This window comes from Camelus ferus, chromosome 31, assembly GCF_009834535.1.
Source record: "Camelus ferus isolate YT-003-E chromosome 31, BCGSAC_Cfer_1.0, whole genome shotgun sequence".
NCBI classification, from domain to species: domain Eukaryota; kingdom Metazoa; phylum Chordata; class Mammalia; order Artiodactyla; family Camelidae; genus Camelus; species Camelus ferus.
Window position 1 is genome coordinate 19,093,062 of NC_045726.1, and position 72,089 is coordinate 19,165,150.

Here is a 72,089-nt window from a genome sequence, read left to right on the forward strand (position 1 = left end):
AAAAATTGTAACACGGTGCTCTTAACCATGACCATCCATTAGAGTCACCTGGGAACTTGCAAATTCTGCACGGCTTCTTGGGTTATTCCAAAGGCTGGTGAAGTCAGAAAACCGTACATTACTGAAAGGACTATTAGTGGAAGTACAGGCAAGGTTAAGGTAACCAAAAGGGATGTTGAGACATTTATTTTATAAATGGAGAAACTGAAGTTAGCGAGGAGACATAACTGTCTCAAGGTTATAGAGGTAGCAAGCGGATGAATTGAGATTCAAGCCCAAGGATGTCTTATTATCCATTCCAAGCTGCTTTCCAAAAATGAGTTTTTCTTGGTCATCTTTGACTAAGCCTGAAGTTAAAAACACCTTCTAAGTAATCAAACGGTGCTCCACCTTTTAAAACCAGACCCAGTGGATTAAGGTCAAAGTTCTCTTTGTGTCCTCAAATGAGTTACAGCCAGAAGTAAAACCTGTCTAGTTTCTGTGAATAATATAAGACATATGATGCATTACCCTACTCCTCCCCATTTTGCAGATAAAATCCTGTCTAGACTTTCCTGGAAATAAATTAAATGGAAGCCAGAATGATCGATAATATATCTGCTAATGCGTGCTCTGGGAGAAGAGAACCCATTGTGGCTGGCGGAGTGGGTCAGGAGGATGCGAGAAGATGTTGACCTTTGGTCAGAGCGAAAAAGCCAAAGGCATGGATTTGAAAAGCTCAGTCCCTTCCAGCGTTGCTGGAGATAATCAGTACATCCTCACTTTACCTCCTATCTAAGAACTTGATGCAAATACACACACACACACACACACACACACACATATATTTATCTTTGGAATTCTTCATTAATTAAGGTTTTCACAAAATACAAAGCTCAAACGTAGCTGTCTATGTCCACCACACAACAGAATCAAAGGGTTAGCACACAATGATCTTTTTCATTTTTAAAAATATAAATAACAGAGTTCAAGGTTTGACAGTTTTCTTCTCTGTGTGTTTCTTTTTAAAGCTTTATGCTGTAGGCCCTTCAGTGATAAGCACTCGTACCTGCTGTCGGGACAGACTGCCCACAGCAAAGAAGGCCACTGCAGATACATTCCTGAGGGCGACACACACCGACCCAGGTTGCCTCAGCCTGTGAAAAACTCAACGGTCAACCACACACTGTCCAATCAGTTCTCAGTTTCATTAATTTTCTTTCTACTAGGAAGTAACAATAGAAAGGAGTAGGTTCCCGGCAGCATTCAAGCTCGTAGAAGATCAGTCATGAAGGGCGAGAGGGAAAAACACGGGCTTTTTCCCAGATAGAATGTTTCCTTTCATCAAGAAAAACCCCAATAACCCGTATAGTTGAAAGGGTGGCTCGCACTGAAATAGTCTTCAGGTTACACAGTGTTGAGAGAAGGGGTGACCTTTAGGTGGGGGGCTGCAGGAGGCGTTGCCGTGGAGAGGCTCCGTTGGGAAAGTGCCAATAGCAGGACACCCCCCACAGGAGTCATGGCGCTGGCGAGGTCCAGGGGCAGAGCCAGGGCGCCTGCCTTGGGGACAAAGTCTGCTGCCGGAAGGCTCTCCAGCAGACACCTGACTTACTCCTGGCCCAGCCTGGTCTTGTTGTCTAGCTTTCGCTGCCCGATGAGGAACATGGGCTTCACTTTCACAAAATGCTGGTAATCCTGGGGCTGCTCCTCAGAGACGTAATTGGCCAGGATGTCTAACAATATGTGCTCCCTCCGGTCCAGGTTCTCTTTGAGCTCCTGGGCGTCCTCGTGCTGCCCAGCCAGGACTTTCCTCTTCTGGTTGAGAGAGCGCCTTTCCTTGTGACTGGTGTCTTCACCAAGGCCACTGAGGATGTTCTGTATGCGGGCCAGGAGCCCCGAGAGGGAGGAGCAGCAGGTTCAACATCTTGTCCAAGTCCCTGATGAACATCTTGTGCTTGTCAACCTCGTTGGGCTTGGAAAGCTCACTGATCCAGGCCTCCACCTCTACCCCCAAGGCGTTACTGAGCTTGGGTCCATCATCAGGCCCCCCTTCACTTCCTGGAGGATCTCAAGCTTGTGGGTGAGGCTTCCGATGAGCTCTGTCTGCTCTTCGTTGACGTCCGCTGGCTCCTCTTCCTCATTCACCTCCTCTGGCATGTCTTTGATTTTGTTCAGAAGCTCAGCCTTGGGAGCAGACAACAAGCCCACCGCTTCCTTGTCTTCACTCCTCTTGGCTTCACTTCCTGGGAAGCTGACAGTTCTCTGCATGACCTTCTTCTTTATACTGTTTCCCTGCATCAAGTTAGTATCTCGGGGAAACAAACCTTCCATCAAGTCCATAGTTGTCTTCATTCTGGAGTCTGGATCTAAAATGTCTGCCAGAGATTTGTCTTGGACAATTTCCTTGGCCAGAGCCTTTGTTCTGATGTCTTCTGAGGACCAGAACTGATATTCTTTTCTAAACCCTGAGTCCCACTGACTAGGTCATGGACGAGGCGTTGGTCTGGATGGCAGGTGGCTGCCCTGGGCTTGGCTGCTTGCTGAGAGACCCAAGCAGGTTGGGGCAGAGCAACCAGTGGCGGAGTGCGAGTTGGGCTTGTTGGCCTCTGAACTCTTGACAGAAGTTTGGGATCTGGAAGCCAAAGCCAGTATCTGACTATCACCCAAATGGGCTGCACCAGGCATGGGCCTTTCCTTGGCAAGTGTCACCTTGGCAAGTTTGCTGGAGTTGCTGGTGTGAGGCTCACAGCAGCCCTCGCTGTCCCACTGGACCTGGAACATAGCTTGGGGAGGAGGCGGAGGGAAGTGGCCCAGGCTGTTGCCGGGGGCCTCCTCGCTGAAAAGCCCAGTAAAGTCGAGGCGCTGCTGGAGCTGAGCCTCCTTTGGCCCAGGCTCCATGTCTCCGGGGGGCGTGGGGAGAGTGGCTCTCCACACCCCGGGTCTGAACTATGGAAAGAAGCCAAGCCACCAGTTCTCCCCTCCAGCCTTGGACAAGAAATTGACTGTCCAAGTGGTTCCTGTGATCAGGAACAGCTTTCCTTCCAGAGTGCTCTGCCTGGCCTTGACTGCACAGGTGGGCCGGCCACCCAGGTGGACGTCCTGGGCTCCCCCTCCTAAATCCAGGCTGCTCTGCCTTCTTAGGCTCTCAGGAATGTTCTGGAGGGAGGAGAAGGCAGGTTTGGTCTTGCCAAAGTTGCGTGGCATGCGCTGGCCTAGGCTGCCTCTCTGGAGCCTCCGCTGGGTGTTGGCACTATGGTCTTCACGAACCCCCCCTCCCCCGAGGCTCTGAGGGCATGAAAGACCACTGGTCCTCACCCCCTAGCCGGGCCTGAGCCTGAGGGGCCGGCGGCCGCGGTAACGAGAATATTTGTTGCCTTCGGTGCTCCTTCTCTCGTCGGGACGTGGGCTGTCACCCTGCAGAGGTGCGAGGTATCTCCCCATCTCCAGGCACTGAAAGGAAATGGACTTTGCAGGGGACACATTTGGCTGAAGTTTCGGGTCTCCTCTCTGCTGGGGACACTGAGTCATGTTCTGGGGGCTGGCAGAAGGCAAAGCCAGGCCTGCTGGAGCCACTTTGGTTCCCAGCCTCGTCAAGGGCAGGCATCTTGCCGCACGCTCCCTGGGGAGCGGTGTGCGCGCCCTCCGTGGCCAGTGGAGGGTAGAGCGTGCCGATGCGACTCACGGAAGCCTGGGGCACCCGGGCAAAGTGCGGCTCCAGGAGGGTACCGGGCAGACGCTAGCGGGCAGCGAGGCTGGCCAGGCTGGGCCCTCTGCGTGTTGTTCCGCTCGGGCCTCACGGGGGCTTCTGCGGGCTCTTCTCTAGCGCCGTATGCAGCTCTTCCTCCATGAAGGGAGATTTCAGGAAGCCTGCGGAGTTGGCCTGAGGCCGGCAGGACTGTTTCTGATCAAGGCTGGACCAAGAGCCAGGCGCTCCTGCTGCCGAAAGGCGGCGTAACTGTCACTCCGAGCCGGGGGGCAGGGGTGCGCCCACTTTAGGAGGCAAGTGGTCAGCGGTGGTCTCCAAAAAACTGGGGCACTGCTGGCTCCAGGAAGCGGGTGGCGCTCCCTTGCCCCAGGAACATCATGCCATTTGACCATCTGCGGATGCTCGAGTGTCCCAAGCTTGGAGAAGCAGGGCTGAAGAGTTCACCTCATGCTCGCCCGAGACTCCCCTACGGGGTCACAGACTATGTGGACATAGCGAATGTCTGCCTACCTCATCCCTTCTAGGAGGCCACCTCCAGCAGAAGTGTGTCCAGGGAGCCTGAGCGCTCCCGGCCAGAGACGCCCGGGGGCGGATACTCGAGGACGCCAGAACTGGTGGAGAAGGAGCTGTAAGCCCGGCCTCTCTTGCTATGGACGTGGCTGAGCTGGTCGATGCTGCTGGTGGACTTGGCCGGGGAGAGAGGGTGGCAGGAAGGGTGACCCTCGCTGGGCTCCCGTGGGAGCTGCACTGGCAGGGCTCCGCCTGAGGTAGCGTGGTCATAGCTGGAGAGGTCACTGGTAGAGGAGCTAGAGCGGTAGCTTTGCGGCCTAGGAGTGCCAATCGTGCCCCGAGACATCCGCATCATGCCGCTGTCAGGTGGGTGGTCCCCAGATGTGGCTGAGTGCCAGGAGTGAGGTGGGCCTGCAGGTTCACTGCGCCCGTGCTTCAGCCGCAGCTTGACTCCTGCTGACCACGCTGCGCTCCTGCGCAGGGCGTCAGAGGTGAGGTGCTCCGGGCGAAGGAGGCGGAGGCGGAGGCGGAGGCGGAGGCGGAGGCGGAGGCGGAGGCGGAGGCGGAGGCGGAGGCGGAGGCGGAGGCGGAGGCGGAGGCGGAGGCGGAGGCGCCGGTATCTGCAGGGCCCGGGTCTGCACACGCATCCCTAAAAGGGAAAAGTCACTGACGTTAGAACCTCCTCAGCTGAGATGCAAGATCATGGGGCGCTCCGGCCCTGGCACTTCCATGCCCTCACAGGCTACTCCACCTCTTCTGCGTTTCGGGTTTCCTCACCACCGCCGCTCGCCAGGCCGCTGCCGCCCCTCCACCGCAGGCCGCGGGGCGCTCGGTTCAAGTCTCGCCGCAGCTGCGAGGAGGCGGCTCGGGGCCTCGCCGGCGGCGCTCGGCCGCGCTCAGCAACCTGAAAATGTATTTTTAATTCCTCCGCCACTTGCTGTTGACTAGATTATGAAACATCCAGAGCTTTTGAGACTACTAGACGCCTTTTAAGTGGTCTTTTACATAATAGTGATGGCCTGTGTCTTTAAAATTCTCCACACTTCGTAATCCCCTCCCAGGTATCACCTAACTTTCAAACACATTCAATTTCACACAGGTTGCCTGTCCTCATACTGTTCGTGCTGAAGCCTCTTCCCACTGGGGAAGGGAAGATGACATCGGTAAGTTTCTTTGGGTGGGGTGCACACTGTGCACCGTCGTCTCCAACCGTCGTCTCCATAGCTACCGGTTAATGCTTCATCTATTTATATTGTCTGTCTGGATGCCAAAGGCATTTAAGTGTGTATCTCCTGCCCTGCCTTTGCCAGTTTCCAAGTATGGAGTATGAAAGTCAGCAGATTGTGTGTGTGTGTGTGTGTGTGTGTGTGTGTGTGTGTGTTTAAATTTTGTTTGGGGATTTTATTGTTGTTTGTTTTGCTATGTAAAATGTTTTTTTAATGAGTTTAAATGTTTATACTTTTATGACCATAGACTTATAACCCATACCTTCACATACTATTTCACACTCTCCAGATTATACTATTTAAACTATATATATATTCTTAAATAAAATTCATGTGTGACAGTTTATATGGAAAGTTCCAAATGTACCTAAATTAGATAAAAATTGATATGATTGAGTTTGTGGAAAATGTCATAAAATCACGTGTGATTAAAAACTACATCAGAGAGAAGATAGCCTCCTCTCGTGAGCACACCAAAATCACAAATATTTGCAGAGCAATCATTGATGAAAAGGACTGGAACCTACCACAAAATATTTTCTAAAACTAAAAATATAAAGAAGGAACCACAATGAGACAGGTAGGATGGGAGGAGATGTGATATAGTCAAGCCCCATTCCCCAAGGAGTGAGAGATCTGAGCCCCATGTTGGGCTCTGCAGCCCATGGGTCCTGCATCAGGAAGATGAGCCCCTAGAGCATCTGGCTTTGAAGGCCAAAGGCAGGAGGCAACTGGAGCTCACCCTGGGGACACAGACACTGGTGGCAGCCATATGGGGAGCTCCTTCTACCATGTGGACACTGGTGCTGGCAAGTGCCATTTCCGAATCCTTCTAGCCTTAGCCCCAGGACCCAGCCCTGTCCCACCCAACAGCCTGTTGGTGGTGCCAGTGCTGGGATGCCTAGGCCAAGCAACCAACTGGGTAAGGGCACAGCCCCACCCACCAGCAGAGTCTTCCCTAAGATCCCCTGAGCCCACAGCTGCCTTTAGACTCAGCCCTGCCCATCAGGGGACCCAGGACCCAGCTCCACCCATCAGTGGGCAGGCATTAGCCCCAATTCCCTGGGCCCTGGCTCTGCCCTCCAGGGGTCCTGCTCTAGCCTCAGGACCAGCCTCACCTACACCCAAGGGGCAGACACCATACCCAATAAAACCACAATCCCACAGCCTGAACACCCAGCTTACCTACTAGCAGGCCAAGCCCTGCCTGGGAGACTGGGCCCTGGCCTCACCCACTAGCAGGCCAATACATGCTTAGGGACACCCCAGACCCCACCCCCAACTGTGTCAGGAGCTGCCCCCCGCCAAGATCTAACACTAGCTCTGGGACCTGCAAGCAGATTCCTGGGCCCAGATATGCCAGCAGATAAGCCAGTACTAGCCAAACTTTATTTAACATAGCATCAGAAGTCCTAGTCATAGCAATCAGACAAGAAAAAGAAATAAAAGAAATCCAAACTGGAAAGGAAGAAATAAAACTGTCACTGTTTGCAGATGACATGATACTATACATAGATGATCCTAAAAATGCCACCAAAAAACTAGTAGAGCTCATTAATGAATTCAGTAAAATTGTAGGATACAACATTAACATACAGAATTCTGTTGCATTTCTGTACACTAACAACAAACTAACAGAAAGATTAAAAAAAAAAAAAAAGATCCCATTTACCATCACATGTGAAAGAATAAAATACCTCAGAATAAACATACCTAAGGAGGAAAAAGACATGAAAACTATAAGACAATGCTGAAAGGAACTGAAGAGGACACAGATGAAAAGCTATACAGTGTTCTTGGACTGGAAGAACTTATTATTGTTAAAATGACCTTCCTTCCAAGGCAATCTACAGATTCAATGCAATCCTGATCAAAATATCAATGGCATTTTCCACAGAACTAGAACAAATAATTTAAAATTTTATATTGAAACACAGAAGACCCCAAATAAAAACAATCTTGATAAAGAAGAACAGAGCTGGAGGAATCATGCTTCCTGACTTCAGACTATACTACAAAGCTGCAATAATCAAAACAATATGGTACTGACACAGAAACAGGCACATAGATCAATGGAACAGAATAGAGAACTCAGAAATAAACCCATGCACTTTTGGTCAATTAATCTATGACAAAGGAGGCAAGAATATACAAGAGAGAAAAAGACAGTCTCTTCAATGAGTGGTGCTGGGAAAAATAGACACCTACATGTAAAATAATAAAATTAGAACATTCTTTAACATCACATACAAAAATAAGCTTAAAATGGATTAGAGACCTAAATCTAAGACCAGAAACTATAAAACTCCCAGAAGAAAACATAGGCTGAACACTCTTTGACATATATTGTAGAGGTAGTTTTTGGATCTGTCTCCAAAACAAACAAACAAACAAAAAAAAAAAAAAGAAAAGAAAAGCAAAAATAAACAAGTGGGACCTAATCAAACTTTAAAGCTTTCGCACAGCAAAAGAAATCACTAACAAAATGAAAAAACAGCCTACTTAATGGGAGTAAATATTTACAAATGATATGACCAAGAAAGGATTTATATCAAAAATATGTAAACTAACTAACTAAATAAATGAATAAATAAAGTTTTAAAAATTAAAAAATATATAAACAGCTCATACAACTCAACATCAAATAAGCAAAAAACCTAATTAAAAAAATAGGCAGAAGACCTAAATAGACATCTTTCCAAAGAAGACATACAGATGACCAACAGGTGCATGAAAAGGTGCTCAACATTGTTACTCGTCAGAGAAATGCAAATTAAAGCCACAATGAAAGATCACCTGACACCTGTCAGAATGGCTATCATTAAAAAGAACACACTAAGAAATACTGATGAGGATGTGGAGACAAGGGAAACCTCCTACACTGTTTATGGGAATGTAAATTGGTGCAGCCACTATAAAAAACAGTATGGAGGGTCCTCAAAAAATTAAAAATAGAACTTTGACCCAGCAATTCTATTCCTGGGTATATATCTGAAAAAAAATGAAAACACTAACTCGAAAAGGATACATACACCCCAATATCCCTAGCAGCATTATTTACAATTGCCAAGATATGGAAGTAACCTAAATGTCCGTCAACAGATAAATGGATGAAGAAGATGTAGTGTGTGTATATATATATGTATATATGCACACATGCATACACACACACACACACACACACACACACACACACACACACACACAATGGAATACTACTTAGCCATAAAAAGGATGAAACTTTGCCATTTGCAATAACATGCATGGACCTGGAGGGTGTTTTGCTAAGTGAAGTAAGTCAGAGAATGACAAATACTGTATGATATTACTTACACGTGGAATCTGAAAAATAAAATAAATTAGCAAATATAACAAAAAAGAAACAGACTCACAGACACAGAGATCAAACTACCAGTGGGGAGAGGCAAGGGGAGCATGGCAAGATAGGGATCGGGGATTAAGGGGTACAAACTATTATGTATAAAATAAATAAGTTACAAGGATATACTGTACAAGACAGGGAATACAGCCAATATATTACAATAACTATAAAAAGACTATAACCTTTAAAATTATGAAACACTACATTGTACACCTGTAACATATAAGTTGTACATCAACTATACTGTAATAAAAGGCTTTTTTCAATGACATTGCACTATGTTGGCGGGAGGAGAAAAAGAAAAGCCGAAGATACAGATTTTACTTGGGGCAGTAGGAGGACGGCACAGAAAAAGGAGAGGAGAAATTTACAATTTAAATTTGTATGATTTCTAAATGCCTAGAAAATGAACTTATTTTTAAAAAACCACACCACAGACACTAAAAATGTTTAACTTTGATCAATAAATGAACCAAAATCACATTGTTTATAATTATAAAAGGAGCAGATTTCACTAAAACACTTCAGTGCTGAAAGTAAGGAAAACTGAATGTTTTTAGTGCCACTTGTTGCTGAGGGAGTCAGGTAATATCTGCCTTCCCTGCGTCAAGTTATTTATTAAGAACAAATAGCCAGGTAGTGACCTACTTCCTGTTATAAATACAAGTTTAAATTCAATAGGATTCAAAATATAACTTAGAAGAGAAAAGAAGACCATGATATAAAAGGACTGAAGAGACGTGTGGGGACAAGAGGGAAGGGAGGGAGGGAGGGAAGGAAAAAGAGAATCCACAATTAGAATTAAAATCTCAAAACGGGTTTGTCACGAAAGTGTCTGGGACACCGTTCTTCTTCCATTCAGACCTGTCATTGTGCAAAGGTACTTCGGGAGCCTTTCCGGCAAAGTCCCCAGGTACATTAGCCATCTTTCCTCAGCACAGCTCCTGTTGGAGCTCATAGCCTTTAAGCCTGGGAGCACGTCCCAGTGTCTGACTTCCAGCTTCACTATCGCAGTGTAGGTTGGTTATTACCTTGAGCAAAGGAAAATGCTCTCCCCGGACCAGGTTCTCTGGTGCCTGCCCCCCTCATTTCCACTCTGCCTGCATTTTCCTCCAGTAACTGATGCAGCAACAAGCCCCATGCAGGGGACACCTGGCAGCACCCGGCCTCCAATTCTGGTGTATTTCCAGCTTCTGGCCCAGGGCTTCTCAGGCACCATGGGCACCTCCCTGGCACCCATGGAACATGAGGGTGCCGTCGCCCCTGGGCAGCCCTTGGTCCCTGGGGAACACAGGCTGATGGAGACACTTCCCAGAGCCACTTCTCATGGCTCCACAGAGTCCTGGAGGAACCTGGCCCTCGCTGCCCGCCGTGATGGGTAGCTTGAGAATTCACCCTTGTGTTGTCTTCCCTTCTTTCCTGTGACAGTTTCCACGGTCCTCCTCCTCTGCCCTCTGGAATCATTTCTCAAAATGACTTAACTACCCACCTTTGACTCAGACATTGCTTTCTGGGAGAGTCCAGCCTAACTCAGCACCAGCACATATCATTTTTTCAGTTCTTAACAACTAGTTAGTTATTAATGTTGTTTGATTTGGGATAAATTAACTCATCCTTTCCCTCCAGAGAGAAAGTGTGTCCTAATAAAAAACTTACTAGCTTTTTATAGTCTCACCCTTTTTAGGATCTCATAGTATTTCATATTCATTTTTTTTAATTTTGAGAAATTAAAAATTACAGGGGGATACAGAGGATAGTCATAAACACCTTTGTACCCATTATACAGAAAAACAAATCTAGACATTTTGCTTTAGATCTATATCTATATAACATGAGAGCAATGTAGATAAAAGTTGAAATCACCCCTTTTGGTTTTCTGAGCCCCATTCTCCTCCATCAGTCCCCATAGGTAGTCATCATCGTGCATTTGGTATGTTTTCTTGTAGCCTAATTTTGTTTGTTTGCAAAATATGATTTTGCATAGTTTAATATTTACCCAGATTGCTTCAATAAAAAATTTACTTTAAAATTTAAATAAATGGTATCCTACCTTATGTTTCATTTCGAAACTGCATCTGTTATAAATTTTTAAAAGATGTATACACATTAATTCACATGGCTCTAGGTCGTTTATCTTATCCACTGTAATATTCCATTGTATAATTTATTCATTTATTCCTCAGTGTAGACATTTTTGGATGTTTCCAGGGTTTCATTTTCCCCTTATGAATAGTGCTACTGCTGTGAACACATTCTTGTCCTTCGCTGCACATGTGCAAAAGGGTTTTGGGGGTATTTTTTTTTGGTCATAAGGAAAAGACATTTTTAATTCTTCCAGATATTTCCTGACTAAATTCTTCCAGATATTTCCTGACTACTCTTGAAGGTCTATTCCAATTTATTCTTCCACTAGAAAGGTAAGAGTTATTGCCTTGTCAGATCCTAGTCATCACTTGATATCTTAAATTCCTTTGAAATATTTTGCTAGTCTTGTGGGCTCGAATTGATGCTAAAATTGGGAGAGTCCTGGATCACTGGTCACCCTAGCAGAGGCAGGTCATTTCACCTCTCTTAGCTCATTCTTTTGACATTTATCTCCATACTGTCAAATAACATGCCTGTATTACGATTTGTTGATTTTTCTAGATATCATTTACTGTGTCTTACTAGCGAAAATGATCTGATTCTCTTTCAGTTCCTTGTCTTTTAGATCCTGTGTATTTGTTTTTGTTGTTCCACACATTTACCATTCTTAGAACAAATCATCCAGAGGCTTCCTGAGAAGTGATGCACTGGAGGGGAATTTTTCTGTTCGTTTGCTTTGGTTTTTTATTTTTTATTTATTTAATTTGTGTGTGTGCGTGTGACCCTTATAGACCCCAGCAGAGTAAGGGCAGAAGGGGATTCTGGGTCTTAGAGAGTCACTGCGGTGAGTTGCCCTGACAGCTTCATCAGACTTCAGTGAATGGTGAGGAGGGGACGTGTCCTCACTTGGCTCTGAGGAGGGAGTCCATCTGGACACCGACACCTGCCACTGAGACTCTGAAGACGGACAGTTCTAGGAGGAGTAAGGGAAGCTGGACACGGACTCCAGCAGGCAATTTTTGAGCACCAGGAGGTGGAGCCGCTTGGCCCAGGTGTTACCCGGTGTGCAGCTGAGTTCAGGTCCAGGGCTAGGATTTTAGGGATCCTTTTTTCCAACCTGTTCCCCAGTGCAGTGCAGCATGGCACCCTTTGCACAGTGCCCACCTGCATCCCCCGACCAAAGCCGGTACGTGGCATATGAGCCCAGTTTCAGGAAGTTAGATGTTGATGGGGTGAGAGGACATGGGTGGTGGGACCTGTCCTTCCCCTCCCAGCAGCACTGCCTGGTTCCCAGAGCCACTGCGCCTACCTCGGATGCGCCCTGTGCTCTGCCCTTGGTGTCACCTCTCCACCTAGAGGCTCCCACTTACTTTTATTTTGTAATCTAAAGATGAGTCTGAGCGTCCCTCTCTCCCACCCTGTGATGGCTGATTTTATGTGTCAGCTTGGCTGGGCCATAGGGTGCCTAGATATTTGCTCAAATATTATTCTGAATGTGTCTGTCAGTGTTTTTGCATGAGCTTAACATTTAAATCAATAAAATAAGTAAAGCAGATTGCTCTTCCTAATGTGGGTGAGCCACACCCAATTAGTTGAGGGCCTGAATAGAATAAAAAGGCCAGCGCCCCTGAGAGAGGAAATTTTCCAGCAGCTGACCTTCAGACTTCATCTGCATCACCAGCCCTCCTGGGTCTCCAGCCTGCCAGCCCCCACTGCAGATTTGGCCTTGTCAGTCACTGTAATTGCATGAGCCAATTCCTTGTAATACATCGCTTTCTTGCCGTGAACACATCCTGTTGGTTCTGTTTCTCTGGAGATCCTCAACTAATACACACCCCCCACCCCTGCATCTCCATTTGGAAAAAGCACATAAAGTTGTCTCGAGATACTATATAAAACAATGCAAGAAAAAAACTTAGTTTTTGTAAAAAAAAAATTTTTACAAAAGATTATAGCTTAGTCCTAAACACACATTCCTTCACTTTATCCCCAAAGGGAACTAGCCATAAAAAGAAAAGCTTAAAAAGCTGAGTCAAGGTATAAACACCTCTGTCATCAGGACCCCAAGGTCCTGTGGCAGCCACATCCCCATGACCTGTTCTTAGAGCAAGACCTCTTCAAGACAGCCCTTCCGTACGTGTCAGATATTTCCTCAGAGAGTAGCCAGGCAGGAGGCTGACGAGACATCCCACGCCTTTGCAGTACGTGCAGGAAACAGGGCAGCTCAGCTTTCCTGGTCACTGGCACTAATGTTTTCACACTAGGATTTCCGGCAGTTTAGAGGTGAGAGGTGGAAGACGGTGATGGAGGTAAGTCTTTTTTTTCTTTTTTTCTTTTTAAATTAATAGACTTTTCTTTTTTTTAGAGCAGTTTCAGGTTCACAGCAGAGTTGAGCAGAAAATACAGAGAGGAGGTAGGTGTTATATAACAAGTATCCCTTGATTTTCACAAAACTAGCAGTCCTGTCAGACTCCCCAGTTTTCTCCAAAATTTAGTACTCAGCTTTTTTTAAAAAAATTAATAAACAATTTTTAGAGCAGTTTTAGGTTCATGCGTCCTGTCTTCATAGCGCCATCTGCTGCTGCCTCTGACCACTGCGTTCTCTCCGTTGCTCAGTCCACACTTGCCTAGGGTAGTGGATGGTAAAGGAAACTGTTCTCTTGGTATGTGTTAATTAAGCATGATGATCCACCGAACATCAGGCACCTTTTAGGTCACTGCAGAAATGACAAAATTAGACAGAAAAGTCCTTTATTTTCTTGGCGCTGTTTTTCATTTAATAACATATAATATCAAGGATGATATCAAAGAGATCAGGCAAAATAAAGCAATAGAGACTGATGGGGGTGCTCTTTTTATATTAGACAGTCATGAAGGGCCACTCTCTGTCAATTTCTGAAGATAGTGTAGGCATTGGGCCATGTAAGTGTCAGCAAAGGCAGAGATCCTGGGGAAATATCTGAGGGAACAGCAAGTGCAAAGCCCTGAGGGAGAAGCAGAGGAGGTCAGTGCGTGCGTGAAGTTTGGGGAATGGGGGATGGGGGCCCAGGTGGAAGCCAGTTCGAGGAGCACCGTGTCGGCCACGGTGAGGCCACCAGCTTTATTCCAAGTGGGGTGGAAAACATGAGGTTTCCCTACCATCCCCACATGCATACCCTGTACTCTACAGCTCTTTTCTCGGGTTTGTGGGTGTCCTGGGACTTTCGCCAAGTGGGGTACCACGTGGGATGCTTAGATGGGGCACAGGGTCCTGAGGCCTGGGAAGGACGAGGCTTCTGTGTGAAGCCTTGTCTCTCTCCCCCCACATCCCTCCTCTGACTTTTCCTCCATTTCAGGAAAATGCTTCTTTCTCTCTTCCTGCTTCCCTCAGGGACTTGCTCCACCTCACATTCTGACAATGTAATTGTCCCTAAGTGTCAAAGATCTTTTTACAACCTATTAAATCCAATTCTCTTTTCCTTGATGATGGTGAAGTCTTTATTTTCCTATCGTCCTGAGAGGCAAGAGAAAATATTTACATTTCATTTTTCTGAAGCAGCAAAACTATCAGGTTTCCCGATTTGTGAAGTCTGGACACACACACACATTCAGCCACACCTTGGAGACTGCAAATGAGAGGCGTGGCCAGTATCCACGCAAAGCCTCAGGTCAGAATGCTGCGTGGATAAGGCATGTTTGGGACGCATCTGAGCCCCAGCTTCATTGGTTCTGAAAAGCCTGGAAAGAAGGAAGGAGAGATTCACAAGTGCTGAGATCCACTCAAGAAACTGTGGCTACAAGGGACACATAGAAGAGGTTACATCTGCCTGGACTAAGGCTCATCCATCTGAAGAGAAGAGAGAAAAGAAAGATTGGCCACAAGAGCCAAGATGTGGAAGCCACCTTAATGTCCACTGACAGATAAATGGATAAAGAAGATGCAGTATATAATACAATAGAATATTATTCTGCATCACTTATATGTGGAATCTAAAAACAGACACAAATGAACTCATTTACAAAACGGAAACCGACTCACAGACATAGAAAACAAACTTGTAGTTACCAAAAGGGAAAGGTGGGGGGAGGAATAAATTAGGAGTTTGGGATTTGCAAGTACATACTACTATATATAAAATACATAAACAACAAGGTCCTACTGTATTGCTCAGGGAACTATATTTAATATTTTGTAATAACCTATAATGAAAAGAATATATTTACGCATAATCGAATCACTATGCTGTACACCAGAAACTAACACAACATTGTAAATCAACTATACGTCAATTAAAAAATTAAAAAGAAGGAAATCTGGCCTCATGTCCCAGCGTGGATGAACCCCGGGGACGTTATACAACGTGAAGTTAGCCAGGCACAGAAAGAAAAATAGTGCACGACTCCACTTACAGGAGGTCCTTGCAGTAGTCAGATTTATAGAAGCAGAGAGTGGGAGAGTGTTGCCAGGGGCGGGGGGTGCGGGAAATGGGGAGTTACTGCCCAATAAGGCTAAGGTTTCAGTTACGGCCAACGAGAAAGTTCTAGAGACCTGCCGTACAACACTGGGCCTGTGGATAACCATATGGCATCAGGCACTTAAATATTTGTTAAGAGGGTGGATCTCATGAAGCGAAGTGTTCTTATCACAATAAAATAAAATTAAAAAATAAAACTGATTCTGTAAATTATTTAGAAAAAAATTAAGCAAGAGTTCAGCCACGACAAAGTTCACCCCAAGAGACAGGAAGACCTGCTGAAATGACCTTGCTGGGCTGTGGGAGGCGGTGCCAGGAACTTCCAGGCCGGTTTTAGTATAATCTGTTACTTGCTGGCCAGCACGCCCTTCTCGTCCTTCCAGGAGTAGGACGTGCTGTCGTCCTCCGGGGAAGGACTGCGCTCCGCTCCCCGGCATGCGACCTCGTGGCACTGAGCCTGATCCCAGCGCCAGGCCGGGGCTATGCTAAGCCTCTGCACATCCACCACGGGCTTTGACCGCAGAGGTCTAGGGGGACCTGTGCCGGCCCCGCAGAGCCCCCGCTGTCCCTCCAGCAGGAGCCTGCGAGGACTCTCGTACCTGCCTGCAGCCTGGGAGGACGGACCTTCTGGCCGAAAGAGCAAGGACCAGCTAGGAGGCTGCGGAGCCTGGGCTCCACGGCGCCACCTACCGCTGAATCAGCCACTCCCAGTAGGAGAGGCTTCTGTCGCCTGGGACCAGATTTCCTTTTTTTTCCTTTTTAAAAAAGTATCATTATTATTATTATTAGTTTTAACGTTTGCTGAGCCCTGCTCTACTTTTTTTAATATTTTGCTTCATGAGGGGGAAGTAATCAGGTTATTTATTTAATTATACTTGGAGGAGGTACTGGAGACTGAACCCAGGACCTCATGCATGCTAAGCACGAGCTCTACCCTCCCTCCCCACTCCCGACCAGGAGATTTCTGATGCATTTTAATAAAAATGCTAGCATTTTAACTAAGACTGATGGAACACGGGGCATTTGTCATATTTGTCGATAAATTACTCAGTGTCACTTTTAAAATAAGCAGTAGCCTTATTCAGTTAGTATCTTTTCCATTCGGGTCTTGTGACCATACTCTGTCATGACAAATTAAATGCTACTCCGTGGTATGTTCTGGTTCCCTAAGGTACAATTTACAAGCTAGTTATAAGGGATATTACTTACTAAGTGTCACAATCCATGTAAATTTTCCTGGGATCCAGGGGAGGAAAAAAGAGGAAATAATAAATAAAAACCTTAAAAAGAAAAATAATAAATTTAAAAAATAATAATAAATAAAAATCTTTGAGTCTTGCAGGTGGAAGACATTTTCAGTGATGTTTCCACTGGTGTGAAGTGAAAAATAAAATAAAAAGTTAAATTTTCATTTTTCTATATTCTTTTTTTCTGAAGACTTAACCTAAAACAAAAAAACCCTATTTTCTTGGTTAATTGTGGAGGAGAAAATAAAGAATGGGGTGGTCACGTGTCACTCCATCATGTTCTTGGCCTGTCATTAGGTCAGTTTTTCCAAGATGAAAATCACCTCCATGTCTCTTATTACCTCAGAATTTTCTGCTATCTACACACAAGTAAAAACCTTGTGGTCCACAAGAAAGGGAACAGAGCTTTAGTTAAAACACACAAATAAATGTAAGAATTAAAAATCCACAGTTTTGAAACCTTATAATACACCCTCATTGATAACATTTGTGTAAAATACAAGTTCTTTCTGGGCTGTGTAAGAAGAAGGTTTTCATTGTGAAATTTTACACCACATTTTACTGGTCCCACATATGCCCGTGTGTACAGTGTCTCAAGTCATCTCAGACCTCCTTCTATCAACTACTTTTGTCCCCATCAGAACACAAGGGCACCAAGGAAAGATGGGCAGTGCATACTGATGGATACAACAGTTGGGCTAATTTAGTCATAAAAATTGAATCTATTTCTCAGCCAGTTTAATTTTTAAAATTTGTTTCTTGAACTGACTGGCTGTCTATGGTGGCAACCTCATCTCTTCTGAAGTAAATTACCTGTTTTTGTCATTTGGTAACAAGAATCACACATTTCTGATGTGAATTCTTACCAGGAAGAACCTGGTCAAACTTTAAGCTCAATCCCAGTAACTTTTGGCCTTTACTGTTGGCATATTTGCATTCGCCTTTTGCTTGGCTTTTGATTTTATATTTTAAAAATGACTATCTTATCTGGCATATTTTTCAACCACGTATATGTTTTTCAAAGCCTACATGAAAACAAATTTTTAATTATTTTTCAGGGAAAATGACCAAATAAATTGGATAGATAAACTATATACCTTTGAGATTTTACCATAAGGATATCTATTCTTCTGCAAAAAAAAATCTCTCTAGGTTACTGATCACTAAATTAAAATTGTTATAATTAAAATGGTAAATAATTATTATAATTAGAATTAAAAAGTTTAAATTAAAATAATTGCAGGCCACTCTTGTACAAGAGTATGGAGAAGTATTGAAAAAAGAATCCATAAATGTTCATTAACAAGAAAATGGATAAACCAAAAGTGATAGACTGATATAATGAAATACTTACTGATACACAACAACATGACTAGATCTCAAAAACATTACACAGAATGAAAGAAGCCAGACACAAAGGAGCATGTGTGTGTGACACCCTTTATATAAAGTTCTAGAAACAGGGAAAACCACTCCATAGTGATGGAGATCAGATTACAGTTCCAGTGCTGGGGGACTGTGTGTGGAGATGGATTGCAAGGGACACAAGGAAACTTTGGTGGTAATGGCAGTGTTCTCCATCTGGACAAGGACAAGCTACCACAACTGGTGCCTTGGTCAAAATGCATCAAATGGCCCCCTTAAAAGGGATATGTTTTATTTACATAAATTATACTTTATAATTTTGCTAATTTTTTTCAATGTGTGTCCTATGAGATGTTCAAATGTGTTCCATAAAAATGAGGTAAGATTGTGATGAATTAACTTTGGGAAACGACAGGATAAAAATGGTTATACTGGTTTATTTGTGCAGGACTTCTCAGGACCTATGCTAATAGGAACTAAAGTAAGATACTCCCAGTGGTCATTAGGAATAGACCAGGAAATTATCAGTGAAATGCAAGTCAAAACTACAATGAGGCATCACCTCACACCAGTCAGAATGGCCATCATTCAAAAGTCCACAAACGATAAATGCTGGAGAGGGTATGGAGAAAAGGAACCTCTCCTACACTGTTGGTGGGAATGTAGTTTGGTGCAGCCATTATGGAAAATTCCTCAAAATGTATGTAGATAAACAACAAGTTTCTTCTATAGAGCACAGGGAACTATATTCAATGTCTTGTAGTAACTTATGGTGAAAAAGAATATGAAAACAAATATATGTATGTACACATATGACTGAACTATTATGCTGTACACTAGAAATTGACACAATATTGTAAACAGACCATATGTCAATTAAAAAAAATATATAACATAGCAGAAAATGTTCCACTAGGTCAACACTTGCTCTGAATGGCTTGTTGTACGACTCTACATGGAGGCTTCTACCCTGCTGGTGCTACTGCTAGCCCTTTCCTCCTCAGGTCATAAAAAACCCACGACACACCACAAAACAATGACAAATTAGAACTAAATTGAACAGTAAAGTCTAAAGTCAAACCTCCGGAGTCACCAGGAGTTTGCGGTGGTCACCATAAACTTTCAGTCCCTTGATGACAGTCTAATCTCCAAATCCTTGCGTGCACGTCTTTCATTCTCGTTTCCCTACTCTTTCACCCTTTCAACCAGATAATCAGATGCAACATCTTTAAACTGTCAATCTGATACTTTGCAGCCCAAGAAAACCAGCTTTCCCCTTCATTAAGGAATGAAAGCTAGGGAAATCACCATCATTCACAAAAATGAGCCTTTATATTTAATTAATTAGTGTGTTTTAATACAAACATTTTCTTTCAGGGAAGTCAATTACATTTTCACAAAATACCTTCTCGGAAAGCTGTAAATTACAATGCAAATGACCTTTGGGTGATGCTTAGGAGATAATCTGAAGCTAACAGCAAGGAATGAGGAAAAGTGAAACCCCAGAAGTGGAGATAGCAGACAATGCTTTCTGGCATTTGCTCTCCCAGGCAGGGTGAGTGGTGGCCAGAGCCCCAGGCATGCCTGCTCTTGCATCTCCTTGAAACTGAGGCTTCTAGAAAGTCACACCTCTCCAAAAGAGAACCAATTTTCAAAATATCCCTAGTATTTTTTTTAAAAAAAACAAGAAGCCTCTACACTGACATTTGAAAAACCAAATACGGGTTTACATATTTTGGAGTTTGCAGATAGAAAAGTGATGTAGAAGTTAACCAAATGTGTCTTTGGCAGGTTAAAAATTGGTTCCAATGATTTTAGTAAGAAAAACAGTTCATGCATCCAAATAGAAATCTAGAGAAAAAAAAAATTGTTTAAACACATTTTTGTCAAAAACAAGCCAAATTAGGTAAGAAATTACTCTAATCAGAAATCCCCTTCCAAAGGATCTATTTCGAAAAGACTGTAGAACCAGAAAAAAAAAAAACCAGGTTGTAATCTTTTGAACTTTTTCCTGCAATTGTCTGCCCTTGTTACATCTGTTGGTCCTTCTTTGATTCTATTAACTGACATTCAACATTCTAATAAAAAGTGCATAATCTGTGCACTTTCCATTACAGGAATACAAGACACATGGTCCTTAGAAGCCTGTCTCTGAGAACCACCTGGATCATATACATTGATTTGTTCTTGGCTTTGAAAACAGTTTCTGTTCTATTGTGAGCCATTATAAGTATTTATTAAAACACTCAAAAATAAAATTAAACAACAACAAAACAAAACCCACTCCAGTACACTCTACACACCTGGTTTTTGAAATGAAGATACCTTTTGGGTAATACCCATGTTGACTTACTGTGCACAGAAATATAATCACAGGCTTGAGCAGACAATCACTAGTAGTAGCACCTTGAGATACTGCAAAGAGGTGAAGAAAACAAGGATTTTAATTATTTGGATTGCCTTGGCTCTTTAAATGTACGTGGTCCTTTAAAATAGATTCCCCTAACAGAACTCAGGGATTCATCTGCTCCTGGTTTGCTTGGTGATGTGAAGGTAGGAGTTTTCTGTCCATTTCTGGCTCTTACAGCAAATAAGCCAGCTGATGGGATACGTTCCCAGAGCCCGGCTTGCACATCAGCTTCAGTGACTGGTGCCAAGTTACGGTGAATGCTCTTTATCACAGGAGGCTCCCAAATACACATGGCACCCTCACACACCAGTCTTCATGGCAATTATGATGTGAAAAGAGTAGTCGTATTGGAGGATATTTGCTCTGTAATTCTTGAGTCATTTACACCAATAGCAAAGAGCTGGAAGCACTTTTATGGCAAATTAAGGATGAATGTGCACATGTACTGACAGACTATGTGACTCTCAGCTAGGGAACCCTTCCACAGATGCAGTGCTGCAAGGTGATGTGATCAGAGCTTCTGTGGCAGTGACGCGTGGCGACTCTTCTAGATAGAAATAAGATCAAGTCGTATGTTTGACAAATAAGAACGTTTCTATCCAGGATGAAGGGTGTAAGTTCACCTTGACTCACTGTAAACCTTTTTGTCATTATTCTAATAGGTTACACTTGGAGTGATGAGTTTTTCAGTTCATAGAAAGGTTGAGAAATTAATTATAGGTTTTTGCTGAGGGCAAGGAGATGAGACGAAACCTTCCTTAGTCAGTCTTTTGTCTCACCTTCTGATTTTCACCACACTGTGGCCCCCAGCAGGCATCATTCCAGAAAGTATGGCTGCTTGGCAGGCCCTCTTGGCTCATTAGTCCCTACATAGAAGACAGAGCAATGGCAAAAACACCTTGTGTGACACTGGGAAAGGGACTGGTCACAAGAAAACAGGAGACAATCGCTTTACCACCACAACGAACAGGACGGTAGCAGACAGAGGGAGTCCTGCTGGGACCATCTCCCTGCGTTTGTGAAGGTCCTCCCCAGTGGGCAGCGCTGGAACAGGAAAGATGGTGAAAATGGTTTCCTTTCTCTGCACATCTAAACAGAAGGTCATTCACATGCTCCCTGATTGTCTTCTGTCCCTGGTAGAACCATGTAGCAAGAACCTCCAATGATAGTGATACAGGGAAGAGCAGGTGGATGCAGGAGAGATCTGCCAACGTGCTGGCGATGGCACTGCCTGCCCTTTGAATTTGGTCTGCCTAATTCGTAGATTCTCTGAGGGGCACTGTAGGACCCTCAATACTTTACATTTCATGTTATGAACCACTCCAAAAAGTTCTCACTGAAACTCAACTTTAAGCTGATGATATTACACAAAGAAAATATGTTCATAATGAGTGTGGCCAGCAGGATGGCTAGAATCTTCATCTATGTCACTGGCTTCCCAGCAGAGCTGAGGTTGGGTGCCTGCCCTGTGGGCTACTGACACATGGCCGATGGGCAGCCCTTCCTGAGGAGAGGTCCCTCTTCTTTCTGTCCTACTTCGGCTACAGTGACAACGGGAGGCTGGAGGAGAATGCCTGTCACAGGCCCCTGGGCCCTCACATCTATTTTCTTTGGCCTTACACTACACTTTTCAGAAAAATGTAAATAGTTGCCAACATGTAAAACTTGAGAGGTTTCACATGAAAAATGTCTAAATTCTGGCTTCTCCAGAAAAATCAGCAGTTCCAAACCTCCAGCACTGCAGGAGGAGCCAGGGAAAGATCACCTTGCTGGATGGACAAGAGCGCCCCCTTCACCCAGGGACCTCCAGGTCCATCCAATTGCTTGCAGCCCCTGGGACCTGGGAAGCAGGCAGGGTGGCCACCTTGCTCTAGAGGAATGACAACGTTCTCATCCTCAGAGCAAAGCCGAGTCTCAGAGACAGCCTGGGGCACTGCCTTGCCCGAGGACTCTGCTCTTTCTTCCCCTTAATTCTCCTAAGTCTGTGGACAGAGCCTTTGATTCATTATTATTTTTTAATTTACAAAGTCACGGTAGGAACTGCCCCCAGAAGCAAGCCCAGCCAAGTTGCTGACATTCAACTGCCAAGGATACAGGGCAACAAAAGAGGTGGTGTTGGCCCTGGTACACAAGACACAGGACTGGATTCATGTTAACAGATGTCAGCTTCTAGAAAGTTCTCTGATAAGTGGATGGGGCAGAACAAACTTAATTACTGATACCACTTCAGCTAAGCAAGAGAAAAAGTAATACATGTATAGTTTCTTGCAAAATACTCTTTTATTCAGAAACTTGTTTGAATATTTTGAATTAAAAATATTCTTTATGCTCAAAGTAACACGCACATAATGGTGACTATTAAAAGAGGCATTAAATGCATTGATTTAATGATGTTATTTTATAGGTCTTATTTATCATATTAAGGGTTTTGAAAGACTCATATATGTTCTTTGCTGTTGACATAAAGAGAGAAGACAGGCATAAATAGCAATTCACATTTTAAACTAAATCTGTTTTGTTCTTAAATAAATTTATTTTTCTTTGTGACACCAAAAGCAAAGGCAGCAAAAGCAAAAAATAAGGAAATGAGACTACATTAAACTACAAAGCTGCTGTGCAGCCAAGGAAATCATCAACACAATGAAAAGGCAACCTACCAAATGAGAGAAAATATTTGCAAATGATATATCTGATAAGATACATAAAGAAACTAATGTAATTTAACAGCAAAAAAACAAACAATATGATTCAAAAATGGGCAGAGGACCTGAACAGACATTTTTCCAAAAAAGAATACAGATGGCCAACAGGTACAGGAAGAGGTCCTCAACACCACTGCTCATCAGGAAATGCGAATCAGAGCCACGGCTGGGGTGTCACCGCACACCTGTGGGAACGGCTATGCTTAAAGCACAAGAGATAACTAGTGCTGACCAGGGCGTGAAGCAAAGGGAGCCCTAGTGCACTGTTGCTCGGAATGTGAGTTGGTGCCTCCACTATGAAGAGCAGTGTGGAGTTTCCCCCAAATATTAAAAACAGAACTATCACATGATCCGCAAATCCCACTTCTGGGTATTTATCTGAAGGAAATGAAACCAGTATCTCCAAGAGATACCTGTACCCCCATGTTTACTGCAGCATTATTCACACTAGCCAGGATGTGAAAACAACCTAAGTGTCTACTTTTGGATGAATGGATAAAAAAGGATGTGGTATACATAGACAATGGAATATTATTCAGCCACGAGAAAGAAGAAAGTCTGCCATTTGCAACAACATGGATGAAACGTGAGGGCTTATGCTAGAAGAAACATCAGAGAAAGACAGATACTGCCTGGTATCACTTATATGTTGAGTCTTAAAAAGAACAAAAGCAAAACTCACAGAAACAAAAGTTATGATGGTGGTTGCCAGGGTCTGGGGGAGTGGGGACCTAGAGAGGGGTTGATCAAAGAGTCCAAACCCCCAGCTATAAGAGGAATAAGGTCTGAGGGTTTGACGTCTAACATGGGGACTATGGTTAACAGCACTCTGCTGTGTAAGTGAAAGCTGCTAAGGGAGTAGAACTCAAATGTTCTTACCAAAAAAATTAAAAGGTCAGTTATGTGAAGTGATGGGTGCGTTACTGAGCTAGAGGGGGAATCCTTTCGCAAAGCATCTGTGTATCAAAACTCCGTGATGCCCACTTAAAATACCTTACAATTTTATTTTTTTAATTTAAAAAAATCTTAGAATTTTAAATGGAATATATGTGTGTTCGTATATAACTGAAAAATTGTGCTCTACACTGGAAATTGACACAACATTGTAAACTGACTATAACTCAATAAAATAAAATTTTTAAAATGTCAATTATACCTCAGTAAAGCTGAAATTAAATATATATACATTTTCTTCAAAATAATCTTTGAGAACCAGAAAATCACAAAGTATCAAAAAGTCATTAAGCACCTGCCAAATCTTATGTCCCTTCATGTAAGATTACAGCAGTATAATCTGCTGAAGTTCCAAATCAGCAACACTTTTCACTTGCTTCCTCCCTTCCAGAGACTGTTCTGAGGAGATGTCATTGGTATCTCAAAAGGATATTGCCTGGAGAGAAAAAAGAAAAGGAAAAAAAAAACAAAACAACACTCAAGTCTCTCCCAGAGCGCATCAGAACAAGATTGTAATAAACTGCTAAAATCATAGTTTCTTATTCTGGACTCAGCAAGACTACGTATGAAACTGTTGTTTTAAAAATGTGGAGAAGGATCTGTCCAGATGCGGCAATGTAGGTATTCACTATAACACAGAAGAGTTCCTCTGTCACTGGAGTGGAGGTGGTCATGGAAATCCAGTGGCCAGCATGAACGCTCCTTAGCTCCCCCTGGGCAGGCAGGGTCTGTCAGAACCTCATGTGGACCCTGCTCCTTTGAGGCAATTTGTCTGATGAGGCTTCCAGTCTTTCCTTTCCTTTTGTTGTGATCAGAATTCAAGAAGAAGAGAAAATTGGCCATTTAATAACTGCTGTGGTGGACACTGGCATGCCACCTCGATCTCCCCTCAGGACCAAGGCCCTCATTCCTGGGCTAAGTCCCTCTTCCAGAACTGCCCTCAGCAAAGGATGCAGCCTCACCCAAGGTCACATCCCTTCCCTGGAAGGCGTGAGACCAGGACCTCTTGACTCACAGCAGAGCAGCTCAGCAGTGCCATCCCAGCTCAGAACTCTCCATGGTCCACAGGGGTTGCTGTTGCACCTGCATCACAGCGCAGCTCCACCTTGCCTCATCCTGCTGCCCTCACTCCTTCACAGTGTGGGTACTTCAAATCTCCCCACAGACTCTGTTTTCTACAGAATCCCAGCTATTGTGTGGCTTCCGCCACTTCACTTTTTAAAAGGGTACTACAAAAGTATCAAAATGTCCCAACAGTGAAAAAACTTGTCATATGCTGGCCACAAATTTTCTCTCAGAGGGTGGTGTTAACTGATACTGACAAAAAGATGCTATTTTTGTTCAATGATGGCAAAATTCACATGACATTAAAACAGCCGTCAAGTCATCAATTTAGTGGAGACAAAAATTATTAACGATTCTGAAACACAATTGTCTGGTTTTGGTAGGTACTTAATTACTTGTAAGTACTTACAGGTACTTACATTAAATTCAAGTGGACTATTAGCACTTCCCTTTCAGTTGTGTTTTGAACAGCCTCTGTGAAGAGAAATCTTGCCTTCCAACACACTATGAGTTGCTTTTGTCAAAATCAATCTATGTTTTAAGAATCTTCAGCTAAAAATTGGAAGCAAGGCATTACTTCTCAGTTGATTTGGGAGGCAGCGCATCCTGGACACATCTGAGCAGTGCAGGCACGAAGTGAGGTGAGAGACAGATGAAGAGACAGCCTCTTTCCCCTCATCCACACCTGACAGTGCCCTCCAGGTGGCATTCAGAGGGAAATCTACTTCAAAGTAACACCACCAATGATCCAAAGACCAGAGGAGGGAATGAGTCCAAGTCGAGAGTGATTTGGCAAAGAAGATGCATTTTCTATTTCTTTTCTTTCATCCCTCAGCTCCCTAAGCTGCCCTACCCTTGCCAGGCTGTGTCTTCGGGGCCCTGAGAAATTCTGGGCTCAGCGTGGACTCCCATGCTTGGAGCTGCACCAGCTGAATGAAAGGCAAAGACGACGGGCATCACCAGTCAGAAAGGCGCTTTTTCAGACCAACGTTTTTCTGACCACCACTAGTGCAAGTAAAGGGATGCAGGCAAGTAGCAAGCTTTTCCCAATAATGCACGTAGTTCCTTGAGGAATATGTGCAATTCTTCACCTCAGACTCCTTGAAGAAAGTTACCAGCAGGTCAGTGAATCAGGTGATCAGTTCACACCACGCAAAGGAGCCACCTAGCGGAAAGCAAACACTGCACAGTGGAAGTGGCCCATATGTCAAGCGCAAATAGGCGGAGCTCCCCTGTTTAAAAAGGAGGAAGAAGGGGAAGAAGAAACGAGAGCGAAAGCTCATCGCCAGTATTGTTTTTTAATTTTTTAAAATTTTATTTTTGGGGAAGGTAATTAGGTTTATTTTTTAGTGGAGGGACTGGGGATTGAATCCAGGACCTCATGCATGCTAAGCGCACACTCTGCCACGGAGCTATAACCTCTCCCCACAAGTTTTTTTTTTTTTTTTTAATCCAGTACTCTGACTGAATGCAGGTGCACGTGCTCAATGTACAGTGAAGCCAAACAAATTGAAACATCAGAATTTGGAGCAGAGTAAGGTTTATTGCAGGGCTGAGCAAGGAGGACGAGGTGGCTCATGCCCAAGAAAACCCCGAACTCCCTGAAAGGTTTCAACAAGCATATTTAAAGGCAGGTGAGTGGGGGGATGGCAGGGTGCATGATCAGCTCGTGCACAATTCCCTGTTGTTGTAACAGGTCTGTCAACCTTATCCATCCTTACATGCTCACAGTCATCAAGTAGTTAATTTCTTCCCTTTGGTGGTGGTTTTTAGCATCCAAAACACTCAGGAAATATACTTGAGATACTATTATCTGGTGCTTCAGAGAGGAGCTACGGCAGAGGACACGGAGGAGGGGTCTGACCCTGGAAGCCCCGCAGGGTCCTGCTCAGTTATGGTACTTCGCCACCTACAGGAGGCATACTTGAAATAAAAGTATGTAAGTGCATTAGAAAGTAGGACCTGCCCAGCTGGTGCTGACAGAAAAGACCAGGTAAAGCGTGTTTTTTATAAAAGTCGCTGGGAGACAAGGTTCACAAATGATGGCGCAAAGGGATTAGATACTTGAAACAATACTGAATTTCTGTGGCCTCAAAAGCACAAATAGACAACTGAATAATGATAATACCTACTTTACTGTCCAGAGGATAGGAGATCAAGAATTGGTACTAAAATTACATATATAAACTAAAATAAATGGGCGCTATACTGTATATATGTATTTACATGCAATATAATGTGTATGTGCAGTCAAACTGCAATAATTCTACCTAATAAAACTGAAAAGGGGGAAAAAAGAGGGACTGATAAGTTAACAATATATGGCTTGGTATAAAGTCATCAAATACTAATGAGAGACTATTCAAAGTTCATATGTTTCTCACAACCATTTTTGTTTGTCTTGTTTCCCATTTGTAGGTTAAGGCCCTGATTTTAATAATTGCTCATATGGCAATGCCATGAGACACGACTGAAATTTGTTCTGACCTCTAGGGTGACAAGAAGATGACACCCAGATATTTGTCCTAGCACCTTTGTACACAAAACCATGAACAAAATTGACTGGAGGGGTACTGACCTCTTGCAGGATCCCTTTTTGGTTCAGGATGGCACCAAAGCCAGAGAGATTGCCTCTGTTCACCATCTGTGTTCATGAGTCCTTGTGAATCAAACATAAAATAAAAACATTACAAACATTAAAAAAAAAGTATTGGTACTAAAATTAACCCTCAGAATAATACAAGAAGTAGAGGTAGGCTTCACTGGCAGGTTGGAAATAATCAAGATGGACATTCTAGTGGGAATCAGAAGTGTGCACAAGTTGCAGAGAGCTGATGCAGCATTATTTTTGCTGAACCTAGGCCCTAAGCTTGAGTCTGAACACTGAATATTCCATAGGTTGGAACAGAAGTGTTTTCCACTGTGTATGACCCACTTTACATAAGTAAGTTTCCCAATGGTCAGGTGGAAGGCTATGATTACAATGCTGACCTTCTTTCTTTCTTTTTCTTTCCCTTCCTTCTTTTCACGTCTGTCCCCTCCCTAATTTAGCCCCAACTGAATACAGACATTCCCTCCTAGGACTTATTTTTAGACTGATATTATGTCCCTGAAAAAAAAAAAACTGAAAGAAAAGCAGCAATTTAGCAAAAATAAATCAACAAATTTTCTGAGAAGAACCAACTTCCAAAATACAATGAGTAAAGATACAGGTAAATGAGATCAATTTTCCACACAAGCTAGAGATTGTCTATAATTGCATAGCTGGAGGGATTTCAGAATATGCAGGTATCACCAAGGGATGTCAATACCAAGGAGGAGAAACAGATGGATAGGACTAAAATGTGGCTGTCACTCAGGGAAGCTGAATTCACTCTTGTCTGAAGAGTCAGTATTAATTAGAGAAACAGTCTGTGAGTGCCTGTAGACCCAAGGGCCCTACAAAGTCAGGACTTCTCGGTGTTTCAGCCACATGCAGAGGGAAGCTCCTCTGCCAACAGGCACTTGAGATTCACATATAGGAGTGATGGATACATCTCAGCTTCCAATTCACAGGTGTTTTGTAAGACTGCCATCAGGCACGATACCAGCCAGGTGTCTCTCACACACCTCTTATCCAACCTAAACAGCCTCCTTAAGATGTTCAGTTTCCTTATTGAGGGGAGGATGTGCTGAAGAGCAGAATTGAGTTCTATCTTTTACCCACTGGAAAATAATACACTGGCATTTGGGTTTATACATCAGTCTCTCAAAGGTTTGGTTAACTTGAGTTTATAGTACATGGAAAATAATTGTGGATGCCACCCTGGAGTAGAGACTCTATCAGGGAGCCAATTCCAAGGGGAACACCACCTGAGAAGCCAACAGACACCCTCTTTGCACATCACAGTGATGTCAAGCCTTCAACACTGACACTTGATCAAAATGACAGAGAATTCTGGGATCAGCCCTCCAGCAATACACCAAAGACCTTCTCTATAAGTAATTTCCCCCTAGGAGGAAATTTCCTGAATGTCTGTGTCTCACCTTCCCATAAAACCTTTTCCTAATCCAACAGAATCTTCATGGAAGTCTCAGTACTTTCTATAAAAAGGGGAAAAAGTGTGGTTTAATTAAGGCCATAAAATTTCACTTTGACCCACAGTTAGTCGACCCAGAAGTTCTGGTGAGTGGTTAGTGCTGGGACCAGCTGTACTGGTTGGCATCTCACCAGCCTTTTCACCCCTGTTCCACAGCGTTTGGATGCTGTCCTGGTGCTGAAACAACACCTTCTCGTGAGAAATTTCAGTTCAGACCTTGCAGTGGTGATTTTCTAGCTTGACATCTTGCCATTGGTGTGGTGAGAGCAACAGACAGGGCAGGTTTACCTTCACAGACCACCCACCACCAGGGCAGCCCCACTCCTGAAAGGAAAGGGGCCAGTCTATGAGCCCCAGAGGAAAACCTTGCAGAGGGGATGAGTTCAAGCCTGTGAAGCTACCATGTTACAGCAGCCTGAATCCCATCGAGAGACCAAGCAACACTCGGAGGGTTGGAGAACTCAGGTTTATTATGCTGGCGGGCCCAGAGGAGTTAACACTCCAAGCTCTGGACCCTGACCTGCAAGTTTTACACAGGCTTTTATAGGGTTTTAGGTTTCGATGAACTTCGTGCCATATGCAAATGAGGTGTTAGAAATGGACCAGTCAGGAGTGAGCGTTGGGGAACCAATGGTGTTTTAGGAGTAAGTTTTGTTTTCCTAGAAGCAAGCCGTTTTACAGAAGCACAAAAGCAGGAAGGCAGTGGCTCTGCCTGGGAGGTCTTGCTGGTCCCTCTGTGGGTTTTGCCCCTTCAATCACATCCCACTGTAGGATACCCACTTCACTGGGAAGCAAGACTGCAGCCCAGCATCTCAGCTCTTGCTTTTCTGCCCACTGGAAATGAGGATGGAGGAGATTATATTCTCCCTGCTGCCTGTCTCCTGGGTGTCAAATTCCAAAACAAGCATCTCCTTCAGAATTAGATCTCAAAAAGAAAGTGTGTGTTATAACACGAAGACCCTCATTCCCTTTGGCAGAAGCTGTCACATACTTCATTAAAAATTATCAAAATGATAGTTCCATTCATTTCAGGTTGCCAGTAGCAATACTGAAACTATCTGTAAAGTGTGGATTCATCTCCCATAAATCTTTATCAAGGTAAGCTTCGCATTGGTAGCAGCGCTAAGAATGAAGAGCTTATTTTAAATAATGATCCGCAGTTCCTGGAACTGTCTTCACCTTCTATTTCTCTAAAAAGCTTTTTATTGAATTTTTTCATTGAATTTTTAACTTTTGCTACAAAATAGTTCTCCCAGACACTTTTCTTTCAAAATGATTTTATTACACATTTAGCTCTTCTAAAATACGTCAAACTGACAAATCATAGCTCTCTCAGTTTCAAACCTGGCTCAGAGCTGCTGAGTATAAACAAAACAGGGAAGCAGGCAGCAGACAAACATAATTGGAACAGGTGGAAACAGATTTTTTTTAAACAAAATTTCTATTTCTCTATTTGTCTAGTTTTGTTGAGAGGAAATTTTCTCAGAGTTGAGGCCCGTTCTCTGTCATTTAGCCACTGTGGGCACTTGGTAACTGTTAACAGCAGCAGCAAAACTATTCATACTAATTATTGGTCAGAATTATTGGCACTTTAGAGCAGAAAGCAGCAAATTGTAACTCACCGCCTCTTTTCATGCAGCCCATGAGCTAAGAATTGTTTTTATATTTTTAAATGGTTAGGGAAAAAAAAGATGACTGTTCAGTGACACATGAAAATTATGTGAAATTCAAATTTCAGTGTCAGTTATAAATGTCCAGGATAAAGTTCCATTGGAACACAGCCATGGTCATTTATAAATTCACTTATAAAAGCCACTCATTTATAAATGGTCTGTGGTTGCTTTCCTGCCTCAGGTGCAGAGCTGAGTAGCCACAAGACAGGTTTGCAAAGCCTAAGATACTTACCATCTGGCCCTTAATGGAAAAAATGTGCTGACCTGTGACGGAGAGAACAAAGTATGTGTTTCTTTTATAAGTCATCCCTTGCCGATTGTCATAATATTTGATATGACTGACTCTAAAAACATGCTTAAGCTTAGCAAAGACATTTGGAAAAGAGGGAGAGAAATCAGAACCACATGAAGTGGATATTTGTCAAATGAATGACAAGAGCAACTTTCCAAGGCTTATTAGAATCTCAGACCCTTCCAAGGACATGAGAGTTTTAGATCTGCTCTGGGATTTAGACAGTGGGCTCCTATTTATATTACTCTTAAAATAGAAAAACTGGACAGGAGACTCAAAGTGGCAATTAAAATGGAAAGGTTTCAAAAATACTGTGTCAAAGAAATATCTGTACTCCATGTTCATTGCAGCATTATTTACAGTAGCCAAGACATGGAAGCAATCTAAAGGACCATTGATGGATGAATAGATTAAGAATATGTGGTACATTTATATAATGGAATATTACTCAGCCATAAAAAAGAAGGAATGCTGCCTTTTGTGACAACATGAATAGACCTTGAGGGCATAATGCTAAGTGAAATAGACAGAAGGACAAAGAGTGTATGATCTCACTTATATGTGGAATCTAAAAAGGAAAAGATAAAACCCACCAAATTCATAGAAAAAGAGATCAGATTTGTGGTTACTAGTGGGATTTGGGGGAGGAGGAATTGAATGAAGATGATCAAAGAGTACAAACTCCAAGTTATAAGTACTAGGGTTGTAATGTACAATGTGATGACTATAGCTAACACCGCTGTATGGTATATAGGAAAATTGTTGAGAAAATTCTCATCACAAGGAGAAAAACAATTGTTTTCTATTTTTTGGTATCTATATGAGATGATAGATGTTAACTAAACTTACTGTGGTAGTCATTTCACAGTATACGTAAGTCAAGTCATTATGCATTACACAAACCTAGACAGTGCTGAACATCAATTATATCTCAATAAAACTGGAAAATTTTTAACTGGAAAGGCTTCAGTTCATATTACACTAAGGCAGTTGGGATTGTCCACTTGGCTGACTGCTAAGCAAAATTTTCTTGAGAGTAGGGTGAGGTTCAGAGTGGACAACATCGAGTGGCAAATACGGACATTTTAGCAGGCATCCTCATAATGAGAAAACCTGACAATTGCGCCAGCTGACAGGCACGGCATGCCAGCTTAGACACCCTTCTGAGTGCAGGGCACGTGTCATCTCAGAAGGATTGAGGTTTGAGTTACTGACTCATCTTTGTATCACACTGCTCATTTATTTCTTAGGATTTCTTTAAAGGGTTGGGTTTTTGTCTTTTTAAAATGTTTAAACACATCCAACAGAGAAATCTATATGGAATAGTAAAAATTTAAAATACTTCATATGTTTAAGAGACTGTTGGCACCACAGTGTGAGTATTCCTCTTGGCACATGGGATAGATGCAGCACTAGTTTGATGGGGCTAATGGGCCTCAAATGCAGACAAGGAGGGAGTGATGACACTCAATGAATTTTCCTGATGGGCACTGAGGTCCAGATGGTATTTCACGTCCTGATCCCCCTCGCAGGCCAGGGTGCTGGCAGGCAGAGGCCAAGGGCACTGCAGGATCCCTGGTCTTCCCACCGGCTTATCTTTAACCCTTTCCACTAAAGTGGGAACCTCTCCAGGAATTCACCCATGCCTCCAGGACTCTCCCTGGGAAGCTGTCATATCTTAGCATTTTAACCCCAGAGTAGGAGAATATAGATGTGAAATTAACCAAGCACAGGCAAGTGGTGAGAGGAATTGAGGCAGCCTCTCTTGTTACTAAAGGGGCAAAACCCACAAAGGGACCAGCAAGACATCCCAAGCAGGGCCACTCCCTTCCCACTTTTGTGCTTCTGTAAAAGGGCTTGCTTCTAGGAAAACAAAACTTACCCCTAAAATTCCATTGGTTCCCCAAAGTTCATTCCTGATTGGTCCATTTCTAACACCTCATTTGCATATGGCACAAATTTGATTGAAACATAAAATCCTATAAAAGCCTGTGTAAACCTACAGACGGGGTCCAGAGCTTGGAGTGTTAACTCCTGTGGGCCTGCCGTCGTGATAAACCTGAGTTCTCCAACCCTCTGAGTGTCGCTTGGTCTCTCGATGGGATTCAGGTTTCTGTAACATTACCTCACTGGTGGATCTGCCTCCTGATCATGAGTCACGATTGTCAAGGTGCAGAGATCAATGGCAGCCATTCCGCATTCTTATCTCCAGCTTTTGGTTTTAAATACATAGTTTTCCCATCCATGGCCATGGGTCAGATTGCTTATATCCATTGGGCACAAAGAACCAAAGAAGCAAAATGAGCAAGACAGAAATAGCGTCCAATGGGTCACTAGCCACGAGGGCCTGTGCCAAGAGCTATGAGCCTTTCCAGGGCCTGTGAAAGTGTCTGAAGTGTGAAAAAAATAGAAGAAAACACTTTAATTCCAAAATTAATATATGTTCAATTAATTGTTTATCAACTATAGCACTGGGTCATCAGCTCAACTGCAACTTTCTCTTAGGTAGTTGTCCTGGTGCACACATTCACTCATTCAGCAAGTGCTTATGGGGCGACTACTGGGGCCACACGTTATTCCCAGTTCTGTGAATTCAACGTCCCTCAATGTCCCTGTCTTTACATGCTTTCATTTTAAAGGGAGAGACAAGATAACAAACGTGAAGCCAGGTGAGGTAAGAGCTGTGAACACAAATATATCAGGACAAGGAGACAGGTGGTCAGGAGGCATTATCAGCAGAAGGTGATTTCCTGAGCACTGAGTGAGGAGACAGAGGAAGCTGTGTGACTTGGCAGCACATCCAGCAGAAATAGAACACAAATCACCTGTGTAATTTAAAATTTTCTACTCACCGCTTAGGAAACTAAAAAGAAATAGATGAACTATATTTATCCCAATATATACCAAAATATTGTTGTTTTTGACATATAATTCACATAGAGCATTTTAATGTGATACTTTATTATTATTTTTTTTCATGCCTGGTGTGTATTTTGCCTTTACGTCTCAAATTCAGCCAACCACAGTGCCAATCAGCTAGCGACACACGGCCACCAGCTACCATATGGGACAGTGCGGGTCAAGGACCAGCACCAGAGGTGGATGCCACCTCCAGGCTGGGCCCTGGAATGGGCCACCGCACACCACTGTCACGTATGCTGCCTACTGACCCGAAGCCCAGAAAATGGGTTCTGACAGGCCCTGAAGTCCTCGTATGTGTGCCTTTGTTGTTGAAGCCGTTATAAACACACACACTTTCTGCATGATCTGAGGGACGTGGACTATGAGGGGAAATCCATAGTATCATCACCGGAAACCAGACTGCTGCTGCATCTTCCTTTCCTTCATGAGGAGAGGCAGGAGGGCAGGCACCCGGACAGGTGGACCATTATTCCCGAGGACTAAAGAATTTGTCTGGAGACGGTCCTGTTGACACAGGGTCCAGGCCTCTCCACCACACACACAGATCTTTGAACAAGCCCATTCTGTGGCCTGTTTGAGTTCCATCTTCAAGTAAATCCTTATGTGAATATTTGTGCAATTGAAAAAGGGAGAAAGCAACCCAAAATCTCTCAAGGCTTAACATTAGGAGCACTGGGTCCTCAGTTTTGCCCTGCCACAATGGGATCGCCAATAGGCTGCTTCTCTTACCCAGGTGTGCAAACTTGAGGTCAGGTGGAATCGGTGATGTTTCAGGGGCCCCTTCCTGGGTGGACACAGTGAAAACTACCTGTGGTTGAAACTGACCACAGTGTAGCCCTGGTCTGGGTGAAGCAGGTTTTATTGGTGCTTTTGGCTGGTTAGGACTTCAAGAAACCATTCACTTCTTGTTTGGGAATCTATTCCTAAGGTATGGGGCAGAAGGGTTCCTGATTAGGATATTTGAGAGTATCTCACACAATCATTGAAATGCTTTTTTAAATAGCATGCCATTTCTAGTATTAACAAAACCTGTTATATCCCTCCCTCAAAGAATGTGCATAACATGGTAAGGACGGAAGAAGCACAAAGTTAGATTCTATGAGACAAAGAGGACATGTGCAATTTAAGAACACATGCACATCGTAATCACCTGTAATGAAAAGAGAATATGAAAAGGAATATATGTTTGTATATGTATGACTGAGACACTATGATGTACACCAGAAATTGACACAACATTGTAACCTGACTCTACTTAAGTTAAAAAAAAAAGAACACACGCACCTCTTCTCTGAATGCTCATGAATATTCCAGCTGAACGTTGGTGGCTGCCGTTAATCTTGGACTCACAAGGCCACGGTGTGTGCACTAAATGACTCTAAGTAACACTCTCAAGGCCTAAAAGTCCATCTCCCTGAGAACCTACCTTGTTACAGAGGAGTGATGGATGCACACATAATAGAAGACACTGTTTCTCAAACTTAGAAGAGGATAAGAATGACCTTGATGCTTGCCAAAGATACAGATTTGGGGCCCAAACCAGGGGAATCTCACTTGAGTGACCACTCTGTATAGAAGTAAAATTTTCAGTACCAATGAAGAAGAGAAGGAATTTTAGGTTCTATGTGCTCCACCAGACCCTGTCGCCCTCGGTGTCTTGAAGCTCCCAGCTGTCTCCTCGCCTGTTTGCAGCAAGGAGGAATGAGGAAGTCTTGGTAAAGGCAGATGGTTTTGTTAGAGGTATTACATGGGCACCATGAGCTGACCCACATGGACAGCTGCAAGAACAAAGAATTTCTGCATCAAGAAGTTTGCAACAACCAACCACAACCCTCCCCTTTTAGTATAAAAGGAGCCTGAATTCTGACTTGGAGAAAATGTTTCTCCAAGACATTAGTGTGCCATCTTCTCGGTCTGCTGGATTTCTGAATAAAGTCGCTATTCCTTGCCCCAGCACCTCGTCTCCCAATTTATAGGCCTGTCGTGTGGCGAGCAGAATGAATTTGGACTCAGTAACAGTGGGAATGTAAATGTGTATAATCACACTGGAAAACAGTTTGGTAGTTTTTACAAAGCTAGACTTGCAATTACTGTACAACCAAGCAAGTAAATTTTGGGGTATTTATCCCAGAGAAATGTAGGCTTATATTCACATAATCACCTGTATGCAAATGTTCAGAGCAGCTTTATTAATAATAGCTAAAACTAGAAACGACCCAGATGCCCTTCAGTGGGTAAATAGTCACACAGACTCCTGTATCTCCATATCATGGAATAATACTCAGCAGTTAAGAGAACCATGGCAACAAATTACAAAGGAGTTATACTAAGTGGGGGAAAAAGCCAACCCCCAAAAGTTGCATTACCACATGCTTCCATTTATACATCATTCTTGAGATGACAAAATTATAGAGACGGAGAACAGAGTAGTGACGATCAGTGATGGCCCAGGGGGAGGGGTGGGGAAGGGAGGACAAGGGCTCCACAGGGGGACCTTGCAGTGGTGGAGGTGCTCTGCATCTTGGCTGTGTCCATCTCAGCATCCTGGTTGTGATATTGTCCTGTAGCTTCGTAAGACATTAGTATCTCGGGGGAAACTGGTGGAGGGTACTCAGGATCTCTGTTAATGCTCAACGACTGCAAGTGAATGCAAAATTTTTCTAAATAAAAGGTTAGTTCAATAAAACGTGGCAGAACTATCTATAGATGTGTAACACTTCACTTCTATTGTTTCACATAACCCAGCCCCTCCACATTTACACTATGTGGTTAACCCCTGAGCATTTGAATTTCTGAACTCTTCTCAAAGACAATTAAGTGGACAAATAATTGACCATTTAAAAGTTGCTATTAGTTGCTGTTTGTCAAGAGTTAGTGTTTTTTATCCATCCCACATCACTGAATTATTCCCCCTTATACATCACTGAGGATATACAGCTGGAAGTTCTGTATGGCCTTTTCTAAAGCTACATATAAGCAAAAATTGTGGTTGGAAATTGGGACTCTGAAATGGTTTGGCTGAGCCTTTTATTATGGAATGACTAAGTAGGAGAAGTCGATGGTGCCATGGGCAGTGAGGCCCAGAGGACGGGAAAGAAACTAAAGGAAGCAATGGCAGTAAATGAAACACTTCAAGCAGGCAAGATTGCTTTCAGTGATGGGGCCTCCAGTCTGCGAGCAAGTACAGGCTAGGGAAGCAAGGGTTGAACGGTCTGCAGGCTCCCACATCCGTACAACAAAGGGTAAGAGTCAGGTCTGCAAGCGAGGAGAATCACAGCATAAAATGCTGCTTTCCACTTCATTTTTCCTAGGACACACAAAAGAGCCAAGTCGAAAATTAATCTGCAGTCAGTGCATGGAACAAGCCATCTCTGCAGCTGAACAGGCCTGAGGTGCTCCGGGTGAGTAACAGATGAACAATGAAACACGGGAAAGGCTAAGACATTTGTATAATTATGGAACCTGCTGAGAAAGGCCCAGCTGCAATGAAAGCCACAGGGAAAAATGTAAAACAGAGCGTTCTGGGTAATCCTCTACTCACACTTTTTAACAAGAGAAGAGCCCTTTCAGGCACGTACCTTTCCTTCCCCCTAGAAACTCGCTGCTGAATTTCCAAAGAGCAAAATTATTAAAACCAATAAATATTCTCTAGAAGTTTTCTTTTCTCATTTGGAAAAGTAAATGAAGGATAAATATTCTGGAAAAAAATAATCAAGTTCTATGGTTCTCCATAAAGGGAGCTTCCTCTTTGTCCCGAGCTCAGAGCTCTTTGCGTTCTAGAAACCAGTACTGTTACGCTCTTCAAGGCAGCCTTGACATCCACGCCAGTGTTTCTGTGGATGGCTGTCAATGGCCTCAGACTCCCCGCACTGCTCTGGGATGGCTTCCCCGACGTCTGCACCACTGGCCACTGTCCTCACTCATCACTAGCTCGACCGAGTTACTCCTTTCACAGCTTCAGATCATGCTCAAATTATCTGCCATTTAATGCAATATACCAGGAATGAGTCCTGGTTTCTCACATTCATTCTTGATATTGCCACTTCCTCCACAGAAACAATTTTAACTGACAAGAAACAAGATTATAAACACTCACCATCTCCTCTGTGAGTCACCCCAATACCTCGCTTCTCTTTCTCCTTGTCATAGATTGCCACAAAACAAACCCTAAAGTCAATGTTATAAAACAACATTCACTTTATTATGCCTTTGGATTCTGCTGTCAGGAGTCTAGACAGGGCCCCAGAGATAACGGCTTATCTGCTCTGTGGGGTTAGAAGAGGCAGGCAGGGCCCACAGGGCTGGGGTGGGGAGAAAGGCAGTGTCTGCAGTGCGCTGGAGGTGGGGAAGATGACAGTGGCAACACTTGCTTCACCTCTGTCCCCCCAGAATCAAGTGAAATAGCAAGCTTCTGTTTGCCCCTTATCTATGTGAACACACATTCACTCCATCTCCCTAGGAAGTAAGCCAATGCCTCACCAATGATGGTACTGACCTCCAGACCTCTGGTTGCATTCCATTCTCTGCCTAGTTTTGTTATGATTCTGCCTCAGATTCTGTGACCCACAAGTCCAGTTGTAGAATAAATCGCAGCAACACCCATAGATAAATAGTGCCATATTTGTCACTTTATTTGTAAAATTCACTTAGTATTTAGGGAGCTGATATGGCATTGAACAGCTTGAAGAAAGATAACAAGAAACTTAAGTATCTTAAATTTTAAGATTAAGGCATAAAGTACATTCCAGGGTCCTTCTAAAACTGTGTTACAGTTTGATCCTACAGCATGCTGAGATGCAAAGTCAGTTGAATTCACAATATCACATTATCACTCTGTCAAAGTGAGGACATTGATTGGAAGTCTAAGAATTAGAATGGGAATATATTAGAGAATCCAAAATATCTGGACTACTCTGAACCCTGCTTTCTCCTTCCCTTGGAGTCTTCCTTGCTTGTCCAAGTCCTTACCTTGCACGAAGACCCTGAAACCTTCTTGCCTGAGTGAGTTCCTGCTGAAAGGGGAAATCAGTTGCTCCTTGCACCCCAGTCCTTGCAGGTTACGCTGACTGTGTGATGCTCTGTAATTACACTTAAAGCTCCACGTGTCCAGGGGATCAACTGTGAAGTCAACCCCTGAAATAGAAAACAAACTGTTTTTCAATCAGCAAAATCACCAGAATGTGTGTGGGAATAGATTCTGATGATCTAAGACCAAGAAGAAATGGTTTTTATTACATTTCATAATTACTAAGTCAGGTAGCTAATTCTACATTCCCCACATTTTTCTAATAGTTTGTTTTCTGCACCTCGTGCCTTCTGGTAGTCAAGTTTTTTGGTGCAAGTAATAGTAAGTGGCCCTGACTATCTTACAGAAACGTATTGAAGGATGTTGGTAGCAAGCAAAGTCAATGGGAAGGCCAGAGAAATGAGGTTTTGCAAGAAGTCAGGAAGGAGAGGAGGCCAGACAGGAAGTCAGCCAAAGTCACGCTGTTAAAGCAGGCAGTTAGCTAGATATGAACGAGCCATGTGGCAGGAAGCCATATATCTTGTGAACAGCAGGGGTCATTGGGGCAAACAAAGAAAAGCAGGAACCTCCCAGCTCACAGGAAAACCATGTATCTTGTGGGGACAGGGGTCCTAGCAGCACACAAAGAAAGGTGGGAAAAGGCAGGAATCTCTCGCATCTGAATGCAAGCTTTTGTTTGTTGTGCCCTCATTCCGTAAAATTAGTCTTGCAGATAAGAAATACCCATCGTGTACGACGGACATCATGACACTTCTGATCAAGACCAAATAAGGACAAAAATCCCTCCTCCCCTCGAGAAGGGGAAACTGGGATGAAAAAAATCAGGAAATACGACCTCAAACCCCTCCCATCTCAATGAATATTCCGCCCAGTCATTTTTGCACTCCGTATGCCCAGCTTGCCAAAGGAACTCAGGTAGGTACTCATCTGAGACTGACCGCTCTCCCTTCTGAGAGTACACTGCCACTTAATAAATCCTCGCTTTGCTTTCTCGACCACCATGGCTCATCTCTGAACTCTTTCTGCAATGAGACAAGAACTTACTCTCTGGTAACAACACCAGAAGTGTCGCCAACAAGACCTGCAGCAGTGTAGCTGGCCACCTAGCACCACCTAGTATCAGGAAATAAAAATACAAGGGCTTTCCTTAACTGGATAAAGACTAAATTTTTAAAAATGCAACAAAAAATACATAATTAATTTGGAAATTTTACGTCAATTTACTTCAGGTAGGAAATAGGGCAATTATGCCTGCTATTAGTACTATTGTTTACCGTAATTCTTGGAGTATTACTCCATGTTGTAAGACATTAAAAAGAAATTAAAATTGCAATCCAAATGAAGATTGGAATGAGAAAAGATAAAACGCTCATTAATTGCAAGTGAGATGATAGTTTACATATAAATCTCAAGAGAACAACCTGTAAGCTTATTAAAACTATTAGAAGGCTTTATAAAGGTTTACAGGCATAGCATTAACTTATAAAATCATGAATGTTCCTCTTCACAAATATACAACTGTATTTTTGTTGTTTTTTTTAGCATTTGTAGCATGTATTTTAGCTAAAGCGTGTTAGGAATTAACCTACCCAAGAAGGCATGTGATATTTATGGAGATGATTTAAAAAGTCTAGAAAAGTCATAAAGCAGTTAGTTAATAGAGAGGCAGACCATGTCCATGGATGAGGTGATTTAGCTGTAAGGACATCACTTTGGCCCACATATCCCAGGCAAACCCTGGGGAAGGCCCTGGGTATGCCTGGGACATTGACATGTGGGCGACTGGCCTCACCTTTGACTGTTTCTGTGGAAGAGCCACAAACACCAGCCTGTCAAGAGAAGAGTCAGTGTCATCATTCCTCATAATTTCTAAGTGAAGGGCTCATGGACACGATTGATGTTAACATTCCTCCCAGCCTGTGAGACAAACCCACGTGCATCTTTGGCTGTATCAACAGCAGATTTTTAGGGATATTCTGGAACTCTGAAGATCATAAAATTGAGAGTATATTCTGGGAACTTCCTCACATATCCCTGCCAATGTATTTTGAGCACTGGCAACTCCTCACCTTGGAACCAACAGATGGTCAATGCCCGTTTTTCTTTTTTTTCGTACCTATATATTTTTATTGAAGTATAGTCAGTTCACAATGTACAGCATAATGCTTCAGTCATACATGAACATACATATATTTGTTTTCATATTCTTCTTCACCATAACTTAATACAAAATATTGAATATAGTTCCTTATGCTATGCAGTATGAACTTGTTGTTTATTTATTTTATAGATATTAGTATCAGCAAATCTCAAGCTCACAATTTATCCCTTCTCACCCTTTCCCCCCTGGTAACTGTAAGTTTGTTTCCTATGTCTGTGAGTCTGTTTCTGTTTTGTAAATAAGTTCATTTGTCTCTTTTTTTTTTTTTTAGATTCCACATATGTGATATAATATAGTATTTTTCTTTCACTTTCCGGCTCACTTCACTTAGAATGACCTTCTCCAGGTCCATCCATGTTGCTACAAATGGCACTATTTTGTTCTTTTTATGGCTGAGTAGTATTCCATTGTATACATATACCACATCTTCTTTATCCAGTCATCTGTCGATGGACATTTGGGTTGTTTACATGTCTTGGCTACTGTAAATAATCAGGCATTTTCTTTAGAAAACTAATAGTTGTAAAATTCCTTTTCCGCCCCTTTGAGATGTACATAAATAAATCTTTTTTGGAAGTCTCCTGCCAGTTTTATAACCCAGGAATGTCTTTCTCAAGGACCTGGGAGCTCTCTCTCTGAAATGTCACATTAGAGGCGATAGCGCCCCCATGTCCCAGTTGCCAATGAAAAGGTAGGCGCCCGGTCCCCGAGCTGTACAACTCCCTCCTGTCGTAAAGACACGGGAAGGTCACTTTTCTTTGTTAAAGCCAGATAACAAACAGGTGCCTCTGCTCTCCCTTTCAGCCAACACCTAAAAAACCCTGTGGCAATTTGTGTCAGAGGTGTGGAGTTCAGGATGCGTTTGCTCATTCTCTCCCTATTGCAATAGCCTTGAGTAAAGTTGTCCTTAGCTGCTTGGCTTTCTCCACTGCAAGTTTTGCTTGGCAGTGCCCACAGGCTCTCCCACACATGGACAACTCCAGCCTCTGGTTTGTGCCTCACCTGCCTTCACACACTGAGCTCCTAACTGCAGAGGCAGACTGAGGAGGCAAGGCTGGCCTGGACACAGCCCGTGGGCCCACCTGTGCCTGTGCTCCCCACCCTCCTGCTTCAGGGCCTTGTACCTGGCTTCCTGTCTCCCCTGCCATCCTCAGATCCCAGAACCAGGGCAAGCATTACCTGGAGCAGATGAACTCAGCTCTTCCACAAAAACAAATTCCTATAGAAAGTAAATCTGTAGAAACAAAAGCATTTATTTATCTCCATTAAGCCCGCAAGGAGATTACATTTGGTTGAAGGATGTGGGCTCATGTCTCTTAATTTTTCATGTCAATTCTCTTTCCTCTTATGCCCTGAAAAAGAAAAAAATTCTGAGATGGATCTCAACTTTCCACCCATACAGTTAGCCTCTGCTAGAAAAATGTCTGCTCATAGAGAAGAAAAAGCTCTTGAATTTTAAGAACAGTCCTGAGAAACAATCCTCAGCCTTTCATGGACCCCATGGAGGCTATGAGTGTGATGGGGCCCAATTTAGACCATGATGGAGTCATCTTTTTCTCACAGTTACAGCAAGGAGGAGAATGTGCATGAAACGAACAGGAATGTTATCCAAAACTGCCTGGGAAATGACAGGTTAGTGTCCTGTTTTGTTTTTGTTTTCCCAAGGTCATTGTCAGAAGCTGGGTGGGCTTCACCATAAGCAGGGAAGAAAGAAGAGGCTGAAGCCAAGTGTTCCTGGGAAGGTGATCTTGCGCTGTGCCTAGTACTCTTAGCACCGCCATTAGCAACTCTACTGAGAGAGGCCCCACCCTCCCCCAGGGCCAGGGGTGGGCAGGGCACTGAAGTTTAAGGAACTGCTGTAGGCCTGGGGAGCTCCCAGAGAGCACTAGCCTCTGGCTCTCATCCACTTACTAAACCACTGGCTTTTTTCCTCAAGTACTTCCCTGCTAATCAAGCTGCCTTCAGACGCGTTTTGTAAAAGGAGCTAGAAATAGAAAGCTCTCAGAAGGCCCACTGGTTCCTGATGAAGGAGGCCCTGTCTGACTGCAGACCCCACACACACCAGCAGATGAGCCTGGTTCTCACATTCAGTCCCTCTTCACGTGACTTCTTTCTCTTCAAGGACTCTCACAGTGTTGCTTTACAGTCCTTTGGGGGACTCCCAGTAACTACGTAAGCCTGGCCTCTTATTACTAAGCTGTGTTCCTTTTGTGATACAGCCAAAGTCAGTTACTGCACACTCTGCTTAAAGTGCTGAGTGGTGACTGCTTGAAATCAGATAACTGCTGTAGGAAGCATTCCAAAGAAAACTGTAAAACTGCCTAGAAATTGTCATCATGAAAGAAAGACGGACTTCCCAGTCACTAAAAAAACATATACTCCAGTTGTGTTCTAGATGAAGACTGGTCTTTATTAGGCTCAGCACTGTTAGGGGTCTGTAGTACAACGCAGTGCAATACAATGGCACTTAAAATGTAAAATAGGGATCTACGTCTGTAATAGAAAATGTTGAAAGGTGGGAGTCAGGGTACCAGCGACTTACAGGGTACCAGTAGCCTTTGGGAGTGAAAGCTCGAGGAAAAGGCCGCTCTGTGTCTTTCACGTCATTTGTCCTGTTTCAGCTGGCACCTGGCACTCATCATTCAGCAAGGCGAGCGCTTGGTCTGCAGGGCACGCTGTTTCACACTTGGCACGTGGAGCTGGAAGTTCCCCTCAGATGCAGCGTTGACACGTGTCACTGCGCATGTTTGTCCTTCCTCTGGGAGTTTTCTCTCCATTGCTCTCAGAGTAAGTTCAAAACCCTGCCTTGCTCCTCAGGGCCCTGCGTGATGCAGCCTCAGCCTGACATTCCCAGCGCCCCTCGCAATTCTCTTTCTTGCAACCCTTCGGTGCACACAGCCCTGCCCAGGCCAGGGCCTCTTGCCCTCCTTTCTGGAATGTTCTACCCATGGCTAAGCCATGCTTCAGTATTTTCAGCTGGTCAGAGTGATGGTTAGTTTCATGTGTTGACTTGACTGGGCCACAGCCTTCAGATATTTGGCCAAACATTATTCTAGATAATTCTATGAGTTATATAATTAATAAATAAATAAATAAATAAACAAACAAACAAATAAATAAATAAAGATTAAGAAATAGACAAAAAAATTTTTCTTCTGTAGAGCACAGGGAAGTATACTCAATATCTTGTAATAAACTTTAATGAAAAAGAATATGAAAACAAATATATGTACTGTATATGTATGACTGAAACATGCTGTACACCAGAAACTGATACATTGTAACTGACTATACTTCAATTAAAAAAAAATAATAGATCAGTAGACTTTGAGTAAAGCAGATTATCCTCCACAATGTGGGAGGGCCTCACCCAATCAGTTGAAGGTCTTTAGAAAAAGACTGAGGTCTCCCAAGGAAGAGAAAATTCTGACTCCAGAGGGCCTTTGGACTCAAGCTGCAACGTCAGCTCTTCCCTAGGTCTCCAGCCTGCCAACCTGCCTTGCAGACCTCAAACTGGCCAGCCCCCACAATCATGTGAGCCAAGTCCTTCAAAACTCCCCTCTTTTCCCCTCTCATCTCATCTACACATATATACCCATGTATGATCACTTCTGTTTCTCTAGAGAATCCTGACTAATATACTCAGACAGCTTTCCTTAACCACCTCATCTAAAGACAGAGGCTGACACAGTGGCTTTCTTGACATCTTTCTTGGGCTTTTCCACAATCTAGGTGCAGCGCACTTGCTCCTCAGCTGGCTCAAGGCCTGTGGGCTCTGAGCAGGAGCATGGAGGGCTCTGTGAGGCTGGTGCCTCAGTGGGCACTCACAGCGCAGCCCCCAACGCAGGCACAGGACACCTGCTAAATGGACAGTGAATGGCATGTATTCTACTCATTTTAATTACATATCTTTGAAGTAACTGTGGGGTTTGATTAACACAATTTTGAAGTATAGTAATATCTGGAAGTTAACTTCCACTTTGTTGTTTTTGGAAACTTTAACAGGGGACTATGGAATTAGAGAGTGGCTCATAATAACTAATGACTCGTTAATTCCTTAGCCGTGGTGACCCCATTTTGAACCACTTAACATACCTGAGCATAGCTTAAAGCCTATAACTGCAAAGGTGACCAGGAACCATAACACAAGAGGAATCAGGGGTTTGATAGTCACTAACTGTACTGTCTATGCCTTTCAGTTCCACAAATAGGCACCGTGGTCCCGTCCTGAGCCTTCTGACCCCACAAAGCGGCCAGGATGATTATTAGCACATCCCTTGCACTGGGCCGCGTCCACGGTGCAGATCAGCACATCTGAGACCTCTGTCCCTCCACAATGACGTGTCCCTTTGATAGTAAAATACAGTTTAATTCTTGGCTGCAATTTTTCAATTTCTGTCATTCCAGAAATGTGGTGTTTCATGGATTGTCTGATGCATTTTGATAACAAGAGCAATCTGGACGATGGCTATGTGCCCGACACTCCTGCTCTTTTTGGAGAACCTTTGGGGAGGAGGCCGCAATGGGAATGTTACCAGGAAATAGAGAATAAAAGTTACCTTTGTTGTTAGTCACCTGAAAAAGAGGAATTTTTAATGAGAGATAGAGGGTGTGATATTAACAAGATTTCATTAGCAGAGTGAAAATGCAGTAAAATATAGCACACCCCCGAGAACTGGGGGCGGGCCAACCCAAGAGAGGGAAAAACGGCGCCACTCCTTTATTTTTCCTGTTCTTACATCCTGGCTTAGGGGTTAGTTTTCATGACCGACTGGTTGACCCACAGCGCAGCTTCTTTGTGTGCTCAGGCTGATTGATGGCTTACGTTCCTTGTGCTCAGGAACACCCATCTCTTTTGTGCTTGTTCTTGCCCCGTGATGCACACAGAGAAACTATGGGAGGGGGCTCAAACTGCAGTGTTAATTACATTACAATGAGTATTGGGTCAAGTTAAGTCGGGTCCTTCCCCCTACTATGCAGCCGCAGCCGGCTTCTTTGCTGGCCTTCATTTAGAGAAAGTAAAAGTTTTTGAAGCCCCTATCCTGAGTGCAGGCATAATATTATTGCTCCCTCCCCCTTCCTCTCCCCTTGCCCGGTGCTCATTTCTATCTAACTTCCTAACAGGAACAAATAGTAATACTTCCAGGTAACAGTGCAAATATCAGAGCAAATCTTAATCCAACCTGGCGGAGCTGCTTAAAGACAGAGATGAGGAGGAGGGCAGAGCACTTTGGCTTACAAATTCTGATAGGACCACCATCCTTCTCCCCAGTAGTGTCTGTATTTCAAATCCCCTTTGGTGGGTACAAGATGAAAACACAACCACATTCAGATGCTTGTTTGACTTGGATAAGCTAGCACTCAGATTCAGGAGAAGTCTGTAGGACATGGACTCATTGGTTATAAAAGCACCAGAGAGATAAAAGTGAGAGGGATCTAAAGAAATAAGACTTTTGGAGTTGGTCATTGAAAGAGCCAGAAAATGCCTTTGAAAAAGCCCAAACAGGGCTTTTGACCTAGACAAAGTCTCTATGCCAGTGCGTCCCAAATTTTGGCATGCATTAGACTCTCTGGAAGCAGAGCTGTCAAATAAAACACAGAACCCCAGTTAAATCTGAATTTCAGGTAAACAATAAATCACTTTTAATATAATTAAGGAAATTAAGCAGGAATGGTTTTCTATATTCGTTGTATTACCTTATCAGGCAGACCCAGAATGCAAAAGCAGAACTTTCAGATGGACTTACAGGGTTGTGTTTACCATTCCCAGCTCCCATATGTGTTGCCCTGAAAACCCGTAGTCCCCACAACTGAGTTTCTTAGGGGTCAGTTTTTACCTTTCTTCCCGTTCTCCATCATGTCTTCCTGGAACCAAGTTCAAGTGTGAGCACCAGGCCTCCAGCCTCCTACCTCGCTGTCATCCCCTCTCCCCCACCTTCCAGGAAGGGGGCCTGAAAAGCAAGAAGAGCTGCTGCAAAGATGCATAGATAAGGGGAGATTCCCAGAAGTGAAGTGCATTCTAGGAACTGGGACAGGCTTCCTGGGGGTAGGAAGGGAGAGGGCGGCACCTTTGGTCGGGTGTTTTGTCCAAAACCCAAAGATGTCAGTTCTTGGCAACCGTCTTTGGCCACCCCCAGCCAGGACCAGGAGCGTTCAGAAGTTTCACGTGATTTATCTAAACAATGTCAGTGTGCCTTTAAAGTCATTTATAATTAGCTGGAGAGATTTGGTGAAATGGAGAAAGAAGGAAGTTGGATCTGGCTAATTAGCTGCTCAAATTCTTCTGCAAAATAGGGGATTTAATTAGCTAAATAGTTCTAGCTCAGATGCTGAATACAATTAATTTAGGACATTGTGTGAAGTCGGTGCACAATAGTTCATATACTGGAAGATCCATATAATTAACCATCCTACTTTCATTAATTTTTTTTCTAATTTTTACTATTATAAACGAAGCTCTACTATGCGTATCCTTAAGTACTGGACTCTACATGACAAATATTTTCATTTGTTAATCCAGTACAACAGGTAAAATACAGTATTTCACAATTTTAAGTTGTGTTGGTTTTTAAATTTAGAATTGTTAGGGCAGGCAGATAGCTATGAGCAGAGAAAGGGGGGTGCAGGCCAAATGGCAGGAACTGGGCAAAAAAAGGAGAGCCAAATGTAGGAAACTATTCATCATGCAAACAACAAGCAGACAAAGAAAAGCAGGAACCTCTGGGCTGATAAGCAATCACACATTTTGGGGTGACGGGCAGCCTGGAGGTGGACAAAGAAAGGTGGGAAAAGGCAGGAATCTCCAGTGTCCCAATGCAACCTTTTGCTCATTATGCCCTCATTACAATAAAATTAGCCTTGCAGATCAGAAGTACCCATCTTGCACCAACACCATGACACTTCGGATCCAGACTAAATAAGGACAAAAGTCCCTCCTCCCTTTGGGAAGGTGGAGCTGGGATGAAAATCAGGGGATACGACCCCAAACCCTTCCCTCCCCAGTGAATACTCTGCCCACTTATTTTCACACTCTATGTAACCAACTTGCTAATGAAACTCTGGGCCCACTCACATGAGCCTGCCCGCTCTCCCCTCGAGGATGTACCATCCATCCCTTGATAAATCCCCACTTTACTCTCTTAACCTCCATGTCTCGTCTCTGAATTCTTTCTGCGACAAGAACCTAACCACTGGCAATAGAATGACTTTTTAAAAATGTATATTGCCCATTTATCAGAACACTTCCATTTTGGGGCATGCTATCCATCAATATCTGCATTTATTAATTTCTCTGCTCTCAATGTTCCCATTTTTCCCCCCAGCTTGTCATTTGCCTCGTGAGTTTTGTCAGGGGTGACTAGCCTGTATGAATTGCAGAGCAGTCTCTTTTCTGTGTTTATTTTTACACTTGGAACCATCATCTTAGCCCGAGTAGGAATTCATATGCTGCCCTGTAATTAGAGAGCTAGGTTCTCTTGAAGAAATGTTGCCCAGGCCCTGCATCTAGAAAGTGTGGGGGCCAGAACTGAGCCCCAGTCCTAGCTCAGGCTCTTTCCTCTATCCCTCAGGCTTCCCCTGATCAGCTGCCTGGCAGACAGGCATGCAGGAGCCTGGGGAGAGACAGGGAGCCAGCTGGCCAGGGAGCTGCTAATCTGAGAAGACCAGGGGCATGGAGCCTTGGTGAGACAGCCTGTCCCTTGAATATCCTAAAAAATTTCCCACCAAATACCAATTCCCTGAAGGCCTTGCCCCTGCTGAGGACAAATTTCCTGCAAAGAATAGAAGAAAAGTAGAGTCAAAAAGCGAGAGACAGCTTTCTTTATTTCCTTTGCAGCTACAGGAAGCTTAGAAATGCTGAGGTCTTATTTCAAGAGAAAGAACACTCACCACCGGTCTTAGAGGAAGCAGCTTCTGTGGTCAGCATCGCCTGAGGCATATAATAAATGGCTGGTGAATCAGTGTCTTCTCTCTAGTCCCCACCACAACCTGGCACATATAAGGGCCAATTAATATTCATTAATCCATTTCAGTGTGGATTTCACACATGGCAAGGTGTTATAGGGGCAGAAAGACAGAGGGCCAGGGAGAAACCTCACCTTTTGGGTCAGTGCTCAGCCAAGCCTTCACCCAGCTCCATCTGAACAGAGGACAGACATCGAGTCCCCTGACACGTAGCACTGCTCCTTCTTGTCCTGGCCCTGGGAAACCCAGGACATCCTCTCAGGAGCAAATACACAGGGGCAGCTCCCTGACACCCAGTGCAGCCTGGGGCCCTGCCCTCCAGCTCATTCTGGCCAGAGTAACACCCCTCTTCAGCCAGGACTGTCATATGGGAAGGAAAATGGGGGTGGGGGTGGGGGAAAGGGATTGTAGGCTAGAAAGGTTTCCAAAGACTAGCAACTGAGTAGTGTGGAGTTTGGAGTCAAAACCTAAGGTGTTGACAGGGATGTAGATTCAACTTCAGACTCTTCAGACTGTGAGGCAGGGGCCAAGAGCTGGGAGGCCTCCCTAGGCCTCACCTGATAAAGCAGGACAAGCCAGTGGATTTGGGCTCACCAAGAAGCCACTGCACTGTCATTCACAAATGTCCTGACAGTTTCTGAGCGTGTTGGCCCTTTCTTAATTTCACAGAAATGCCAAAGTAGCAAGAAAGGTGAGATATGTGATCAGGCACTTCTACGAATAAGCAGCCTATGATCGACCCCTGGTTTTTCTGACATTCAGACCGTGCAGAGCAATTTAATTCTCCTGGAGTTCACATCTGATTTACACCAGATCCTTATTTATAAATAGGGAAAAGCTAACTTCTGCTGCTCTGTAACCTCCAAGGTCTTAGTCTCCCGAGTGAGTGAGCAGGGTCTTTGATTTCCCCAACCTTGAGGGATCTGTTCAGTCCTCCTCCTGGGCTGGGGTGGGGTGGGGGGGTAGGGGTATGTAGGTAGTGTAGGGCCCCAGGCTACACTGTGTGAACTTGACACAAGAGATGCATCTCATTCATCTTCCAATTTCTCTCTCTACTCAGACCCATTCATTTCACACTGGGGTTTGCATTAGACCCTGCAGGGTGAGTTGAAAGAGGGCTTGCTTCCGGGGAAACTTTACCCAGGGGCAGAGACATACTTGTCCAGAAAGAAGCCACACTTGACTGGGTACAGGGACAAGCCAGGGCTGATCAGGGGGCACCATGAAAGGCCTGGCCAAGGGACAAGGCCATGTGCACAGGGACAAGAGCGAGCATACATTCCAGAGGCACAGAAACAGCCACAGTGAATTCTCATTCTTTATTGATTACTGGATGTATTTCGACAAGTCAGCCCTCAGGCTGAGCCTCAGGACCTGCTAAGGTTTATAAAACATTTTTAAGTGCTCCACGTTGATCGATCAGTAAAGGAAAAGACGGATGGATTTTTAAAAACCCTCTTCCCTCCCATGTAAGGAAACCCCTCCGGTCCTCTGCCTGCCCGTATGTACTCCACTTCCTGAGAGGTGCAGCTGGGAGACTCTCCATGCAAAGCACACACATCTTTGAACGCCTTTTCAAGTCTCCATAGAATTAAAGGCAGACATGACTCTAGCTGATTTACTCCGTTTCCTATTGACTCTCACTTACTTAGCTTACTCCCATCACTTTGCTGTAGCAGAGGCTTCAGGTGCTGCTCCCACAGCTGCAGTGGCTGAAGGCCCTGGTGCCCTAGGGCTTCCCACTAACGTCCTTTCTCAGAGGGAGGGATGGAAACTGCTCCTGCTGCCTGGCAGGTGCTGCCACTGGATAATGTTGAGGCCCCATAGGACACTGAGGGAAAGCAGGATTTGGCCAGGGCTCCAGGGGCAGAGGAGATGGAGGAGATGAAAAGGTTGGAGAAGGCACAAGGGGCAGACTGGGTCGTGCTGGCTCCCAGGTCTCCGGGTTCTGGGGCCGCAGCTGCTGGGGCGCTGTCTCTGGCTGCAGAGCAGGCGGGGACTGCCAGCTCCACCATGGCTGTTCACCAGAGGGAGGATGCTTCTCCCACCCCCGCAGGGCCCAGTTCCCGCATGTCAGGAGTGGTCCAGGGTTCCCGAAATGAGTCCTTGCACTGTCAGCTTCCAACTGTGAGAAGGGCTGTTGGGAAGCAGTAAGGACTTTGGGGCTGAAGCTGGAAAAGTGAGAGTAGTGGAGATCTCCAGCAGGCTCACCCAGTGCATCAGCTGGAGTCTCTGGGTCAGGCGAGGCCATATGCACACCCAGGATGCCCCTATATCCCAAGAAAACAGCTGGACCAGAAGCGTCCTCCGACTTCCAGAAGAGGCTGGCATCTCTAAGACCCTGCTGGCAAGAGCAGTCAGGGGCACAGAGTCCAGCTTGACTGGATCCTGGAACTGGGGCACGGACTCCAGCATCCTGAACAGGTCCAAGAACTGGGGCGCAGACTCCAGCGACCTGAACAGGTCCTGGAACTGGGGCGCAGACTCCAGCACCCTGAACGGGTCCTGGAACTGGGGCGCAGACTCCAGCGCCCTGAACGGGTCCTGGAACTGAGGCGCAGACTCCAGCGCCCTGAACGGGTCCTGGAACTGAGGCACAGACTCCAGCACCCAGAACAGGTCCTTCAACTGGGGTGCAGACTTCGGTGCCCTGAATGGATCCTGGAACTGGGGCGCAGACTCCAGCACCCAGAACAGGTCCTTCAACTGGGGTGCAGACTCCGGTGCCCTGAATGGATCCTACAACTGGGGTGCAGACTCCAGCACGCTGAACAGGTCCAAGAACTGGCACACAGACTCCAGCACCCAGAACAGGTCCTTCAACTGGGGTGCAGACTCCAGCACTCTGAATGGATCCTGGAATTGGGGTGCAGACTCTGGCACTTTGAATGGGGCTGTCAGCTGGGGCACAGACTCCAGTGGCCTGAGTGGGTCCTGGAACTGGGGCACAGACTCCAGGGTTTTGAATGCGTCCTGGAACTGGGGGGTGTGCCTCCACCTTCTGGGTGTTCTTTGGAACTCGAGCTCTTCTGTTCTGAAACCAGACCTGGGGAGGGGGCAGGGCGGGGAGATGGAGAAAGCAAGAGAGATGGAGGGAGAGAAAAGACATTTTCCAGTCAAGCCATCTCATAATCATCACCGCTAAGTAGCTTGTGACCTGAGGTTAAACAGATGTCAAAACTACTAGTGCTTACAATAAAAGCAAAGTCTTTGGCTAGGCTGATTCAAACTATTCACTGTGTGGCCCAACCTCACCTTGCAGGCAAATCCCGCCCCGCCCGAAGCACCCATGTACGCATGCGCCTACACCTAGGGTCGGGCAGGGGGAGGCACAGGCCAGGGCGCGGTGTGGAGGCCTCTCCCTTTCAGCCTTGGAATCCACGGTTCACGTGCTTGCACTTTCACTCCTGCCCCTTCTCTTCCGTCTGCCAATTGCGATTCAGCCTTTATTATCCAGATCATCCTTCAAATAAGCCTCCTCCCATGGGGGTGGGGGGAGTGGGTGGATGCTGGTCCAAGGGCACAGACTCTCAGGCATGAGATTCACAGGTCCTGCGGATCTAACGTGCAGCGTGGTGACTATAGCTGGTAATGGGAATACGTACCGGAAAGTTGCTAAGAGATCTTGAGTGTTTTCACCACAAAATGAAATGCTATGTGATGGGATGGAGGTGTTAGGTAAGCTACAGTGGTAATCATTTTGCAGTTTATAAGACAGACACCTCTCTGAGTAAAACCCCTTTTCACCCCAAGCCCCAGTTCAGTATCAGTTTCTCTGTGGGTCCCTTCCCAACCTCACCTCGGCCAGGTGAGTCCTGGGAGCAGGACAGCTGTCAATCTTGCCTCCTCTCCTTTGCCCAAACACAGGCAGTGTCTCCTCCTCTTTCCCCATTTCCAGGCAGGCCTCCTCCCTGCCTCTGTTTAGTTTTGAGATGTGGTCCACTTCCCCCAGGACTACTCCCTCTCCTGGTGGGCTCCCCTTAACCCCTCACCCTGCTCCAGCTCAGCCAGGCCTCCCTCTTGCTCTTTAGAAACCCAACAGTAGCCTCTTTATAGGCCCAGCCACCAGGCAAGCCCTAAAGATGGAACAGAGCAATAGGAGAACTACACAAACAACTCCCATGCATTATTTTTCCCACTTAGGGGAAAAAAAAGACAAAACAAAACAACTCCACACTCTCCAATTGCATGACAAAGGTCCCAATCCTATACTGGGGCCTTCCTAAAACTCCAGCCTTGCACCCTCCTGTTTACACCCTGACCCCAGGCCAGGCCCAACTCCAGGCAGGCGCAGGGCCCTAGCCTGCACCTGAACTAACCTAGCTTTCTTCCCCCGGGGCTTTTGCAAATGCTAATTTGATCTTCAGCCAGCAAGCTTTGCCAGCCCCTCTGGACCCATGTCTCCCAGGTGCCCCCTAAGGGATGCACCCCAGCATAGCTGTTTGAACTTCAGAGTTTCCCATCTGGCTCCGGGAGCTACTTAAGCTGTAAACTGGAATCCTGAAACCATTTACTGAACTTCTGAGGCCACTGCTTTTGCCTGCAAGTGGTCATAAAGGTGTACCTAGCTTGTTGGATTGTTTGAGGCTTCAAGGAAGTAATGACTGGCAAGTCTTCTGATTGTGATCAAGTCCTTAAGGGCTGCCTGCCCCTCCCTCAGAGTGAGGTTCCCCAGGCCAGCTGATAAGAGGCCACTGTGAGGCTTTCAAATCTTTCTAAATCAAAAGTCACTGGCTTGGGGCTAACCCTAAGCTTTTTTTCTGTATCCTGGTTCACTCTGTAAAGTTTGGAACACCTCGGGAGGGGGGGAGTCAGGGGTGGGGAGGTGCTCCATAGAAAACATACGGAAATTAATTGGGAAAAATTCATTTCAGGTTACCACTTCTAAAAATAGGAAGCCCCACAGCCCTCACCATCCAGGTTTTATCTTTCAGTCCAGTACTGGGTGTTTCCGGTAACCCTTCTTTCCTCTGGGTGTGGTTTGTTTAATTATCTCTGGGGCTACATAGATTTTTTTTTTTTTTTGGAAAAATAAAATTCTTAAAAGAGCACCTGGCTCATGGCAAACCTCAAGGGTGTTCATTCCCACTTCAGTGGCCTCAGATTCATTCTGTCTTCATCAAGCACCTCGAAAAAGGCTGGGTAGAAAATAGTGGAATGGGGGACCCCGGGAGCTGAGGCATGCTGTGGGGTGACTCTCAAGACTCTGCTGCACATGAAAACCACTTGGGGAGAGTTCAGAACTTCCCGGGCCCCAGCTAAAGCCCAGCTGTCAGTGTAGGGATGCAGGGCTGGGGGTCAGCTGTGTGCTGGAGTCACCTGACAACTTCAAAACTTCCGCACACCCAGGGCCATACTCCCAGATCAAATTTCGGAATGGGACCCCTGTTAGTCTAGGATTGAAAAGTGTCGGTCCAGGACAGAAATTTCAACCCTGGCTTCACGTTAGAATCACCTGGGAGGCTCCCCAAACAACCTGTGGATGTAAGGGCTCTACTCTGAGGCCTGAATTTCATTTAGGACAGTGGTTCTCACATTTGAGCTCACACCTCAGTCACCCAGGGGGCAGGGGGGTAGGGGTGTAAAATTCCCAATCCCTGGGCTGTGCCCAGACTCATCCTGGCAGGCTTCCTGGAGGCGGAACTGGGACCCAGTCCTCCCACCCCCCAGGAGAGATTACAACACGCCCCCAAGGCTGAGACCCAGAGGTTCAAAAGGTCGGGGACCCCTGGGACCTCCAGCCTCTGTTGGGGATCCCTGTGAGGTCTCAACCATTTTCTTTACAATACTTAGGTTAACACATAATGACTTCATTATGGTTATTTTTCATAAATTTGCAAATATTTTGAAATTTCTCAGTTTCAATTTCTAACATGGTAAATATTTGACAGATACAACCCACAGAAGCCAGCTTAGCCTCTACCCCGGCCAGAGTAGTAACCTAAACTACTAAACCTCTCTGACCTTTCTTTGTCTAATACAGGAAATGGGGATAATGCCTACCTTACAGGGATATTAAGGAGATTAACTCCAAGTGAGTTTTTAAGCCAGTGTTAAACAGGCTGCCAATACACGCTAGTGCCTCACCCACCCCACCCCTCTGTCAAGGAGAACAGATTTACAGTTTTACCTGGATCCTTGGCTCAGGGATCTTGGTTCGATTGGCCAGATCTACTCTGTCATTAATGTCGGGGTAACGGTCGTTTTCAAAGGCCTCAGTGAGAATCTTGTATTGGTTTTTGTCGAACTTGGTCCTCTTGCGCCTCTGGCCTTCTTTGCACTCTAGAGATAGAGAATAGATAGGCAGAAAATAGACTTTAGTCTCAGGCCTCACATTCAGGCTCGCTCTTGATCTCAGTCTTCACCCATCATCCACCACCCATCAATCTCCACGTGAGACCTGAGACTTGCCCCCTGAGCCCAGGTCAGTGTAGGACCTGCAGCCTCCAGATGAGAAGGACTTTGCTTCCAGGTGTAAAGCTTCGGCCCCTTTCCTGAGCTCTCTCAGGGCCGCTCCTAGAGTCTGCTGCTGGTCCTGGCGCCCTCGGAGGAATCCCATGAAATACAGACACAGAGCCTGCTCCCAGCTCTCCCTCAGCTCCCAGCTCAGGGGCTCCACCCACACGTCTACGGATACCACGAAAATCACTGAACCCCAAACAGTTCTTGGGGCATCAGCCGAATAAACTACGACAACTTACGTACTATACAATTGTAAAGTAAAGAGCATCTCCAGATGTGTCGACTCCTGCTAACTTATCTGCCACCTATGAGAGGACCCAAAATACGCAGATACTAGGAGATGCCAAAAGACTAACACGAGGGAACCATAACATCTGGAAATTTCTATACATTCACGTTTATATTTCCCTTTGTGACTGGGGAGGCTCCGCAGTCCTGTTTCAGCTTTGGGGTCCCAAGACAATCAGAGCGTGGCTCACCACGGACTCAGTTCTAAATGGATTTCGCTCCATGGCGCAAAATGGGCAAAAATACAAGGCCCAAGTGAAACCAGTTCCCTTCCCCCACCCCCATCACCCCCACCTCCCCGCCCCCAGCCCCCTCCTCAGGGCTCTGGAACGCCACCCAACCCTGCAGCGGGAAATTTCCCCGCTTCTGAATTGAAACAAACACTGTACTGCCGCGGGCCCCTACTGCCATCCTGAGCTCCTTCTCCAAGGCGGCTTTTTAAAGGTCTGCTTTGGTTAGTCTTCCCCCTCCCCAAGTCTCAGCACCACAGTGAACAGAGAACTTGAAACCGCTCCAGGTGAGCCCTGCGCCGACCCCGCTGCCCGGCCGCAGCTGCCATACCCCGTGCAAGCTTTCCTCCCAAGGACTCGCGCTTTGCAGACATGGCCAAGATGCACCTCCTTGAAGCAAGGAACTTCGAAGCAAGGAACTCCGGCGGGAACCGCTTCTCGGCCTCCCTGAGTCCTGAGGATGATCTGGAGGCACCCACCCAGTTAAGCCCCTTTTAACACCTTGTAAGGCCCCCTCCCTTAATCGCTATCTTCCCTGAAAGGGCTTCTGGGAGTGGTGCTGCCCTGCGCTTCCGGCTCCCCTTCCCAGCGCACGGAGCTCCCTCCCAGGCCTTGCAGAGCTGCCGAGGCGGCGATGAGCACCAAGTCAGGGCCGAAGAAACAGGACTTTTAAAAGATTTCCCAGCACAGCCGCAAAACAGCGTAGGCCAGACCACACACTTCATCAATGAGAGGCATTTTGAAGGGCACTATGGCAAATGAACTAGTTACCGAGCGAAAAGGAAATGACCCCTTTGCATCCCAAAAGCACCCCTCCTGCCCATGTGCAGTGCAGCAACACCCTCCTCCCCCCACCCCCCCAACCCCCGCCAGCAAACGTCGTTGGGCTGAGTCCCACTCTCCAGTTACTAAGGAAGCCATCACTGCATAGCCTCTGAAATCTTAACTTGCAGCATTTTGATCACGAAATGAGCTATTGTAAAAGCCGCCGCTATGACAACCTAGCGCATAGACGGTGGTGAGTCAAGGTTTAGACTGGTTTATGCGGTACATGGGGACCCTCTTTTCTTGAATCGGAACGGACTGAACAAGTCCCAGGGTTTTTTAGTAGCATGTGAACCCGCGGAAATAGAAAGGACAATGGGTTAAGTTCTGCCCGGAAGCTGCAGGTACCGGAAAGGATGGGCACAGAGGCCCAGGATAGGAAGCTGGATGACAGCTGGCTTATTTCACTGGCGATTAGCTGGGTGGGATAATAAATGACCATCAACGTTTCCTTTCAAGCTCCTTAGTGTTTTGTTTTGTTTTGTTTTGCTTCTAGCTGGATTAATTTGCAATTAATTGGATTAATTTGGGATTGTCCCAGCAAAAGAAAGAGAAAGAAATGATTTCCACCAAAGTCTGTCCTGAGGTGAAAGATTTGAATATCAAAGAGAGATGCCTTGAAAAGATCCAGGTGTTGAGAAATAGAGTGGGATGTATCTTTAAAAGCTGCCAAGAGGACAGACTGGAAATGTTACATATCACTTTCACGGGGCGAGTTCCATCTCGGAAGTCTGGTTCCTGCTCAGCAGTCCAGGAGCTCAGAGACACATGGGCACCGCTCTGCTGGTCTGCTTTGAGGACTGGTTCTGCTGGCCTGTCTCCCACCTGCAGAGAGGAGAAGCTGACTGAAAACCCAAAACACTTCAGGTCTTAAAAGGCTCCATCTGCACCCGTTCTGGTTAGAAATGATCTCCAACGCTGCATGTCCAGGAAGGACGTGGCCGGCAGGAACAGGTTCAGCATCAGAGAGTCCTCCTGGGACAGGTTTTAGTCCCAACTTCTTCACCACAAGCACCGGCTTCAAGTAGTCTTACTTCCCCACCCCACACAGCCCCATGAGACCCCAAAAGAGCCCACACAACCCTGCATGACCCCCAACCACCCTACAAAGACTCCAAATGATCCCACAACAACCCAACATGACTCCACACCACACCACACCACTCCACATGACCCCCACCCACCACTACTCTGTCACCCTTGAAACCTCTCACTTCATTGTTTCAAGTTTGAGGAAACGACTGCACTTGCAGGGGGTGGTAGGAGGGAAGCTTTTTGGGAGGGAGGAGGGAGATGAACGGGAGGTGCAGAAGTGAGGAGACCATGGAGAATTTTGCAGGGGAGCAGAAGGAGCTGAACACATGGTGGACACAGGTTTTAGGAGAAACTTGTGATAGAATGGGAGAAACTCAAGCATTGTTATAGGAAAGAATGGATCAAAGCAGAGATGAGATGATTGATGGGGTGATGCTGTAATAGGGAAGAACAAATCTGACTCCGTATTAGATCTATTCCTTTAGCTCCAATCCTGTGTTGTGTTTCCTGTCCTGAGTCACATGGGTTCTGCACCTTTTTTATAAAAGACTGTTGCCTCTAGCCTGAAATAGACAGGAGAGCCCATTCTCAATGCTCTGACCTTTAAGGGTATTAACACTTTTCCATTCATATAGAGATTAAAAAGTTACAGAATAGAAAATAACATTTGTGTTGTTGAAGGCTTACACCATGACCTGACCCATGTGGACAGCTACAGAAAGAAAGGATTCCAACACCAAGAAGTTTGCAACAACCGACCACAACCCCTCCCCTTTTTAGTATAAAAGCAGCCTGAATTCTGACTTGGAGAAGATGGTTCTCCAGGACCTTAGTCCCCCTTCTTCTTAGTCTGCTGTCTTTCTAAATAATGCCATTATTCCTTGCCCCAGTACCTTGTCTCCCAATTTATTGGCCTGCTGTGTGCCAAGCAGAACAGGTTTGGACTCAGTAACACTAGTACATAGAAGGTGGTGAGTCAAGGTTTAGACTTTGGTTTATGCCGTACATCGGGAAGCCCTTTTCTTGAACCCAGATGGACTGAACAAGTCCTGGAGTTTTTCAGTAGCATGTGAACCCACAGAAATAGAAAGGACAATGGGTTGAGAACTGCCCCTAAGCTGCAGGTACGAGGAGAAGGGATGGGCACGGGGCAGATGGTGGGAAGCTGGATGGCAGTTGGCTTATCTCACTGTGGCAATTAGCAGGGTGGGACAGTAGTTACAATCACATTTTAATGACCATCAGTGTTTCCTTTCAAGCTCCTTAGAGTTTTGTTTTGTTTTGCTTCTGGCTGGATTAATTTGGGATTGTGTCCAGAGCTCAAGAGATCTGGCTTTCTGTTCTGGGCCAAGCTCTGCCCATGTATTAATTGGTCCCCACAACTGCCCTCATCCCCATTTCTTCAAGAGTGGAGGCCCCTTGGGAGGCACAGTCCTGGGAATCAAGCCAGTTTGGGCAGTAAACTGCTCCCCTGTTATCTCCTCTGAAACAGGCCATGAGGGTGTTTACGTCCAATACAGTGGCTGTGAGACACATGTTGGGCACCTGAATGTGGCAAGTCCAAACTGAGATGTACTGTGGACATAAAACACACACTGCATTTTGGACCCTCAGCACAAAACACAGGATGTGAAATAGCTCTGTCTATGAAACAAATAATCAATTGTCAATTGTCAATCAACAACCTTTGCAGTAGAGAATAACCTTTGTTTTGTTGGAGGTTTACAGGGACACCATGACCTAGCCCATGGGGACGGCTGCAAGAACAAAGAATGCCTGCAGCAAGAAGTTTGCAACAACCAACCACACCCGCTCCCTTGTTTTTTGTATAAAAGGAGCCTATATTCTGACTAGAGCAGGATGGTTCTCCAAGACATTAATCTGCCACTCTCTCGGTCTGCCAGCTTTCCAAATAAAGTCGCTATTCCTTGCCCCAACACCTCGTCTTCCGATTTATTAGCCTGTTGTGTGGTGAGCAGAACAAGTTTGGACTCAGTAACAGTACCTCCACACCTACAAGGTGCCAGATATGGGGCAAAATCCCAAAGATAATTACACAAACAAGACAAGTACTATTTCTTTATGGCTTTAAGAAGATTCCATGAGCCTCATGAGAGAAGGTCAAGACTCCAGGTTCCTTTAGAGGGTAACAGGGAAAAAGGCAAAAAAAAAAAAAAAAAAAATTTAAGGAAGTTTCATCTTTACCTCCAAAGACATTCGACAATGAGTTGGTCTGCCCCAGATTATGTTTATTATTCACGTGCAGTGTATTAGATGCTTACAAATTAGTAAGTTTTTCCCACAAGAAATGGGCAGAATTTATAACACAGTGATGAATCAATAAATATTTGTTGATTATTTGAGGTTAGTATTTTAAAAATCAGCAGATTTTCAAAAAGCATGACAGAGCAATAGATGAACACAGAAGAAAGAGAAAAAAGATTGTGCATGAGATGAAGATTGAGGGTGACTGAGAGGGAATCAGAAAGATTCTTTTTGTGGGGAGGGTATAGTTCAAGTGGTAGAGCACATGCTTGGGGTCCTGGGTTCAATCCCCAGTACCTCCTCTAAAAATAAATAAACCTAATTACCTCTCCCCACAAAGATAAAATAAAATAAAATGATATAATAGTAAATAAATAAATAAATAAATATTATTTTAAAAGTTTCTTTTCATACATATCTTCACCAAGGCCTATGGAAGAACCTAAGGACCATGCTTCCCACTCTTGGCTAAAATGAACTCCAGCATTTTTTCCTCTCTCCCCCTCTTCCCAGCCCACTCCCTCCCTTTCCTTCCCAGGGGTGGAGTGTGGCACTGGGGTCATGTCGATTTCATTGTGATTCCGTCTCTTCCCTTCCTAGCTCCATGAAATTGGAAAATTTAGAACAATTCTCTAAACTTCATTTTTCTTTTGTGAACAACAGAAATAATTATTTCGCTGCCTCATGGGGTTACCATGTAAGGTGCCTCAGTAGGTTCTGGCACATTAGTTATTTTATTTTTCTTCAAAAGTCTGAGGACTAGTGTATCAATGCCCTTCCCTTTATGCTCAAAACTTCCCCTGATCCAGAGCCCACAGGGAAGACAGAGCAGCCTAACCAGACAGGGGATTATGGGTGACAGCCGGCAGCCCTCCAGGGGTTTTTCTAGGGTATCAATTCTGGACTAAGGATCTGGGTCTTCCTCCCTTAACTCACTGGAAATGACTGTAGGGCACATAGCTCTGCTAGGGCTGCTTAAGGGAAAACACAGCACTGGAGGGGGTTGTTCTGTAGCACAAAGAGCTGCAAAGAGCTGGGATTAAAAGATTTGGAAGACGTGGAGACCAATCCATGCTCCAGCACTTATTAATTAGAACTTTGGGTCCTTAAATACATTATTGCTTAACTTCTCTAAATCTAGGTGTCTTCACATGTAGTTCTCACAGCACTGCTGGTAAGACTCATTGTGCTTGTGATGACTTAATGATGAGCATTTATGGAGGACTTCATGACTTATTATGGACATGCAGTAGCACGATGATGTCATTAACTCACTGCAGCCGCCCCCAGAGGTGGGTACTAGTAACATCCCATTCGAGGAGAAAGGCACCCAGCAATGTTCATGGCCTTCAGGTGGTGAGCAGCCCACTGCAGCTTGCACTAAGCTGCTACATGCCCTGTTATAGCAGCACTGCAGCCTCCTGAAGGTGGAGACTTGGCCCACGGCCCCGTCCCCAGGAAACACCATGGGCATGCACAGAGGGTTACTGACTTATCACTTGACCAGACGCTAAGAGTGGCAGGGAGCCACTGATTCAGTTTTAGTACTTGAGAAAATGCTGAACTTGGGGAGATGAACTGCTATGGAGGGGAACTGGAAGAGTAACAAGCAGGAGTATTTTAAAGCATTAGCCGCTAACAGATTTAATCCTCACAAAGGTCCTTTATGAGAGCTGTTACCTCTTCCTTCAGCTGAGAGCACTGCAGGCACTGGAGTAGGCATTTCTCCTCTTCACAAAGGAGAATTTACAGAGTGGTCCTTCTCGACCCTAATATACATTGTTCATCTTGAGGCCTTGTTAAAAACACAGATTCAGTAGGTCTGGGGTACTGCATCTCCACTGCAGCAAGTTCCCAGGGGAGGCCAGTGCTGCTGCTCTGCAGATCACAGTTTTAGTTACTAGTCAAGAGAGTTTAAATCCTGTTTCTCAGGAGTTTCTACCAACCCCATGCAAGCCAATGGGCTTGAAAGTTGTCTGAGAAAGGGAACACACAGAACCACCTCGGCTCCCACGTAGCTCCCAATGATTAAATGAGACGTCCCATTTCCTGCGAGAGAGCTCACTGTTAAGTTCTGGTCAGAGCGTTCCACACGTTACTCCACTGAACTCCCACTGCAGTTCTGTGAGGTACATAGTATTCGTGCACGTAGGTGCTAAGGCGTTAAAGGAATCCCTTGTCCACCTTCATATAATAAATAAGAGGAGGAGAGGGAGGAAAGCGATGCAAAGTCGGTGAAAATGAAATCCAGAAATGAGTGATCTACTGACATTACTGCTGAAGAACAAAAAGGTGTTGAAAGAGTCTTAGGCTCCAGAAATGATCATGTCACCGGGAGCCAGAGAGGAACACAGGAGCAAAGAAGTTTCTGAGCGCGTGAAGCTGGAAGCTGAGTGAGAGAAGGCAGAGACCAGACTCCTCTGCCATTCCTTCTGCCTGGAGATTTAAATTTGAATTAGGGCATAGTTTGTTATAAGCTCACAATCCTTCACCTTCACATAGACTATCTCTGTCAAGAAAGAGCCACTGGCCCCTGGCCATGTTGGCTACTGAAAGGAGCCTGCCTCCTCACTATATGTCTGTGTTAATATTTATATTTTTAATTGATGAACTTACTAATTTTCCAAATATTTTATATCACAATTAGAATTTATGATAACCACCAAACACTATTGGGTTGTAAGTCCACATTTATTGAATAAACACATAAATGTATTTTAAGAGGGTAAGTATATGAATGTATACCAAGAAAGAAAGAATGAGAATGAGAATCTAGAAAGGATATAAATCTGGGTTTCAACAGGGGCTGTCCACAGGTGGTCATGATTGTGGGGACATCGTGTTCTTTTGCTTGTCTGTACGAACTAAGGTTACGTCCACTAAACTTGCTTCAATGGTAATGAGAAGGAGAACAGGAACAGAGAAACAGAATACTAGTGAACCCTTAAAATGAACATGTTGTTAGGCCTCTAGCTGTTTCAACGATTCACCTGTTGTAGGGCATTTTGGCTCTATGCAAACCTCTGTTCTTGGGAATTTACACTGCACCTAGATTGACCATGAGTAGTCAAGTGCAATGAAATAAAAATAAAAGTTAAAAGCAGAATGGAGAGGGAGACTGTCAGCAAACTTGTTAGTCTAAGCCTTCAAAAGGTCTCTCTAGCATAAAAGCAGCAAGAAAACTGGCCAAAATGGTCAGAAGCAACATTTTCAAGACTCTAGGTAGTAAACAAAGAAGCATAGTAATGTAAGAAGTCTTTATTCAAGGAAAACAACAGAATCTCAGTCAGAACAGAAGGCCTTGTGATGCTTTCACCTGCCTGATTCCCACTCCCTCGTCTCTAGCCCCACACTAACCTCAGAAATTAACAGGGCAGGGAGGGATAAATTAGGGGTTGGGGATTAATAGACACACATTACTATATACAAAATAGATGAACAAGGGCCTACTGTATAGCACAGGGAACTATATTCAACTTCTTGTAATAACATGTAATGGAAAAGAATCTGAAAAGAAAAAAATAGGTATGTATATGTATAACTGAATTACTTTGTTGTACACATGAAACTAACATTGTAAATCAACTACACATCAATAAATTAAAAAAAAAGTCCTCAATCTTGGTGAAAACCAGCAGCATAGCAAATAATGAAGGGGGATAGATTCAAATCTTTAAAAGCCTCATTCCCAGAGCATGGTCATTATTCGGCCTGTCTGGTAGTTCCCTGGAATACCTCATTCATAGAGCTATCCTTGTTTCATTTGATTCAGAGCTCACCCAGTGCAAAAAGCCTCTGCCTGGGGCATTTGTTAAAAATATTAGAGGCAATTGATTAACTCTGCAGTTATCTGGTGCAGAGACAACAAAGAGGCAAATAATAGTCTAACGAAAAAGGGGATTTGAAAAGTGCCGACCATCACATTGCTGGGAATCTAGAAAGTCACGTGCAGATACAGGGATATGTACATGCCCAGGGCTGTGCACGCGCTCAGGAAAGATCTGCAAAGGCTGACCCTGAGGTTCTGCATAAGAAGGAAGTAAAACCAAAAGTTGGTTATTGAAATAATCAATAAAACTGACACACATTTAATATAGCTAGCCTAAAAAGGAAAAAAAAGAGGAAAAATTCAAAACACTCTAATCAAGGGTGAAAGAAAGGACATCACTACTAACCTAACAATATTAAAAGGATTATAATAGAATATTATGAACAATTGAATGGCAAAAAATTAGATAACCCAGATGAAATGGACAAATTTATGGAAAGACATGGGCTCCTAGAATTCTTCAGGAAGAAACAGAAATTTTGAATAGATAATAGCAAGTAATTAATAATGATAACGCTTCCCACAAAGAAAAGCTGAGGAACAGATAGTTTCGCTGGTGCATTCTACCAAATGTCTAAAGAAGAATTAACATCAATCCTTCACAAAATCTTTCACAATGTAGAAGAGAGGGGAACACTTTCCAACACATTCTATGAATTCGATATTATACTGATACCAAAACCAAAGATATTACAAGAAAACTACAAGCCAATATCCTTTATGGATAAAATGGATATGGATAATGCATATGGATTTTAAAAATCTTAACAAAATACTAGCACAGTGAATCAAGAATACATTTTAAAAGGTTATATCAAAATAATAAACACAAGCCATTGATTGGAAGAAAATATTTGCAAAAGACTTATCTGTTGAAGCACTATTATCCAGCCCGATTTAAAAATAGGCAAACGATCTGAACAGACAATTTACCAAAGAAGATGTACAAATGGTAGATGAAAAGATGCTCTCCATCAAATGCCACTAGGAATTGTAAATAAAAACAACGAGATACCACTACACACATATTAGAATGGTGAAAATCCAAGACACTGACAAACTCTGGTGAGAAGAGCACGAGGAATGCTCATTCATTGCTGATGATAATGCAAAATGATTCAGCCACTTTGGAAGACAACTTGATAGTTTCTTACAGATCTAAACATACTCTTACCATTCAGTTCAACAATTGTGCTCCTTGGTATTTATCCAAAAAGTGGAAAACTTATGTCTACACAAACACCTGCACATGGATGTTTATAGCAGCTGTATATCATAATTGCCAAAACTTGGAAGCAACCAAGATGTCCTCAAGTAGGTGATCGGATAAATAAACTGCGGTACATCCATATGATGGAATATTATTCTATGCTAGAAAGAAAGGAGCTACCAAGCCATGAAAAGACATAGAGGAACGTTAAATGCATGTTACTATGTGAAAGATCTCTATCTAAAAAGGCTACATACTGCGTGATTCCAACTCTATGATATTCTGTAAAAAAACAAAACCATGGAGACAGTAAAAAGTTCAGCGGTTGTCCAAGGGATTAAGGGAGAGGGAATGAATAGACTGAGTGCAGGGGAATTTTAGGCAGTGAAACTATTCTATAGGGTACTATAATGGTGGGCACATGCCATTATACATTTGTCAAAAGCCATAAAATGCACACCAAGAATGAACCTTATGTAACCTATGGACTTTGAATGACAAGTGTCAATGTTGGTTCATTGACTGTAATGAATGTACCACTCTGGTGCAGGATGTTGATGGTGGGGGAAACTGTGTGTGCAAGGGAAAAGGGAGTATATGGGAATTCTCTGAACTTTCTGCTCAATTTTGCTGTGAACATAAAACTTCTCAAAAAAAAAATAAGTGAAGTGTGTGTGTGTGTGTGTGTGTGTGTGTTTAAAGGACACAGCTACTAAGTAGGATTAGTCCCGGAATGCAAAGTGTGTTCAATATAAGAAAATCAATCAGTGTAACGTATCATGTTAATGAAGGCCAAATCCTACATGCTTATCTCAATACATACAGAGAAAAAAATAAAAGCAATTGATGAATCCAAAACCCTTATAGGCTAAAAATATCCCACAAAATAAGAACTGGAGGGAATACCCTCAACCTAATAAAGGCATCTACAGAAATTCCACAATTAACATCACACTTAACAGTGAAAGAATGAAAAATTTCTCCCTAATATCAGGAACAGGACAATAATGTTTGCTACTTCCACTTACATTCAACATTTTACTAGAGGATCTAGACAATCAGACAAGAAGAAGAAATAGAAGGCATCCAGATCAAAAAGGAAAAAAATAAAACTATCTCTATTTGTAGCGGACATGTATTTTGATACAAAAAACACTTAGGAATCCACAAGAAAACGATTAAAGCTAATAAAGTTCAGCAATGTTGCAGGACACAAAATCAATATATAGAAATCAGTTGTATTTCTATGCAACTAGTAGCAGTGAACAATCTGAAAATAAAATTAAGTAAACAATTCCATTTACAACAGCATAAATTGAATCAATTTGACAAAAGTAGCACAAGACTGTGCACTAAAAACTACAAGAAAATTAAAGAAGAGCTAAATAAATAGATATTCTGTCTTCATGGATTAGAAGGCTTAATATGCTTAAAATGGCAGTACTCCCCAAATTACATATAGATTCAGTATGATTCCTAAAATATTGACTTTTTTTCTTCAGAAATTAACAAGTGGATCCTAAAATTCATATGGAAATGCAAAGGATCCAGAACAGCCAAAACAGTCTTGAAAAATAGGGACAAAGTTTAAAGATTTGCATTTCCTGACTTCAAAACATACTGCAAAGCTACAGTAATCAAGACTAGGTGATACTGGCATGAGGCTGGACATATAGATCAATGGAATAGAACTGAGAGTCCAGAAATAAACCCATCATTATGGTCAACTGATTTTTTACAAAGATTCTAAGACAATGAAAAAAGAAAAGAGTAGTCTTTTCAACAACTGGACAACTGGATATTCCAACATGCAAAATAATGACGTTGAACCTCTACCTCACACCATCTACAAAAGATGAACTCAAGATGGATGAAAGACCTAAATACAAGAGCTAAACTTATGAAATTCTTAGAAGAAAAAATAAGCATAAATCTTTGTGATTTTGGATTAGTCAATGATTCCTTTGATATCATCCCTAAAGCACAAACAACCAAAGAAAAAATAGATAAATTGGACTGAAAAATTTTTTGTGCTTCAAAGGATGCTATCAAGAACGTGAAAAATCCCCCGAATGGAAGAAAATATTTGCAAATCATGTATTTGATAAGAGCCTAGCATCCAGGATACATAAAACACTCTTACAAGTCTACAATAAAAACATACATATCCCAAACACAAATTTCTCCAAACAAAAAACAAAAATTTTTACAAAGAGGAAAGGGGGTGGAAAGGGGTGAACTGGGAGTTTGAGATTTGCAGATACTAACTAATATATATATATATAAAATAGATAAACAGTAAGTTTCTACTGTATACCACAGGGAACTGTACTCAATATCTCGTAGTAACCTATAATGAAAAAGAATATATGTGTACGACTGAAACATTATGCTGTAGACCAGAAATTGACACAACATTGTAAACGGACTATACTTCAATTTTAAAAACACGGGGGAAAAAAAAACTTTGTGAATATACCAAAACCACTTAATGGTATACTTTAAAAGGGGAATTTTATGGTGTGTGAATTATATCTCAATTCAAAACAAAAACAGAAACGTTTGACCATACTTGTGTTAGTCTATTCCTGGACTCTATTCTATCCCATTGATTTACAGGTTTATTTGCCTGCCAGTATCCCATTGTTTGACTACTGTAGATACATACAATGCCTTAAAATTAGACCAACTTTATCCTTCATTTTCAAAACTTTAAAAAAATAGCTGTTCTTTTTTTTTTTTTGCCTTCCCATATAATGCTTGTAATCAGTTTGTCGACATCCACACAAAATCCTGTAGGTATTTGGCTGATCGCGTTGTTCAGTTCTAGTCCTTGCTGATTTTCTGTCTGGAGGTTCTATCAATGACTGTGAGATGAATGTCAGCCTTTCGCTATAACTGAAGAGGTATCTATTTCTCTTTTCGGCTCTGTCAGTTCTGTTGTTTGGATCACACACATTTTGGATTACATTTCCTTAGTGAATTGACCCTTTCACCATTATCATCTCTTTGACTCTGGTATTTTTTTTTTTTTGAAGTCCATTTTGTCTTAATATAACGAGTCTAGCTTTCTGTGATTAGTGTTTTCATAGAATTTTTTGTAAGGAAACTTAAAAATTTTTAAATAGTTTTAGATTTACAGAAAAATTGCAGAGATAGTATACCTCACACCCAGTTTCTTCTACTGACATTTTGCATTAGTATGGCACATCTCTCACAATTAACAAACCAACGTTGATACGTTATTATTAACTAAAATCCATACATTATTCAGATTTCCTTAGTTTTTACTTAATGTGTTTTTCTCATCCTTGTATTTCATCCAAGATACCAAGTTACATTTAGTTGTTACGTCCCCTTAAGCTCCCCTTGGCTGTGACAGTTTCTCAGTTTCCTTGTTTTGAGGAGTGTTGGTCACCTATTTTGTACAATGTCCCTCACTTGGGATTTATCTGATGGTTCCTCATGGTTAGATGGCAATTATAGGATCTGGGGAGGAAGAAGCCAGAGGTAAGTGGCCATCCTCTTCACATATCAACGGTAGCCACTATCAACACATCTTATCACTAGTGATGTTGACCTTGATGTCCTGGCTGAGGTGGACTCTTGACAGATTTCTCCACTGCATAGTCTTGTTATTTCCCTTGTTATTGTCCTCTTTGGCAGTATGACGTGAGGTACAGCTTACAGTGAAAAAATGGGGAGTTACGCTGCACTCCCCAAGGGCAGAGTACCTACATAAGTTATTTGGAATTCTTCTGCACAGGGTACTTTCTATTCTCCTTCATTCATTCAATGATTTATTTATTACTATGGATTCATGGATATTTGTTTTATACTTTGGGTTATAACCCAATACTACATTACTTGTTTTCTTAGTGAAATAGCTCCAGCTTTGGCCTTTGGAAGCTCTTTCAGTTGGTTTATGTGCACTTTATTTATTTTTTTTACTTTCTGTTTTAAATATTATTTGTCAATACATTGAGAACCACTTCAAACAATGCTATCATTTTTGTTTTCAAATATCAAGCATAATTTTAAAAATTCCAGTGAAGAATAATCTATTATCCTCACCAAATACTAACCCTTTCTAATTCTTCTTTTTCACTTCTAGCATTCCATGTTATCTCTCCCCTTCTGTCTCAAGAAGACATTCCTTTAGCAATTTTCAGGTTAGGTCTCCTGGAAATAAATTCAAATGTTTTCCTTCATCTGAGAATGCCTTCATTTCACTTTCATTCCTGAAGGATATTCTGACTGGATATAGAGTTCTGGTAACACTTTCTTTCTCTTAGCACTTGAAAAATTTGTGCTAGTTCCTTCTGGCTTCTGTGGCTTCTAATGAGAAATAACGGGTATTAGAGACATTCTGCTCCTGTAGGAAATGTGTCCCCTCTCTATGGATACTTTTAAGAGTTTTTTCCCTTTAGTTTTCAGTAATTTATGACATTTCTGGGTATGAAATTCTTTCGGTTCATTTTGCTTGGTATTCACGCAGCTTCTTGAATCTGTAGGTTACACTTTCCCCCAAATTTGCGCAGTTTTTAATCTTTATTTATTCAGTTTTTTTTTTTTTCCAATTCTGTGCTCTTCCTTCTCTCCCATCAGCAATATATGAAAGCTCCTGTTTTTTCGCAGCATGGCCAACGGACTATTAGATCTGGGATCTTTAGCCATACGACAGGTGTAAAATGGTAGATTATTTTGCATTTATCTCATTGTATGTGAGACTGAGCACCTTTTCAGAAGTTTAAAAGCTCCTTGTACTTTTTGTCAGCCTCCTTTAGTGGCATGCACTTCTTAACAATCACTCAGGCTGCAGATTCTTCCAAATGTTTCCTCATGAGAGGCCCTCAGACATGGACATTCTGGGTCAGAGTTAGCACATTTTAACAGTTGTCTTTCCATGTTGCCAGTTGCCGCTCCCTCCCCAACGCAGGCTGGGAACCCGTCTCCCTTCAACCCTCTCTGGCTCTAGGGCTCACTGGTGAAAAACGGCACCTGCTGTGCTCTCAATAGCGGAAGCTGACACCTCTAAGTACAGGCGAGGTCTGGCCCGCCCAGGGAGGAGCCGGCTCCGTCCCGTCACCTTGCGGCTCCCCATCCTCGGCCCTGCGGCCCCGCCTCCGGCTGCGCGGCCCGCCCCGCCCGGCGCCGCTCTCCGCTCCGTGAGACCCCGCCCGCTCGCTGAGCGGCCGCACCCTCCCCCGCAGCGCCTTCCCACCGCCGCTCGGCCCCGCCCCCGATGCGTGCGTTAGCGTCTGTCGTCACGTGACGTCGGGCGGGGCCGAGCGGGGTCGGCGGTGGCCATGGCTTCCGCCGGCAGGGTCTGCGCACGGATGGCTTTGGCCGAGGTGCCCTGAGGCGCGATGGCAAGGGCCTAGGGGAAGGCGCGGACGAGGCCCGGACGCCGTCCCTACCCTTCGGCACCCCGCCCCCGCCTGGTGCTTGTTCCCGCGCCGTTGCTAGGCAGCCGCGTCCGGGCGCGGGAGGCGGGGCGGGCCAGCGTTTCGGGGCGGGGGGGGCGGGGTCCGGGTACCGGTGCCGGGGACGGGCTGTGACTGCCGAGGGTCCCGGCGCGGGCCCGAGGGCTATGGAGCAGTACTGCATCCTAGGCCGCATAGGGGAGGGCGCGCACGGCATCGTCTTCAAGGCCAAGCACGTGGAGGTGAGCGCCCAACCCTTCCTCCTCCGGTTCCATTCAGCCCTGTCTCTGAGATCCACCCGTTTCCCCCACCCACGCTTGGGCCGTTGCCCCTGCCTCCCCGCAGCTCTTCATGACGTGCGCCTCCTCTTTTGCTCCCTTGAGTGGGGAGTGTTCAGGTTGCGGCCAGCTAACCAGTGGTGCTTTCGTCCAGCGAGTGCCCCCAAGGGGCCTGTCGTGGCATAGATGTCTGAGCTGTTAGCCCCGCGCTGCAACTGCTGGGTCCCACGCTGATTTATCTCCAGAACCGGGCGGGGGGCGCGTTCCACCCCCACGAGCGCCTCAGGCCTCGGCGTCCAACCTCTTTCCCAGCCGGGGATGGGGTGGCAGTGTCTGCGTCCTGTCCCAAACAGACTGGAGAGATCGTTGCTCTCAAGAAGGTGGCCCTGCGGCGGCTGGAAGATGGCATCCCCAACCAGGCCCTGCGGGAGATCAAGGCCCTGCAGGAGATCGAGGACAGTCAGTATGTGAGTGGGGCTGGTGTTCCGAGGTGCTGGTCCCCGCCATCCTCCACCCGCTCCCACTCTGGAGGCCTGCAGGCACTGTTTGCTCATTTGCTCCCTTCCCCTTCACTTACTCCCTTCCCCTTCACTTAACTCTGTTTCTTGTTCTCTTGGTCACCGTCATTCACCCAGTTACTTCATTTCTCACTCTTTCCCTCTCTTATTCATCTTCTTATTTCTTCGTGTACTCGTTCATTCATTCCCTCACTTATCCCTTTTTTCTCAAAACATTTAGTGATTTCTAATGATAATGATCATCCCTCCGTGGAGCTCCTGTTACATTCTGCAGGCCGGGGTAGCTGCTTTAGGTACATTGTCCTGCGTTTTCTCCTCTACTCTGCAAGGCAGGTTTCAGGATCCCCTTTTCTCAGGCCGGGGAGGAGCCTCAGCCGCTCCCTCATGGGCACTCAGCTTAATCGGCTTCTCTGTGGAAGCTTCGGCCCCCGTCTGATTGAGGAAGCAGGACGTTTTAACCTGGGGGCCTCTCGTAGGCTCTACCATCCGCCGGGTACTGGCAGCACAGACACCCGGTCCCAAC

The 72,089-nt window shown here is 44.4% G+C and overlaps 1 protein-coding gene and 1 pseudogene across 7 annotated transcripts in view; one reads left to right on the forward strand and one right to left on the reverse strand.

The window, feature by feature from the left end:
• Window positions 1-1,386: 1,386 nt before the first annotated feature.
• Window positions 1,387-33,322, reverse strand: LOC102507928 (annotated as a pseudogene).
• A 37,274-nt stretch (window positions 33,323-70,596) lies between these two features.
• Window positions 70,597-72,089, forward strand: part of CDK20 (cyclin dependent kinase 20) — a 43,152-nt gene continuing 41,659 nt past the window's right edge. Inside the window, exons 1-2 of one of the 7 annotated variants that reach the window (XM_032471077.1) lie at window positions 70,597-71,012; window positions 71,361-71,515. In XM_032471077.1, the coding sequence (XP_032326968.1) occupies window positions 70,938-71,012; window positions 71,361-71,515 (230 nt within the window). In that variant the 5' untranslated portion in view covers window positions 70,597-70,937. Of the gene's footprint in view, window positions 71,013-71,360; window positions 71,516-71,786; window positions 71,860-72,089 lie in introns of those variants that run through there. The other 6 variants (XM_032471073.1, XM_032471076.1, XM_032471072.1 and 3 more) reach the window with 6 other exon arrangements.